We start from the raw sequence: 71,307 nt of genomic DNA on the forward strand, positions 1-71,307 counted from the left end.
ATGAAAATTCATGTTAAAGGTCATAATTATGGTTTGCCAGCTTTATTGGATTGAAAATTGATAAATTTTTAAAATCTTCTCCGGCATGGCTGGACAGATACAGGCAAAACTTCATGCAACCTTTCCCAAAGTCATTATTTTACTGACAAAAATTGCATTTTTGCCAAAGCACTTCTTCACTTTTGTCTCATATCGGCTTCCGAGCTCAAAGGATGGCTGAGATATTGTCCAGATGAAAGATAAAATAAATAAGTAATTAATAAATCGTTAATAATATAGCGGGCCAAATGACCACCTGCTGTGTGCTGGTACAGGTATAGAGGGTCAAATGACCACCTGCTGTGTGCAGGCACAGGTAGAGTGGGCCAAATGACCACTTGCCGTGAGTCGGTTCCAGTATAACGGGCCAAATGACCACCTGCTGTGTGCTGGCACAGGTATCGTGGGCCAAATGACCACCTTCTGTGTGCAGGAACAGGTATCGTGGGCCAAATGACCACCTGCTGTGTGCAGGCACAGGTAGAGTGGGCCAAATGACCACTTGCCGTGAGTCGGTTCCAGTATAACGGGCCAAATGACCACCTGCTGTGTGCTGGCACAGGTATCGTGGGCCAAATGACCACCTTCTGTGTGCAGGCACAGGTATCGTGCGCCAAATGACCACCTGCTGTGTGCTGGTACAGGAAAAAAGGGTCAAATGACCACCTGCTGTGTGCAGGCACAGGTAGAGTGGACCAAATGACCACTTGCCGTGAGTCGGTTCCGGTATAACGGGCCAAATGACCACCTGCTGTGTGCTGGCACAGGTATCGTGGGCCAAATGACCACCTTCTGTGTGCAGGCACAGGTATCGTGGGCCAAATGACCACCTGCTGTGTGCTGGTACAGGTATAGAGGGCCAAATGACCACCTGCTGTGTGCAGGTACAGGTTTTATGGGCCAAATCACCACTTGCCGTGAGTTGGTTCCGGTATAACGGGCCAAATGACCACCTGCTGTGTGCTGGCACAGGTATCGTGGGCCAAATGACCACCTGCTGTGTGCAGGCACAGGGAGAGTGGGCCAAATGACCACTTGCCGTGAGTCGGTACAGGTATAACGGGCCAAATGATCACCTGCCGTGTTCTGGTTTTCTTTGACATGTTTCTGATAATAAGATTTAAATAAAACACATAAACGGAGTCACGTGGAAACATCCAGAATGTTCCATGTTTGTGTAAATATCATTGTTTTAATAAATCCTCGGAGTGAAATAAAATGATAATTTGGGTGAAATTCCTGATTGTGAATGCGCACCGTTGTGACGTCAGAGGACCAGGTGTTCGTGTTTTTGTATAAAAAGGTTAAAAAAAAAAAAAATTCATTCGTTTTGTCCTTCCCTTCTCTATCCCGTGGTTCAGGTTCCCGGTCCACACCTGGTGGTTCTCACCTTGATTTAACCCTTGTCGGTCCAGGTAATCCTCCCCGTTTCTCTCCCCGTTAAACGGTTCTCGGTTTGAACGTAATGGCCGTGGAGGTTCAGACCGTCGGTACCAAGGTGGGTTCGTTGGTTCTTCATCTGAACCTGGTGGATCGAGGTCGAGTTCGAATCTGATTAGTTGGGATAACTGGAGCAAATCTCAGGGATTTAAATATGATTCATTTGAATTGTTGAAACGTTTTAATGGAGTTGAACTGATGGACAGGTGTGGTGGGTTGGGGTTTGGGTCCTTCCTGTATGTTACACCCTGAAGTTGTGGGATGTTTAAACATCCAATTCCAATCCAAACGGTTCATGTGAATGTTCTGAAGGTTTGAATACTCATCTTACATTCATCTACTAATCCCTCATTTGTTGAGCAAACCTTTCTAATGTGGCCTGACAGTGTTTGGTGGTGAGACTCGATGGTTTATACAAACAGACTCGTGCAGTTAAAAAAAATAAAAAATTGTGTGTGTGTGTGTGTGTGTGTGTGTGTGTGTATGTGTGTGTGTGTGTGTGTGTGTGTGTGTGTGTGTGTGTGTGTGTGTGTGTGTGTGTGTAAAATTACCTCATTGTGCAGGTCCAGATAACTTTACAATGTTGGCCGTTGTTGTGCTAATGTCACAAAACCATTGGGTTGGTGTTATCGTACCCGAACCCACTCAGTGTGAAGAGCTTGAAAGATCAATTTTAATTAGAAATAAATATAATTGATTTCAAAATTGAAGTTCGAGGTGTTAAAACGATTCATCTCCTGAAACATTTGTAGCGATATTTAAAGATAAATATATATATATATATTAAACTGTACCACACGTACTTCCCCAACCACTCCAGGGTCAATGTATCTGGAGAAAAAAAAACTATGACCAAAGGTCATTAACGTAAACTTACTTTCAAGATCATCACACAAAACCACACTTGGTGTGAGCAAGTAACACAATGTAACTAAATTAAATTTGTAAATTGTAAAACTCTCTGCCACCACCAAGTTATTGGGAGGTACCCGGTCCATTCACACCCCATGAGGCCCCAGCACATGGTACGTGTTACTCACATTGTAGTTTTTGTAATTTGAGAGATGTGTCTGTGTATAAATTATTTTTTGTTCTCTATTTTAAATTGTTTCCACACTTTGTGAACTTTAACAGTTTAAAATGAATAATAAAAAACAAAGAAGTGGACCAGTTGAGCCAGTGTGCTGGTGGTTTTACTCTGTGCTGGTTTCATTTTATTTTCCTCCAACAAAGGTTTCTCTACTTCAAGGTAGAATGGGCAGCGTTTATTTTCTTTCACATACACGTACATATACATGACACAGTGTGAGTGAATCCAGAAGACATCATGTTCAATGTGTGAGGTTGCCGAGCTCGTGTTCCATTGTGTTTCCTGATGAGTCTCTGCTTGTTTGCTCTGAGGTGTAAAGACACAAACTAAATGATGGATGTTCATGTAACCTGAACTGGTAAGGTGAGGTTGGGGCTTTGATGTTTCATTCCCAGGATCAGATCTTTTCACAAGGATATTAAAAGTTAATCCCTTGCTGTTTCAGAATGAGATCCTCATTGTTTTAACTACGTTCTTGTCCACAGAATGTGGTGCAGAGATTGTATTCACTCCCGTTGTTCAGTTCTGCCATGGATGAGTTGGTTCAGTCCTACAAGAGAGGGAAGGAGTCTCGGCCTGTTCTTCTCTCTGTGGGTAACATGGTGGAACAGGGAGTTACGGGAGTTGCTGTGATCGTCTCCAGTGGGATCCAACTAATCGCCAGGATTCTTCATCCACAGAGTGAGTGATTCTGTGCACATCGGACATGTCTGAAATTCTGTTTATATATTTAACTTTGTGCACTTTTTTGTTTTTATTTTTTTCCCATCTATTCTCAGTTAAGTTTGTTGACGAACTCGCTTGCCGGGGTCTGGATCTTGTGGAAGCGAAGGTCCCGATCTTGCAGCAACCTGCCAACAAGGTACGGTGAATGTGGGAAGTGATTGTGAATCTTTCTGCAGTGAAATGTAATTTGGTGGAGACGTGTATATGTCTGTTTTCAACTGGAGAAATAAATGAATCTTGTAATTTAAATGTTCCACTGTGCAGTAATTGGACATTTCCTTGTTTACAGGTTCTTGATGATGTGAAGAAGAACTTACAAAATGCCCCAAAACAAATGGGGGTCCTTCTGGATTGGTCCAAGTCCCAGGTCGGAGCAGGTTTGGAGAGATCCAAGCAGGCCGTGTTGGACGGTTCAGACTCTCTTATGAAAACCAAGTTTGGACAGGTGGTCATGTCTGGTGCAGATTCGATGCTTTCTAAATTGGATGGATACCTGCCACAAGATCAGACAGGTAAGTTTGTGCTTTGTGGATGTGATGCTGTTTTTATACCCCTGTAGAAACTAATACCTGTACATCCTGCAGAAGGTGAAACCCATGAAGAGAAAGTTGTCATACCAAGCTCCTCGGCCCTTGATTTTTACCGTCGGCTCTTTGCCGTATCCAGCAAGGCCGGGCGAGAGTTGTTCAGGAAGAGTTCTTCCATGATCCAAGTTGCTGCAGAGAACGGTCGTGTCTATTTAACCAGAATTCTCAAATCTCTCAACACGGCGTTTGACTCCGTGCGGAAAACCCCGTTAAATCTTGCTGTCGAAATGAAGCACCAGGATTCCGATCGCTCCGGTGATGTCTGTAAATCAACCGGTGCAGAGGTGCAGATGAACAAAGCAAATGAGTGAAAGTCCACAGGTGTTTTTTTTTTTTTCTTTTCTTTTTTTTTTTCTTTTTTTCTTCCATTTTGGAAATGTTTTTGTTTGGTTTCACATTGAATGGATTGGATTTGTGATGGAAATAAAATTCTTGCTGAAAATGATTTTTTTTTTTTCTTTTTGTATTTATTTATATTTTTTTAATGTTCTTATTTGCACTTAGTTTTACTCGTATTAATGGCAGCCGCCTGTTTTGACTTTTGTGATTAAGTGCAAAGCTCGTTCTGGTCACGTGACCAAGTCTGTCGACATGGCAGACCTTATTTATTTTTAATTTTTCATTTTCCAAATGTCAGCTCTTATGAGAACGAACACACAGAACATTGGGGAGCTGGAGAGGGAAGGAGAAAATGGTGGGGAACAGACATTGAGAGGGATGGGGTAAACAAGATGGACACTACAGGAACTTTCAGGTCCTTCCACTATTTCAAAAATTAATCGACTTGGTAAATTCCTGCCAAATTTCAGTTACACCAAGCTGTTTCCAGATAAACTGCAGTTCCAGTGGTTCTATTTCTACTTCACCAGGAGCTTTTGCGATTGTGTTCTCCGTCCACAAATACCTGTAACTTCTCAAACTACACCACAAAGTTTGTTCATGGCATTTAAAAACGTCAGTGTGTTAAGTAGGTTGCCCCCCCCCCCCAAGTTATTTTTTTTTTTTTCCTTTCCTTCCTCAAAATTTGTGCAATTAGTATTTATCCCACCACTTTCAAAGATTGTTACCATTAAAAATATATATTTATTTGATTGTGGGGGAGGAAGTTAAACTGATGGTTCTGTCTCCGTTGCCTTCATGGTTCCTTGATTTGTAAAAGCGGAATTTGATAAATGAACAATTCACAGTTCCAAGGTTTTTCTTCCATTCTGGTTTTTTTTTTTTTTTTTCCATGGATAACTTTGGGCCATCACTGGTGATGAAGGTTCTCATCAAGTTTCATCAGAATTGTGTGTGGTTTTAGAGAAGAAAGCAAATACTTCTTGGGGAGGAGGGATGGCAACTCTCCTTTGGACACCTTTTTGCCCCTGGTGTTTTTAAAAATATCTATTTTATTTTTAATGTTGTGAATCGGGGGTGATGAAGGTTGTGATCAAGCTTCATTGAAATTGTGAAGTTTTGGAGAAAAAAAGAAAATATATATTTTGGGGGCAACTCCCCCCCCTCTTACACAACCTTAGATCCCGATTTTTCTAACATAAGGAACAAACTCTGGTACATCACTGGTGATGAAGGTTGTGGTGAAGTTTCATCTGAATTTTGTGAGTAGGTTCAGAGAAGAAAGCAAATACATATTTTGGGGGGGGAAACCCCCCTCCAAACTCATGCTATAAAGAAGAAGCAGAAGGCATTCATGAGGTTTACAATACTTGGACTGGAGTTTGTGACATAAATCTATCGGAGTAAACAGAGGCAAGTTTAGAAAATACCTCGGCAAGCCAACAGAGAGAATGAGGACATGGCTAATAATATTAAACATAATAGCAAGGCTTTATTTAATTATATCAGGGGAAAAGAACAGGTTCGGACCAGTGTGGGCCCATTGAGGAATCGCACCGGGAGAGTGGTTGGTGATAAAGCTGAGATAGCAGGCTTATTAAACAGGTATTTTTCTTCAACTTTTACACAAGAACAGTCAGGAGAATTGTCAAAGAGGTGAGGAAGAGCTTTTACAGAAGATCCAGGTTGGAGTGGAGGAAGTAGTGGAACAGCGAGGTAATCTAAGAGTAGATAAGGCTCCAGGTCCAGATAATATACACCTGAGAGTATTGAGGGAGGTGGCTGAGCAGGTAAGTGAGATGTTAACGGATATTTTCAATACTCCCTAGAGTAAGGACAGGTACCGGAGGAATGGAGAGTAGCAAATGTAAAACCATTATTTAATAAAGGATCCAGAGAAGAATTGGGAAACTATAAACCTGTTAGTTTGACTTCAGTTGTGGGGAAGGTGTTGGAGACATTAATTAAGGATCAGATGAGAAACCATTCAAATAAATACAAACTAATTAAAGGTAGTCAGCATGGGTTTACCAAAGGTAGTTCCTATTTAACAAATCTTTTAGAGTTCTATGAAGCAGTGTTTCATTGGGTGGATGAGGGAAAGACAGTGGTCATCGTATATCTAGACTTTAAGAAGGCATTTGATAAGGTACCACATCGGAGGTTGTTAGCCAAAGTGAGAGCTTGTGGAATGGTGGGTCAGGTAGATAATTGGATTGCAAACTGGCTTAGTGGTAGGAAGTAAAGAGTGGCTGTGAGTGGGAGGATGTCTTGCTGGGAGGATGTAAGTAGTGGGGTACCTTAGCACTCGGACCATTACTCTTCATGATTTACATCAACGATTTGGATAATGGGGTAAAGAGTAAGCTTTCCAAATTTGCGGATAACGCATAGTTTGGAGGTTAGGTGCAGAGGGGGTGGTGATCAGGTACAGGAAAGTACTGATACTTGTATAGATTCGGCAAAAGATTGGCAGATATAATTTAACCTGAGCAAGTTTAAGGTGTTGGGGATGGGAAAGATCAATGAAAATAGAGATTACAGGATGTAAGGAGTAATTTTGGAGCATGTCACACGGGAGAAGGATCTGGGGTGCGAATGGATACGGGAGGGAAGCAGGAAGCACAGGACCAGGCAGCTATAGGTAAAGCAAATAGGATTTTATGTTCTATTTGGGGGGGATCAATTATAAATCAAAAGAGGTCGTGTTAACATTGTACAGAAATTTAGTGAGGGCCACATCTAGAATGTTGTGGCAGTTTTGGTCACCACAGTTCAGGAAGGACATAGATGCCACAGAGAGGGTTCAGTGCAGGGTTACTAGATTGATTCTGGGCCTAGCTGGACTCAGCTATGAGGAGTGGCTGAAGGAGACAGGACTTTATACACTAGTAAGGAGGTGGTTACGAGGAGATATGATGGAGATGTTTAAGATAATGAAAGGTAGAGATATAAAAAGTGAAGATGAGGGGATTTGAGCAAAGCCTTCTGGAGCCCCATTCCTTGATCGGAGGAAAAGTACGGGATAAACTTCCTGGGTCAGATTGCGGTGGTGTGTGGTTGAGTGGTGCTGAGGTGTCATCCAACAGACTGCGGTCTCCTTGGGTTAACATGAGGTGGTCCCTTCAAGTGGGGACCTGGAATCTCGAATCTCTAAGAGGATGATCATCTGTGTCTGTTATCATCTGAGCTCAAGTGTTTGAACATCGGTATTGCAGCTCTCTCTGAGGTTTGGACACCGGATAGTGGTGAGATCATGGCGGGTGGTTACACCGACTATTGCTCTGATGGTTACCATGCCCAAGGAGTTGCTGTAGCTGTGTCCAATAAGCTGACTCCAATGATAATTGAGGTAACACCGGTCAACGAGTGTATTATGAGACGAGGGATTCATCATTCCTTAGGTGTCATTTCCCTGGTCTCTGTCTATGTTCCGACTGAGGACAAGTGACCTCACCGTGAAGGACGCAAGCTGTGCCACACTCGAGTCTGTGGTTGATCAGTGCCCCAGGAGAGATACACTTCTAGTCTTGGGGGATTTCAAGGTTTTGACTGCAACTGATAGGGATGGTTATGAGATGTGTGTTGGTCCCCATGGGTCTGGAATTGTGAACCTGAATAGCACCAAGTTCCTTGACTTTGCAAGAGGTCGTGGAGTTAGGGTGGCTGGTTCATGGTTTCAGTCCCCACAACCTCATCGCTGGACTTGCTATTCCAACGCTGGCAGTGTGTCAAAGGAGATTGACCATGTCGTCGTTGATGGTCGCTGCAGGATTAATGGCAGGGTCTGCCGGAGTGCTCAGTTCCTCAATACCGACCACAGGCTTGTTGTTGCAGCTTGAATATCGGAGAATGGTGGCATCCCAGCCTGGGTTAGATGTTGGCAAGCTCAAGGATGAGAGTGCAGTTGAGGAGTTTGTGAAAAAGCTGAGTGGGGATTTGGGGGATCTGGGTGCTTTGGGGAATCCTGAGGAGTTGTGGAGCGCCTTCAAGACCACCATTCTAATGGTTGCTGGTAGATGTTTTGGAACTCTTCATTGGACAAAGAATATTTTTTTTCTCTCAAGGGACACTGGATACCAATGACCAGTCACAGGGCTCGGCTCATGACAGAGCTGAGCTGTTCAGGGAGCTGAGGCGAAAAACTGTACATGCGCTGAATGTGGACAAGGAGGTCTATGGGCAAGAAATCTCTGAGGGGGTAGAGCATCACCTGTGGTCAAGTGATTCTCGTCAAGGGGAATTCGTGCACTGTGTACCTCCAAGTCCGTGGTGTACTGTAGTTGGAGCAGAGGGGCGTGTGCTCTTGACAGAGGGGTCTGACGTGAAGACCCGCTGGGCCAGTTACTTTGAGCGGTTGTACCAGGCTGATCCACCAGCTGTTGAGTTGGATGTTAGGGGTGTTACAATCCCTATTGCTGACCCTCCAATCAAATGTGATTCACATTCCTTTGTGGAAACACAGGATGTGGTAAACCGGTTGAAATGGGATAAAGCTCCTGGGATCTGTGACATCCATGCTGAACTTCTCAAGGCTGGTGAAAATGCTGTACTCTTGTCGTTGCATGCAGTTCTGTGCTCTGCCTGGAACACAGGCATCATCCCAACTGACTAGAAGAGGGGCCTTGTTGTCCCTCTCTGGAAAGGGAAGGGTGATCGCCAAGACTACAACAACAACAACCGAGGGGTGACGCTGATCTCAGTGCCGGGCAAGGTCTTTGCTCGGATAATTCCTGATCGGGTTCACCAGCATCTGCTTGAGCACCAGCATCCAGAGCAGTCAGGCTTTACACCAAAGAGGTCAACGATTGAATATGTCCTTGCTTTTCGTGTCCTCATCGAAGGCAGACGAGAGTTTCAGCAGGGGCTGCTTGTAGCCTATGTTGATCTCTGCAAAGCATTCGATTCAGTGAATCGGGATGCCCTTTGGAAGATTTTTAATCTCTGTGGGGTGCCACCAAAACTGACTAATCTGATGTCTGAACTGCACTGGTTCTGAGAGCGCTGTGAGGTGTGGTGGTTCCATCTCCAACTTATTTCCCGTTGTTACTGGAGTTCATCAGGGGTGTATACTGGCCCCCACACTTTTCAGCACTTGCATGGGCTGGATTCTGGGGAGGATGTTGGAGAGATCAAGCTGCAGTACATTGTTTGGGAATGTCAAGACCTCTGACCTTGATTTTACAGATGATGCAGTCATCTTTGTGGAGACTCCAGATATCCTTTTGGGGGCCCTCGAGGAGCTGAATGAGGAGTTGGAGCCCCTGGGATTACGGGTTTCCTTGGTCAAAACTCAGATCCAGGATTTGAATGACATCGTGGATGCTGCTATCTTATCTGTACCCGTTTGTGGTGAGGATGTTGAGGTCACGGAGATCTTCACTTACCTTGGCAGTGATATTCATGTCTCTGCTGGCTGTGAGCCAGAGGTCAATAGACGTCTGGGTCAGGCCTGGGGAGTCATGGATTCACTGGAGCATAGGGTGTGGCACTCTCGGTACCTGTGCAGGAGGATGAAAGTCCAAGTCTTCAAGTCCTTGGTGCTTTCCATCTTGCTCTATGGATGTGAGCCTTGTGCTCTGACCATAGATCTGAGATGGAGACTTGATTCCTTTGCTACCAGGTCTATTCGTGGAATCCTTCGCTATCGCTGGTCAGACTTTGAATCCAACGATCAGTTGTTGAGGGAGACTCAAATGAGATTTGTTACCTGCATAGTCCATGAGTGTCAGTTGTGGCTGTATGGACATGTGGCTCGTTTTCCTGACACTGATGCTGTCCACCAGATTCTCTCAACGAGGAAGCCTCATGAGTGGAGGACGACAATGAGCTGACCACGTATCTATTGGTTGCAGTTGGTTGATTCGCATCTCAAGAAGATGGGGATGAGTCAGGCATCTGCCTGAGAGATGGCCAGATGGAGGCCCCTGGAGTCCTGGCGGAAAGTGGACACAACGACGCGCTGCTCCAGTGCATGTTCCATAAGCAGGTGGCTTTCTATCGATTTCCAAGCCAGTCGTTCTGTCTTGACCGTTCCATTTTGATCACTCATCAGGTGATTAAGAGTGTTGCTGATTGTTGCATTGGCCACATGGAGCTGATACTCTTTGTCCCCCACCTTTTGGGTGGTATGAGGCATGGATCTGTGAAACATGAAAGCCAAAACTTGAACGGTTTTTGAAATATCGTGTGCACAAGCCAAGTAACTGTAATGGTTGCTGTGGCAACAAAATTCAGCCAATCATAGCCATGATCTCATCAGGCTACAATAATGTCATGAGGAATAGATATGTGCAATATGAAAGCGAAATGTTCAAGGGTTTTTGAAATATCGTGTACGTATAAGTACATGGACGGACGATCGGTCATGGAGAGAGTTCATTTTAATGTCTCTGTCTCCAACATTGTTGGTGGGGTGGGGGACAAAAATGGCCACCGTCATCAGATTCAAAATGATACCACAAGCAATAGTCCAGCGACCTGAAGGGGTCTTTGAAGGGGCTACCTCTACCCAGGATAGAACAAAGGCCAAACTTTTTTTTTAATTATTCATCGATGCACCACATTTATTAAATGGATTCTTGGTTTAAAATATTTTGGAAATTCCATTTCCATAATTACGCCAAATTTTCTTTAAAACCAAAAAAAAAAAAAAACTTTGCCAATAAAGGTCATACAGACATTGATTTGATGCCAAAGTGATGCTTCCTGTGTTTTTATACTTGTTCCAACACTTCAAATGATGATCGACTCTCTTTGCACTTTCATGTCCCTAAATTGTATAAATTTGTATAAATCCAAGATGGCCACCACTCATTTCACATTCTCAACATCTTCACATTATTTTGTACCTTCCAGATGGAATTTTTAAATGATCTAAAGTTTTAAAATAATCAACACATTCTGGAGAAGTTTCTCAATTCAGCAGCTTTCTGATCGGATTTCCCCTTTATTTGCATCAATCCAAGATGGCTGCCAACATATAGGGTAATTTCATCCGAGCAAATCTGGCTCTTTGGTGTTGAAACCACATGATTTGACTCCGTTTGAAAACTTGTATTTTCTTTCTTGTTTCCACGGAGACTCATGTTGTAAAGCGACGCCAAGCAAACCGCTTGGCGAGCGGACGGAAGACGTGTTCACCTGTTGTGTGTGTTACCTTGAAAATCTTCAGGAATGAAATAATAAAAAGTAGCGGTACATTCAAAGTACACCGTCCCCATGCCAAATAAATAAATAACAAATCCTCCAGCACATGACATCGCCGGGGTGCTTTCTATGCCGTCTTGCAGCACATGGAGTCAGAATTGGGAGGGAGCCGTATTCAAAAATTGATTGATTAATTGATTGATTGCATAATTTAAATAAATAGATAACAATTGTAATATAATTAATTTCTTAATCAATTGGCTAATAGCATAACAAAACCACCACTGTTTCATCCGAATCTGTAACTTTTTGAAAATGAAGTGATTAATCGAAAAATGAATAATTAATCGATTAATTGATTTATCACTAAATCAAAAAATCCCTTTATTGCCAAATCACTTGGTCACTGCCATGTCCAAATATCAGCTTCTTAGCTAAAAAAAAAAATGCCTGAGATATTGTCCAGATGAGAAAGAAATTAAATAAGGAATTAATAAATTTATAATTAAGTAATTCATCAATAAATCGATTAATCAAAAAATAAAAAAATGTCATTTTTGCCAAAGCACATCTTAAATTTTGTCCCCAAATTTCAGTTTCCCAGCTCAAAGGATGGCTGAGATATCGCCAGACAAACAAGAAAAAAAATACTTAATTGACTTTTCAATAAATCAAAAATACACTTTATAGCCAAATCACTTGGTCACTGTCATGTCCAAATATTAGCTTCCAAGCACAAAATATGCCTGAGATATTGCCAGGATGAGAAATAAAATAAATAAGTAATTAATAAATCGGTAATAATTAAGCAATTAATCAATTAGTTGATGAATAAAAAAATAAAAAAATTGCATTTTTGCCAAAGCACATCTTCACTTTTGTCTCATATCGGCTTCCGAGCTCAAAGGATGGCTGAGATATTGTCCAGATGAAAGATAAAACAAATAAGTAATTAATAAATCCGTAATAATGAAGTAATTAATCAATTAATTGTTAAATGAAGAAATGAAAAATATTCTTTGTAGCCAAATCACTTGGTCACTGTCATGTCCAAATATCAGTTTCCTCGCTCAAAGGATGGATGAGATATGGCCCAGACAAACAAACAATAAAACTCTAAGGGCTCTCGGTCGAGCGCATACCTCCAGCACGTAATACCTGATCCATGAGAACACATCGGGCCCAATACATGTTTGAAATCACGTTATCACGTTATCCACACGTTATCCACAACTTATCCACAACTATATCGTTCTGCACCCTATTGGTCCACATCACGTTATCCACAACTATATCGTTCTGCACCCCGTCTCTAAATGGGGAAGAATCACTTAAAAAATTAAATAATTCTCATTTCAGATCCAGATTCGGATCTTCACCAAAATCGAATCAGTTCGTCCTTGTCACACACCCAACCTGTCCACCAAGTTTCAACCGAATCCGTGCAAAACTTTTTGAGATATCTTGTACACGGACAGACAAACAAACAAACAAACAAACAAACAGACAGACAGACAAACAGAAAGGGGTGAAAACAAACTCCTTTTCACTTTCAGTGGCAGAGGGAACGAGGAAACAAACAACCGGAGTGAGAACTGAGTACTCCCTGCGGCACCAGGCGATGGCTTCATGCATCGCCTGGATCAGGAATTGGGGAAGGAGTGAAACAAGAGAAAAACACAACTCTCCTTCACAGAGATGACGTCATCATCCCACAAATCACATTCAAATTCACATTGAGATTTTATCAAATAAATCATGAAATCAGAGACATCAGGTCACACTCTGAGGACATTTAGGGACGTAAAGCCGGTTGTCTCGTCTGCATGAAGCTGTAAACTTGAAAATACCCTCGAAAGGAGAAGACTAGTGTGTTCCGGTACCCTGCTCTGGAGATGTTGAACGGGTCCAGATGCTGGTTGAAGGTGTTTGGAGGGAATTGGTTCATACATTGAACGTCAGAAAATTGATAAAGCACAGGTATAGGGGGTCAAACCACAACCTGCCGTGAGCAGGCACAGGTATAGCGGGCCAAACGACCACCTGCCGTGTGCAGGCACAGGTATTGTGAGCCAAACGACCACCTGCCGTGTGCAGGCACAGGTAGAATGGGCCAAACGACCACCTGCCATGTGCTGGTACAGGTATAGTGGGCCAAATGTCCAACTCTCGGGTGCAGGCACAGGTATAGTGGGCCAAACGACCACCTGCCGTGAGCAGGCACAGGTATAGTGGACCAAATGTCCAACTCTCGGGTGCAGGCACAGGTATAGCGGGCCAAACGACCACCTGCTGTGAGCAGGCACAGGAAAAACGGGCAAAACGACCACCTGCTGTGGGCAGGCACAGGTATAATGGGCCAAACGACCACCTGCCGTGTGCGGGTTTTCATGAATATGTTTATGATTACAAGATTTAAATAAAACACATAAACGGAGTCACGTGGAAACATCTAGAATGTTCCATGTTTGTGTAAATATCATTGTTTTAATAAATCCTCGGAGTGAAATAAAATGATAATTTGGGTGAAATTTGGGTGAAAAATGATAATTTGTGTGACGTCAGAGTAGCAGGTGTTCGTGTTTTTGTATAAAAAGGTAAAAATCCGTTCGTTTTGTCCTTCCCTTCTCTGTCCTGTGGTTCAGGTTCCCGTTCCCCACCTGGTGGTTCTCACCTTGATTTAACCCTTGTTGGTTCAGGTAATCCTCCCCGTTTCTCTCCCCGTTAAACGGTTCTCGGTTTGAACGAAATGGCCGTGGAGGTTCAGACCGTCGGTACCAAGGTGGGTTCGTTGGTTCTTCATCTGAACCTGGTGGATCGAGATCGAGTTCCAATCTGATTAGTCGGGATAACTGGAGCAAATCCCCGGGGATTTAAACATGATTCGTTTGAATTGTTGAAACGTTTTAATGGAGGTGAACTGATGGACAGGTGTGGTGGGTTGGGGTTTGGGACCTTCCTGTATGCGTTACACCCTGAAGTTGTGGTTTATTTAAACATCCAATTCCAATGTAAACGGTTCATGTGAATGTTCTCTGAAGGTTTGAATCTTCATCGTCCATTCATCCACTAATCCCTCATTTGTAGTGTAAAACTTTCTAATATGTCCTGCCAGTGTTTGATGAGACTCGTGATGGTTTATAGAAACATCAAATTCTTGTGGTTAAAAAAACAAACATTTTATTATTCAATGCTTGAAAGAGCACAACATTGTGTGATGGGTTTTGAAAACCTATTTACCATAATTACCTGTGTATGTGGAGGCTCCAGATGGTTTGGTTATTCCAAACAGTCCTAACCTGCGGTGAGGTGAGTGGGATAATTGAGGTGTCCCATCAGGGTTCCCTTAATGTTTTGACAATGACCATCTGTTAGTAATTTGCAACCTCAAGTGGAAGTTCCGTCCTGCTGCTGTACATGGACTGCGATCTCAACACCCAAATGTTGAAACCCTCAAGTCTGAACGAACGTTCAATGACCTTGGCTCGTCAGATCCTGTGTTTCTCAAGGAGACTCTCGAAGTTATTCAATGTTCCGTTATCAATGTAACTCGTGAGACTTGTGGCATGAAAACATCTCAGTGGGAAACTGCCATATTTATCTGCAACTACGCTTCAACTGGGTGCAAGAGGCAGGCTCTGGGCACTCCAGAATTCATAGGCCTGAGTAATGGGGTCAAACGTGTCAAAACTATCTTAACGAATGGTTGATGGGAAATGTTAACTGAACCAAGTGTCCTGGGATCATGATTACAAAACTTGAGAAAACCCTATATGTATATATATATATATATATATATATATATATCCTCAATATGTGGGCCCACATAACCTTTCAATGTTGGTTGGATACAGAGTTGTGCTGGTGTTGTTGTACCATAACCAACAGTTTCAAGAGCTTCAAAGAACAATTTTCTGTTATTATATTTGAATTCCAAAATTAACAAGCATCTCAATCGATAAAGTAAGTTGTTAAAATGACGCGTCCTGAAACTTACATTTCTCTCTTTTTCTAATTATTTATTTATTTATTCTTTCAGTGCCGCACATTACTCCCCAACCACTGCAGGGTCAATAATGTATGTATGGGGAATGAATCAAGGTCAATCGCACGCACATAGTGGCTATAAAGTCCCGATGCACTCGGTTATAATTTATCTGCATGCTTCCCTCCATTCTCTGCACAAATTAGGAATTTTTTTCTTCCTCTCCTCCCCCCCTCCCCTCTCTTTCTGGACATCAATATTGTGGGTTGTTGAGATCTTCAACTGTCAAGAATCAGTTATCCTGCAACAAGATGGTGCACCAGCACGTTATTCTCTCTCAGTTGGAGAATATCTTGAATTCAGTGGCTATGGATTGGACGTGGATCTGAGATGGTGTGGTCACCGAGAAGTCCGGCCTTGACAACATGTGACGACTCTTTGGGGCATTGTGAAAGAGGGAATTTATCATCTCTGCCTCACAGTTGAAGACTTCAAAACGGCTGTCAGGGGCTGATTTTATGATCTTTAACCCTCAACATGGAAGATGTCCAGAAGAACGTGGAGAATGGAGGGAAGCATAAAGATGAATTGTAACTGTGCAAAGGGACATTGGCCACTCTGTACATACTGTCAAGACCACAGCACACAACCACACTTGATGTGAACAAGTAAAGTAAATTTGGAAATTGTAAAACTCTCTGCCACCACCAAGCTGTTGGGTGGTGCACGGTACACATTCATATCCCCATGAGGCTCCAGCTACAAAGTGTCCAAATTAAACTTTTTCAAACTTTAATGATGTGGCCGTGGGGTAAAGTTTTGCCTTTTATAGTTGAATATACATTGGATATTTCTTTAACAGTTTAAAATGAAAAAAAACAAACTTGGAAGTGGACCAGTTGAAACGGTGTTGTGGTGGTTATGCACCATGCTGTTTTGAACTTGTATATTTTCTTTCCTTCAAGGTCAAACAGGCAGCATTGACGTTTTATATATATATATATATATATATATATATATATATATATATATATATATATATATATAGCTTGTGTTCCATTATTATCTCTGCCACCGAAGGGGAAGGAGGTTGTTTTCACCCCCGTTTGCCTGTGGACAGGTTGGGTGTGATGATTAAGAACTGATTCGATTTTGGTGAAGATCCAGATCTGACAACTATAATTTAAGTGATTCTTCACCATTGAGATGGGTCCAAAAATGATATATAGCACTATCTCAAAGTTGTGGATGGATTCAGATGAAACTTGGTGGACATGTTTGTGACAAGGAAGAAGAGATTCAATGATTGTGAAGATCTGTCTCGATACGAGAATTATTTAATTTCTGAAGTGATTCTTCCCCATTCAGTGATTGTCTAAATACTATGTTGGGTAGTCAATCCAGTCGGAAAAATTATTTTTTTTTTTTCTGTTGATATATTTGTGTCTGTCTATCCCTCTGTTCGGTCCAGTGCTCTGTTAATACAATGGCAATTTCGATGAAACTTTGTTGGTTGGTTCATACCATGACCTCGTTGTGTGCAAATGAGAACCGTTGCTCTGGACCCATCCGTTGCCGAGCAACGGCCAAAAAAACCTCTAAATGTGGGGGCATTTTAACGAAAAAACAATCTGCAGCATTAACCCTTGAAGCCAGAATCATGAATTTTCTTGTGCTTAATCCTCAGGTCATTCCCCATCGAACGGGCCCATCACGTCAGGTTCTATTGGGTAGTCGACTACCCATGTCTGCCTACTGGCTTGTATTGTAAAGCATGACATTTCAAAAATGTATTTTGGACCAGGCATTACGTGGCGGAGGTATGCGTTCTACCGAGTACCCTTCGAGTTTGAACTGATGCATCGCTATTTGTTTGTAAGGTATAAAGGCATAAATTAATCGATGGATGTTCATTTAACCTGTATTTAAGGCAAGATTGTGGATTTAATATTTTTCTGAGAACATCAACCAGCCAATCCCATGACGTTTCAGAATGATGTCCCCTCATTGTTTTAACTTTGTTCTTGTCCACAGAATGTGGTGCAGAGATTGTATTCACTCCCGTTGTTCAGTTCTGCCGTGGATGAGTTGGTTCAGTCCTACAAGAGAGGGAAGGAGTCTCGGCCTGTTCTTCTCTCTGTGGGTAATATGGTGGAACAGGGCATTACGGGAGTAGCTGTGATCGTCTCCAGTGGGATCCAACCAATCGCCAGGATTTTTCATCCACAGAGAGTGATTCTGAACAGATCGGATATGTGTGAAATTCTGTTTATATGTTTATTTTCAACTAAATGTTTGTGGAATCCCGCACCCTCTTTTCATGATCTATTCTGGTGAAGGATTGAGGTTGTTTTGGTGGTTTTTGAAGTTTGCCTTCAGAAGGTGATTTGTCCATTGATGTTTGTGTTTTACACTTTTTTATTTATTTATTTTGTCTGCAGTTAAGTTTGTCGACGAGCTCGCTTGCCGGAGTTTGGATCTCGTGGAAGAGAAAGCTCCGATCTTGCAACAACCTGCCAACAAGGTATGGGGGGTGGGGGGGTGATTGTGAATCTTCCTGAAGTACAATGTAATCTGGTGGAGACTCATGTATGTCTGTTTTAATTTGAAAAATCTTGTAATTGTTCATGGAGAAGTCATTTAAATGTTCCACTGTCCAGTAATTGATGCACACTTCCTTGTTTACAGGTTCTTGATGTGAAAAAGAACTTACAAAATGCCCAAAAACAAATGGGAGTCTTTCTGGATTGGTCCAAGTCCCAGGTCGGAGCGGGTTTGGAGAGATCCAAGCAGGCCGTGTTGGACGGTACAGACTCTCTTATGAAAACCAAGTTTGGACAGGTGGTCATGTCTGGTGCAGATTCGATGCTTTCTCAACTGGATGGATACCTGCCACAAGATCAGACAGGTAAGTTTGTGCTGTGTGGACATGATGCTGTTTTTATACCTCCTGTAGAAACTAATACCTGTACATCCTGCACAAGGTGAAACCCATGAAGAGAAAGTTGTCGTAACAAGCTCCTTGGCCCTTGATTTTTACTGTCGGCTCTTTGCGGTATCCAGCAAGGCTGGGCGAGAGCTGTTCAGGAAGAGTTCTTCCATGATCCAACTTGCTGCAGAGAGTGTTCGTGTCTATTTAACCGGAATTCTCAAATCTCTCAACACGATGCACCAGCAACACGATTCCGATTGCTCCGGTGATGTCTGTAAATCAACCGGTGCAGAGGCTCCGGATAAACAAAACAAATGAGTCCACAGGTGATTTGTCATATTGTAAATGTTTCTGTTTGTGCAGCTTCACATTGAATGGATTGGATTTTTCTGGTTTTGTTGGTGATGGAAATAAAATTCTTGCTGAAAGTGATTTTTGTTTTGGGTCCTCAATTCATTCTCATGTTGGTTGTGATCTCATCGTGCAGACCGTCATTCACCTGGACATCGTACCTGTTTGGGTTTAAGCTTGGGAATGTTTGTTTAACAGCAAGGATTCTCTGGACAAACCTGACTTGGGTGAATGAATTGATTTTTTATTAATCTTTCCAAAAACCAATTGGTTTGTTTATGCTGTACAGCAAAAGGATTCGACTCTCAGTGAGGATGTAATTTGGTTTTTATTTATTTTTAAATCCTATCCTGCCCCCCCCCCCTTCCCCCAATTGGTTTGTTTGTTGTACAGCAAAAGGATTAGACTCTCAGTGAGAATGTAATTTGGTTTTTATTTATGCTCCTCTCGGCTCTTGAAACGTTTTTTTTTTTATTCAAAGCCCAAAATTTGAATTCACATGACCTGGTAGCAGTTTATTCAAAATACTTTTGATGTGTGTTTGCTAATATATATATATATAATTTTTTTTTTTCCCCTCCCATTACAACCCTGGGAGTCGATCTTTGCTTTTTGGCCCTTATTCACTAACTTCTGATTGGGGTCTGAATATACCCCATCGTTATCCACCATAATCGAATTGACCCGATGTGAAGTGTAAGTAACATCACAATATGGTTCCAGAATACACACTGTACTTCCAGCCTGGTTCACCATGACAGTATGTGGAGGTGGTGCCCAATGCATGCATTGATGGAGTACCCCCTATTCTTCTCTCGGCCAGTATGTCTGACCATGTCGAGTAATCAAAGGAAGGAAATGATCCATTCTTCATCTGCACAGCTTTAATTTTGGAATGTTTTTCATGGTATAGACAAGGAAAGAATGTTCTGGTTTTTGTGTTAAACTCTGGGTGCAGACATGAAATGTAGCATTCAAATCTTTGCCAGGTGATGGTAGCAATTTCAGTCATTAACCACAATTGTGTTCCCGCACACAACAGACGAGCAAGAGGAGTTGGGTTTGTACCATTTACTGATAATACTATAAGCAGCTATGGTTATGGATGCAATAATTTATCTTGTGACTCAGGAACCAAACAACAACCATGCCAATCCAATTACAACACCCACTTCTCCCCCCACTGTAAATATTGTTTCAAACTCCCTGTGCATTGACAGGCCCCTGCCATTCCCTTCCCAATGCTGTTAAGAAGCACAAATGTTTAGTTAACGGATACATCTATGAACCTTTGGCCCTCATTGTTGGGAGTTTTTGCAATATCGACTTTTTGGAGGAGATGATCAGGGAGTTCTGCAACTGTTTCCTTGTGCAGACACAGCTCACTTTTAAACAGGTGCACTTACTAGTATTATTGGTTTATAAGTCGTTTCATTCTACAATCCTTCTGTGGGAGGTATGAAATATGTCCAGGGTGCCACGATTTTCATTACTAAACCTTTCTGTGCATGCCGAGCAATCTGGGGAGGGTGTCATTTCAAAAGTCGTGTATGGACTGGATTGTTACCTTTTCTGGAGAAAGAGGGGCTTTGGGTGGAGAGTTGAGTGAATTTCACAAAATGTTAGGGGGAGGGGGCTATTCCTTGCCACTCCATGTATCGTGCCTGAAAAGAAAGAAATGGATCAATGGTGGCTTCAGGAACCATTTCCCAACAGGGACGGCACACTTTTAAGTGTACCTGAACACCGTGTGGAGTATTATGTTCCATAAGCTCTCATTGGTCCTGTTTCACCAACAAGCCAGATACTAATCCTGGGTGTTTGCTCAGTCTAAAAAGCAAGTAGGTATTGTGTGTTTTGATGTCACTTTCAGTGTGAATTAACAAGAAGCTGATTATAGTCATCAAACAGAAGGGCACTCTGGAATGGATACCTGCACCCCACAATTCCTGATCCACGAGAACATATCGGGCCCAATACATTTTTGAGATATCGTGCTATGTATCGTTGTTGGCCGTATCTCTCAATGGTGAAGAATCACTTAAAAAAATTGTCAGATCTGGATCTTCACCAAAATTGAATTGATTCTTCCTTACCATATACCCAATCTGTTCATTAAATTTCATCTGGTCCCATCCACAAGTTTGAGATATCCTGCACACCACCAAACAAACAAGAAAACGATGTCGTCGTGCAGAGCAAGATACTTGCAAAATCCATAAAACAAATTAGACTTCAACAATAATTGATGGTTGAATTCAATGACAAAATGTGCACCTCCTATTCAATTTTAAAGTCAATCCAATGAAAAATGATAATTTTTAGAAACCTGGCCGATGTTGAGTTCAAAAAGAATTGCTGGTTGAATTCAGTGACCTGACATGCAAATCCTCTTCAAACTTCAATCAATGGGATGAAAATTCAGGATTTTAGAAACATCTTCATTGTTAACCTTTGGCAGAGGTTGGCCTTTTGGTCTATATTGAACATCGGCCTCCTTGTCCACCCTCAGCACACAGTTTTACACCTCAACTCCCTGAAAAGCTCAGCAACTCTGCTCAATGGTATCCAATGTCCCGAGAAACAAAATTCTTTGCCCTACGGTAAGTTGTCATGCATCAGCAACATCAAGGAGGGTGGTCTGGAAGGCACTCCACAACTCATCAGGTTCCCTAAAACCCCACTCAGCCTGTTCACAAACTTCTCACCTACTCTCTCATCCTTGAGTTTGCCAACATCTTGCCTCAGCTGAGCTGGTCCCATTCTCTTGGATCAGCTGCAACTTCTGAGTTGCTCAAAACCTGTTGAGGAACTGAGAACTCTGGATCCTCAAGTGACCTTTTGAGCATGTGGTCAATCTCATTTGCCACCACCAGCATTGGAATAATAATTCCAGCCATGAGCCTGTGGGTGCTGAAAGCACGATCCCTTTCAAAGTGAAGGAACTTGTGTTATTCTGTTTCATAGTTCAAGATCCATTGGGACAAACACATATCCCAACCATCACTATCAGTTCCAGTCGATGCATTGAATTCCCCAAAGGACAAGAAGAGTATCTCACCTGGGGCACTGATCAACCAGACTAGCATGGTATAGTCATTCAAGGCAAAATCACTCACCTCCATCAGAGGATATACAGAGACCAGGGAATTCTTAATCTCACATGATCATTCACCGATGTTGCCTCAATTACTATTGGAATCAACAGCAACTCCTTGGGCATGGTAACCATCAGAGTAACTAGACCAATAGGAGGTGTTACCACCAACCATGACCTCATCACTATCTGGTGTCCGACCCTCAGAGCACTGCAAAAACACGTGAGCTCAGATAATCTTCTTAGGAATAGGACATTCCAGGCACCCACCTGACAGGACCCTTTTAGGATATCCCAAGATCACCATCTGGCAGACCTCAGCACAACCCCAAGCTGACATGGGAAGGTTAACCCATGATATTCCATCAGGTAAGCTTCCTGAGAGGACAACTGCATTGGATACTCCCAGAGTGGATTTTCGATTTTCGTTCTGGTTTTTGTGTTTTGCAGGGGCTGGAGTGCAAATCCTGGCACCAGTAACCCAAGATACAGATGGCCATTGGCTCAGAAAGAATATGCTTTAATAAAAAAATAAAAAATAAAAAAACTCTGGACAAGATTTCAACCAAGATGAGAATGAATTGAGAACCAGAAACAAAAGTAATTTTCAGCAAGAATTTTATTTCCATCACAAAAAAACCAAGGAAATCCAATCCATTAAATGTGAAGCTGCACAAACAAATCACCTGTGGACATTCACTCATTTGCTTTGTTTATGCGGAGCCTCTGCACCGGTTGACAATTTAGAGATACCACCAGCGGAATCGGAATCAGAATTTTCCCCGTTCAATGGGGTTTTCTGCACGGAGTAGAACGCCGTGTTGAGAGACGTGAGAATGCCGGTTAAATAGACACGACCACTCTCTGCAGCAACTTGGATCATGGAAGAACTCTTCCTGAACAACTCTCGCCCGGCCTTGCTGGATACGGCAAAGAGCCGACAGTAAAAATCAAGGGCCGAGGAGCTTGGTATGACAACTTTCTCTTCATGGGTTTCACCTTCTGCAGGAGGTACAAGTATTAGTTTCTCCAGAAGTATAAAAACAGCATCACATCCACACAGCACAAACTTACCTGTCTGATCTTGTGGCAGGTATCCATCCACTTGAGAAAGCATAGAGTCTGCACCAGACATGACCACCTGTCCAAACTTGGTTTTCATTAGAGAGTCTGTACCGTCCAACACGGCCTGCTTGGATCTCTCCAAACCCGCTCCGACCTGGGACTTGGACCAATCCAGAAGGACCCTCATTTGTTTTGGAGCATTTTGTAAGTTCTTCTTCACATCATCAAGAACCTGCAGACAAGGAAATGTCCAATTACTACACAGTGGAACATTTAAATTATTTCTCCAGGACAATTACAAAATGTATTTATCTCTCCAGAAGAGACCTGGACACATTTCCACCAATCACCGTACCTTGGTGGCAGGTTGGTGTAAGATTGGTACCTTCTCCTCCACGAGATCCAGACCCCGGCAAGCGAGCTCGTCAACAAACTTAACTGCAGAAAAAAATAAAATTAAAAAAAGGTAGAAAACTCAAACGTCACAGATCTCTGGAAATCACTCAACATGGAACACACAAAGGAGACAACCTGAACCCTTCACCAGAAAAAGATCACAAAACAAATAAATGTCCATTAAACGGGACGGGCGGGGGGGGGGGGGTTGAAGTTCCACAAGTTCTAATTAAAAATAAACAAACATAGAATCACTCACTCTGTGGATGAAGAATCCTAGCGATTGGTTGGATCCCACTGGAGACGATCACAGATACTCCCGTAACGCCCTGTTCCACCATATTACCCACAGAGAGAAGAACAGGCCGAGACTCCTTCCCTCTCTTGTAGGACTGAACCAACTCATCCACGGCAGAACTGAACAACGGGAGTGAATACAATCTCTGCACCACATTCTGTGGACAAGAACGAGGTTAAAACAATGAGAGTACGGGTCATTGGTGGTCATGACTATAGTAATTTCCACTTTCATAGATCATTCATCGAGTCAACAAGTCCTTACAACGTTGTGTCATCGACAAAGAGCTTCAGATTTCAATGGACATCCTCTGGGGGATCATTGAAGAGGATGAACGATAAACTGCTCCCAATAAACTTCCTTGTGGAATCTCTAAACATCCACACTACTACAAATGAGGGATTAGTGGATGAATGGAGGATGGGGATTCAAACCTTCAGAGAACATTCACATGAACAGTTTACATTGGAATTGGATGTTGAAACAAACCACAACTTCAGGGTGTAACACATACAGGAAGGTCCCAAACCCCAATCCACCACACCTGTCCATCAGTTCACCTCCATTAAAACGTTTCAACAATTCAAACGAATCATGTTTAAATCCCCGGGGATTTGCTCCAGTTATTCCAACTAATCAGATTCGAACTCGAACTCGACCTCGATCCACCAGGTTCAGATGAAGAACCAACGAACCCACCTTGGTACCGACGGTCTGAACCTCCACGGCCATTACGTTCAAACCGAGAACCGTTTAACGGGGAGAAACGGGGAGGATGACCTGGACCGACAAGGGTTAAATCAAGGTGAGACCCACCAGGTGTGGACCGGGAACCTGAACTACGGGACAGAGAAGAGAAGGACAAAACGAACGAAATTTTTACCTTTTTATACAAAAACACGAACACCTGCTCCTCTGACGTCACACAGGTGCGCACTCACAATCAGGAATTTCACCCAAATTATCATTTTATTTCACTCCGAGGATTTATTAAAACAATGATATTTACACAAACATGGAACATTCTAGATGTTTCCACGTGACTCCGTTTATGTGTTTTATTTCAATCTTATAATCACAAACATATTCAAGTCATTTAACCCGCTCTACCTGTACCAGCACACAGCAGGTGGTCATTTGGCCCTCTATACCTGTACCAGCACACAGCAGGTGGTCATTTGGCCCGCTATACCTGTACCAGCACACAGCAGGTGGTCATTTGGCCCGCTATACCTGTACCAGCACACAGCAGGTGGTCATTTGGCCCGCTATACCTGTACCAGCACACAGCAGGTGGTCATTTGGCCCGCTATACCTGTACTCGCACACAGCAGGTGGTCATTTGGCCCGCTATACCTGTACTAGCACACAGCAGGTGGTCATTTGGCCAGCTATACCTGTACTAGCACACAGCAGGTGGTCATTTGGCCCGCTATACCTGTACTAGCACACAGCAGGTGGTCATTTGGCCCGCTATACCTGTACTAGCACACAGCAGGTGGTCATTTGGCCCGCTATACCTGTACTAGCACACAGCAGGTGGTCATTTGGCCCACTATACCTGTACTAGCACACAGCAGGTGGTCATTTGGCCCGCTATACCTGTACTAGCACACAGCAGGTGGTCATTTGGCCCGCTATACCTGTACTAGCACACAGCAGGTGGTCATTTGGCCCACTATACCTGTACTAGCACACAGCAGGTGGTCATTTGGCCCGCTATACCTGTACTAACACACAGCAGGTGGTCATTTGGCCCACTATACCTGTACTAGCACACAGCAGGTGGTCATTTGGCCCGCTATACCTGTACTAGCACACAGCAGGTGGTCATTTGGCCCGCTATACCTGTGTTCTATCAATTTCCTGACGTTCTCTGTCCGAACCCGTTCGGACCAAACACTTCCATCTGGACCAGTTCAACATCTTCACCACAGGGAACCGGAAAACAATGGCTTTCTCTTCTCGACGGGATTTCCATGTTGACAGGTTCATGCAGACAAGACAACCGGCTTTACATCTCCGGATGTCCTCGTTGTGGAACTTTTTTGTTTGTTTATTTATTTAATAAAATCTAAATGGGAATCTAAATGGGATTTGTGGAATGATTGCGTCATCTCTGTGAACCAGAGTTGTAATTAGTCATTAAATAATAGTTACAGCAAGTTTGATTAACAATGCCCTCACTGGTTCATAAGTTACCATGGCAACAGATGTTTTACAGAACAGGATGTCTGACCTTTAACCTCTTGCCTCTAAAATCTAATCAGTTTATCTTTATCTCGTTGTACATACTTTTACCAAATGTGGTTTGGAACAACTCATGTCACTTACCAACTCATCCACCAAGTTTCGTCCGAATCCGTCCATAACTTGTTGAGATATCGTGTTCACAGACAGACAGACAGACAGACAGACAGACAGACAGACAGACAGACAGATGCTATTTCGCTCTTTTGTCTATGGCACCAGATGTATGGTGATTATAACTTGACCTTTTTATTGCAGCTTCGTCTGTGATCATCCTCAAGGAAACTTTAGTGATTTCCCTTTTTAACCTGCCGCTGTTTACACAAGTGGTGTAGTTCGCGTGAGAAGCTTCTAAAAATGAATTTCGTTTCAATTAACTTTATTTATTCCATGGAGCTCTCATGACTCGGGATAATTTCAACGATTTGATTTAGATAATTAAAATTATTTACCGATTGCAGAATAATTTTACCGAATCACCAAGTATCGCGAGATTTCGACTCGGCCGTTGGTTTGAATTCGGCGAGAGAGCGATCAGGGAGAAGTGTTTCCAGAAAAGGTTTTGATCGAGTTCGCTGGTAATTGATGATCGATTTAAATTGATTTTAAAATCACCATTAACACCTGTGGAGGATGTCCGGCCCTGGGCGAACGTCTCTTCGCTCCTTGCGCGACCTCCCGCGAGTCTCCTTGGCGAACATGCGGCCGAATCCCGACCTTCAGAACAAGGTTTACGTCACCTTGTGCTTTATTACGTCACATTGTGGTTTTAAATACTCTCCTTGAAATGTATCTCGATTCGGCCTCAGGAGCATTGTAATAGAAGGAAGCATAAAGCTGGCTGTCTTGAGGTTCATTTTGAAATCGTGTTCGTGTGTTTTGTGTGTGGAGCTGAACCTCTGATCTCCAAACGTGCATTGATTTCTAACCGATGTTCAGGGTGCCGGCGATAACCCGCCGATCCTGCAGCGATCGCGAATGTTGTGGTCTCAGCTTGTTTTACCACACTGGCTTCACTGGGTCCTGTGACTTCTGTCTCTGTCTCTGTCTCCAACTCCACCCCCTCTTCTCTCTGGGTGTCTCCCACCCCCTCTTCTCTCTGGGTGTCTCCCACCCCCTCTTCTCTCTCGGTGTCTCCCACCCCTCTTCTCTCTCGGTGTCTCCCACCCCTCTTCTCTCTGGGTGTCTCCCACCCCTCTTTTTCTCTCTGGGTGTCTCCCACCCCCTTTTCTCTCTGGGTGTCTCCCACCCCTCTTCTCTCTGGGTGTCTCCCACCCCCTCTTTTCTCTCTGGGTGTCTCCCACCCCTCTTTTCTCTCTGGGTGTCTCCCACCCCTCTTCTCTCTGGGTGTCTCCCACCCCTCTTTTCTCTCTGGGTGTCTCCCACCCCCTCTTTTCTCTCTGGGTGTCTCCCACCCCCTCTTTTTCTCTCTGGGTGTCTCCCACCCCCTCTTTTCTCTCTGGGTGTCTCCCACCCCTCTTTTCTCTCTGGGTGTCTCCCACCCCTCTTTTCTCTCTGGGTGTCTCCCACCCCCTCTTTTCTCTCTGGGTGTCTCCCACCCCCTCTTTTCTCTCTGGGTGTCTCCCACCCCTCTTTTCTCTCTGGGTGTCTCCCACCCCTCTTTTCTCTCTGGGTGTCTCCCACCCCCTCTTTTCTCTCTGGGTGTCTCCCACCCCCTCTTTTCTCTCTGGGTGTCTCCCACCCCTCTTTTCTCTCTGGGTGTCTCCCACCCCTCTTTTCTCTCTGGGTGTCTCCCACCCCTCTTTTCTCTCTGGGTGTCTCACCCCCCCCCCCAATTCAAATCCAGCCTTATAATTGGGAACATGCATTTAAAGTGATAGCATTACTTACGAGCACATGTCTAAAGTGTCTTGGCACTTCATTACCGTGCACGCACCTTCCAATACACTTCGACATTGCAATGTGTGTTGTGCCGCAGGTAAAGCTGCGTGGAAGAGGAAAGTTCAACCATGGAGGAAAGAGTGGCCGGGGAGACAAGCGGCAGCACAAAACATCCCCTCCGCTGGGATTCGAGGGTGGACAGACCCCGTTCCACATCATAATCCCAAAATATGGATACAATTATGGTCACAGGTAAGCTGCGATAATGATGGCGTACAAAATAAATGGGAAATGCAATACTTTATTTCCGATTTGGAACTGATTTCCGATTTGGAAATAAAGGCAAACTGCATTCTATGGCGATCAATAAAGCCTCCATCTCCTAAACTGTGACTCAACTTCGTCTTATTGCCGTGTACAAGGGTGGTGTATAAGACTGCTTCATTAGCGCTCAACTTCCGGGGGGTTTTTTTTTTTTTTTTTTTTTTTTTAACTATATTTTAAAATCATTATTTTATTAATGTTGAAGTATATACTTGAACACTGCTCATGGTGTCATGTTCTATGAACTCTCATTGTCAAGCAGTTTGTGGGGGGGGGGGTATGCAGTCTCACCAAAAGCGTGCTGGTGATGTGGGGGTTTGGAGTATCGGACAGAGGCTTGTTGGTTTTCCTCCACACAGTGGTGTGGCTTGCCGTTATTAATCCAACTAGTGCGTGCCCGTATGTGTGTGGCCGTACGTGCAACAAAAAAATTAAAAAAACTTTTCAAACCGCGTCCCACAAAAAAACAACCACACAGGCCGTTCCTTCGCTCTCACGTGCCCGTCCGTGCGTGGCCATATGTGCAAAAAAAACTTTCAAACCGCGAGCCAGAAACGACAACCACACAGGCTGTTCCTTCGCTCTCGTGTTCTTGTGACAACCACACTTCCACACACAGAGTTAATTAAAATCAATATTAAAATCAAGTTTGCCTCCCTGTCTTTACTTGCCATGACATTTGCTGCCATGTAACCGGCACGGCCCGTGATGTCATCGTCGGCCGGCTGCGCACCGGCCTACGCAGCAATGTGTCATGTCATTGGTAAATAAATGGCCGCAGCAACGTGTCACGTCATTGGTTGGTAAATAAATGGCCGTAACTTGGGAAGCACTTGTCCGATTAATATGAAACCTTGAAAAGGCACATTCTCAGATCCCCAGCAATATACCTGGCAAGTTTCAATTAGATCGGATCAGTGGTTGTCGAGAAACAGCGGATAGACATACACATATATATACACACACACACACACACATTGCTCTGGAATTATAGATCGATGGAAGTTCATGACGGCATTTGTACGAGCACGTATGTTCGTTGACATTGTCCAGAAAGAATTGGTGGATCTTGATACGTCCAGAGGGAAATCGAATGTGCATCCCAAAAGACAGTTGCATCCACGTGCGAGTCGGCTCAAATAACGTCTCCGAAGCTCCTCACCTTGCCTGTGAAACACGGACTTGTCCTATTTAGTCAGGAATTGGTACCGAATTGATTGTTGATAAAAGGCTCATACCTGTATGTACAGTTTGTGTTGAAGGTTATTTGAAGCCTCAGGAATGATTGGCTTAGAATGGATGTGCCACAGGGGGCCCCAAATCGCAAGGATGTACTGGTTTTTTAGCTCACCTGTTCGAAGAACAGAGAGCTATAGCGATACCCCCGGCGTGAGCGTGAAAGTGTTTTAAAATTTTTGGTGCAAGTTATTTTTTCCTTTCTAATGTTTTTATCGACCACACTATTTTTTTTTATACGCCTGATATATATATATATATATATATATATATATATATATATATATATATATATATATATATATATATATATATATATATATATATATCTTCTTCTTTCGGCTGCTCCCGTTAGGGGTCGCCACAGCGGATCATCCGTATGATCCGCATAGTGATTTGGCACATGTTTTACGCCGGATGCCCTTCCTGACGCAACCCTGGTCGCCTCTTACGACACAGGGATATGGTACACCTATTTTAACCGGGGTATACACCGGCCCAGTATACTGGTGCTCATTTCACCGACCTCGGAAGGATGACAGGCTGAGTCAACCCCCTGGTGTATTAATCCAGTGGCCCAACGGGGCTTGAACTCATGACCTTTTGGATCCCAAGCCGCTGCCCTAACCACTGCGCTAACACCAGGCATATATATATATATATATATATATATATATATATATATATATATATATATATATATATATATATATATATATATATATATATATATATATATATATATATATATAATATTATATTTATATATAATATTATATTTATATATAATATTATATTTATATATAATATTATATTTATATATAATATTATATTTATATATAATATTATATTTATATATAATATTATATTATATTTATATAATATTATATTATATTTATATAATATTATATTATATATATATTATATTATATTTATATATATATTATATTATATATATATATATATATATATATATATATATATATTATATTATATTATATATATATATATTATATATATATATATATATATATTGTTACAGTTGTGGAAATTCGCAAACCACCATTCAGGTCCCGAAGGTGAGATAACTCTAAGTACATGTGTACCCAAACCCGTTGTTTCGAGGGAATTTATGTGATTTATTCGGGCTGCGACGCTTTGAGATAGCCTTTTTTCTGTTCTATCTTTATTTTGAACCGCCATAACCATCAAACCCACCACCACCCTCACCTCTCTCCTTCTACGGCCATTCCCGCACCACCTGTGAACGCTGAGCGTCAAGCTGTCTTGGGCTCGTTCAAGCGATACGCACCGAGCCGCGAGTGCAAATAACGGCCTTTCCGAGGGAGAATTCGGATCAAGAATGCTACACGCCCACTTCTGATCCGTCCAATCAGCAAGTGCGGAGCGGCTTGGCCCCGCCTCCAGGCGCGTCCATGTGAAATCGAAACATGCAAATTCTGGGATCAGGGGAGGTTCACGCCCACTTTTCCTCCATCCAATGGGCGAGCGTGGCTCCGCCCCCGAGCTCATCCTGATCTGGAAATTTGAGTATTGGTTCTCCTGCCGGTCTATAAAACGCCAAGCGCAAGGCGAATCGTGGCAGAGAGTGAGAGTTTTGGGAAGAGTCATCGGGCAGAGTGTCAGGTCAGGTCAGGTATGGGAGCATGTGCCAGAACAGCGCGTCGCTGCGTCCACTTTCCGCCGGTACTCCAGGGGCCTCCGTCTGGCCATCCCACAGGCAGATGCCAGGCCCATCCCCATCTTATGATGGTCAACCTGCTGCAACCACGAGGCACGTGGTCGGCCCACTGGCCTCCTCCACTCATGAGACTCCCTCGCTGAGAGAATCTGGTGAGCAGGATCAGCGTCAGGAAAACGAGCCACATGTCCATACAGCCGCAACTGACTCTCACGGACTATGCAGGTAACAAATCTCATCCGAGTTTCTCTCAGCAACCGCTCGTTGGACACAAAATCCGACCAGCGATAGCCAAGGATTCTCCGAAGAGACCTGGTACCAAAGGAATAAAGTCTCCGTCTCAGATCCTTGGTCAGAGTCCAAGTCTCGCATCCATAGAGCAAGACTGGAAGTACCAAGGACCTGAAGACTCGGACTTTCGTCCTCCCGCACAGGTATCGGCAGCGCCACACCCCATGATCCAGTGAATCCATGACTCCCCAGGCCCAACCCAGACGTCTATTGACCTCTGACTCGCAGCCAGCAGAGACATGAATATCACTGCCAAGGTAAGTGAATCTCTCCACGACCTCAACATCCTCACCACAAACAGACACAGACAGGACAGCAGCATCCAAGATGTCACCGAAAGCCTGGATCTTAGTTTTGACCCAAGAAACCCGTAATCCCAGCGGCTCCGACTCCTCATTCAGCACCTCGAGGGCCCCCAAAAGGATGTCTAAAGTCTCCGCAAAGATGACTGCATTATCTGCAAAATCAAGGTCCGAGATCTTGACATTCCCAAACGATGCACCGCAACTTGATCTCTCCGACATCCTCCCTAAAATCCAGACAATACAAGTGCTGAAAAGTGTGGGGGCCAGTACACATCCCTGACTAACTCCAGTAACAACTGGAAATAAGTCAGAGATGGTACCACCACACTTCACAGCACTCTCAGTACCAGAGTAGAGTTTAGACATCAGATCGATCAGTTTTGGTGGCACCCCACGAAGACCAAGAATCCTCCAGAGGACATCCCGATTCACTGAATCGAACGCTTTACAGAGATCAACATAGGCTGCAAGCAGCCCCTGCCGAAACTCTTGTCTGCGTTCGGTGAGGATACGAAGGGCAAGTATACGGTCAATCGTTGACCTCTTTGGTGTAAAGCCTGACTGCTCTGGACGCTGGTGCTCAAGTAGATGGTGGCGAACCCTATCAAGAATTATCCGAGCAAAGACCTTGCCCGGCACTGAGAGCAGCGTCACCCCTCGGTAGTTGTTGCAGTCTTGGCGATCACCCTTCCCTTTCCAGAGAGGGACAACAAGGCCCCTCTTCCAGTCAGTTGGGATGATGCCTGTGTTCCAGGCAGAGCACAAAACTGCATGCAACGACACGAGTGCAGCATTTCCACCAGCCTTGAGAAGTTCGGCATGGATGCCACAGATCCCTGGAGCTTTGCCCCGTTTCAACTGGTTCACCGCAGCCCGTGTTTCCACAAGCGAAGGTGGACCACAGTTGATTCGAGGGTCAGCAACAGGGATTGTAACACCCTTGACGTCCAACTCGACAGCTGGGGGATCAGCCTGGTATAACCGCTCAAAGTAACCGGCCCAGCGGGCCTTCACTTCAGACTCCTCTGTCAAGAGCCTACCACTCTCTGCTCGAACTGCAGTGCTCCGAGGGATGGGCTTGGATGAACGTAATGCGCGAATTCCCCTGTAAGCGGGACGAGAATCACCTGTCCACAGGTGATGCTCTACCCCCTCACAGATTCCTCGCACATAGGCCTCCTTGTCCACCCTCAGTGCACGTACAGTTTTACGCCTCAGCTCCCTGAACAGCTCAGCTCTGCCATTCAGCCTGGCCCTGCGACTCTGTTCAATGGTATCCAGTGTCCCTTGAGAGACAAAATTCTTCTTTGCCCTGCGGTGAGCTCCAAGACATCCATACTCCTTGGGTATGGTAACCATCAGAGCAACCAGGCCAATAGTAGGTGTAACCACCCACCATTATCTCGCCGCAATCCGGTCTCCGAACCTCAGAGAGAGCTGCAATCCCGATGTCCAAACGCTTGAGCTCAGATGATAACAGAGACAGGTTATCATCCTCTCTTAGGGATAGGACATTCCAGGCACCCACCCGAAGGGACCGCCTCAGGTTAACCCAAGGAGACCGCCGTCTGGTGGATGACACCTCAGCACCACTCCAACACTCTCCCGCAATCTGACCCAGGGATGTTACCCCGTGGTTTCCCTCCTGTCATCAAAGATTGGGGGTCCCGAAGGCTTTGCCCCAATCCCGTCATCTGGTGAGCTGCCCTGCGAAGGGAAGCTGCACAGGAGGTATTCCCACGGAGTGGGTTTTCAGATTTTTTTTTTGCGTTTTTGCGTTTTGCGGAATGAAGGGTTTTACGGTGACCAGAGTGCAAATCCTGCCACCAACCTCCTAATAAGAAGTAACCCAACTGCAGGAGGACGTCCGCAGACACAGTTGGGCACTAGATATGGATGGCCGCTGGCTCACAAGGAGCTCCTCTGCCCTTTGACAGGTTTTGTTTTTAATCCTGCTGGGTGTCCATATCCAAACACCCTCCTCACCAGAAAACCTGGTTGGGGAGACGGTTTAGTCGCCGACAACCCGACCATGGAACAGGTTAGTACAGGTTTACATGGTACCTGTAGCAGGTCACAGATTGAACCTGACCTGACTTTAACCTGACCTGACCTGACCTGCAGAGTGTGGCAGCGGCAGAGTCAGTTTTGGTGGCAGAGAGAGAGAGAGTTTTGGTAAGGGAGTCATCGGGCAGAGTGTGGCAGCGGCAGAGTGTGGAGTCGGGTGGCGAAGGCATCAAGTTGGGTTCTGCAGTCGGCTGAGGAGAGTTGTGGAAAGAGGACAAGGAGCTCGGGTCCGAGGCGAGAAGGACGGCGGTCTGTGACGAGGTCGCGGTGGGAGATCGCTCTTCGCGGGACCTAAGCCAGACAGCCATTCTCCCTCCCCCAGAGCATCAATTCCCCCTTTTCCCCCGCGCTGAGGTCGTGCAACAAAGAGGGCCCCATTCCCACCCCACTCCAAACGTCATGCCAACGAAACCCGCGAAGGAGCACGGAGTCTGGGCACAGCCACGCGGACGTCTGCGGCTCGTCCGCCAACGCGCCACGAGGACGCGGGTAGGACCCACCCGGTCTCGCGGACCTGGCCACTCCTTCAGGTCCCGCGCACGTATTGACCTACAGGCCCGTCTGCCCCCTTGTCTCTGAGGGTGACTTCTTTCCTTTGCTTTTGAGTAAATGTGGGTTGGCGCCGTGTCTTGTAAAGTAGAACTGTGTAAGTGTTGCCGTGTGTACGCGTATTCGGTTGTAACTCTGCGTCGTTTCTTTTGTTTTCCTGATATGGGTGCATTCTGACTGTTTGGCTGTATATGTGTGCATTCCGTGTGTCGCGTAATAAATGGGCATTGTGTGAACTGTTTTCCCTTTTCGCTTCGTCTTTTCTTTATTGACCCTCCATCCTGCTTCACGTAAAAGGGTTCGTCGTGGGCTTAAAACGCCCGATAATTAATCGGAACCGTCGAGGCTGACGATAACACTGCTCGGTTATCCCGATAGCACGGAACGGACCGCTTAAGTGGTTCGTGTCCGGAGTCGGCCTACGGCGAGGTACGATCGCCCGGTCGACCATCCGTGCAGGTACTTAGGTAGATCGAATTTGGCGAGCAACCCTATCCTGCGCGGGTGGGCAATTGGCACGGTCGTGGTGGGGTTAAACCTCCACCCGTGACTAGCTCCCGGCGTTGTTCCGAGAGGGTCACGACAGAATTGGACTTCCGGTTCCGGTTTTGAGCAGCGAGAGGTCTCCTTTGGGGCTCCCTGCTGACGTTCTCAAAGCTAAGTTTCCGGTTGTTATTTGTCCCGTTTTAACTGTTTAATTTTCTCACCTACATGTTACTGTGTGTTGCTAGTTCGGTTTTGTTTCAAAAATCGTGCTATTTTGTGAGTATTTTTGTCGACGTTCTTACCTGTGCTTGAGGCCTAGGCGTAGGCTTGAGGCCTACCGGTTCACTCGGTGTTCGATCGTTTTTTTTTTTTTGTTTGTTTTTTTCTCCCCATTACCTTCATTTTCTATCCTCCCCATTACCTTCAATTTTGATCCTCCCCACTTTCCAAACATCCCCCATTCTCCCAACTAATCTCTTTCTTATCTCAAAAAAAAAAAAAAAAACCCGACAACAACAACACGCTCACCTTCTCCCGATTCTGCTTCTTCTTCTTCCTCTTAACTTCCTCCTCGTCTTCTTCCTCGGTTTTTTTTTTTTTTTTTTTTTTTAACACTTCCATGACCTAATCTGTTGAACTCTCTCATACATTATTTTTAACAACAAAAACGATCTTATAATGCTTCATCTTCCTCTCACACATGTGGTACTCTTTACTGTTTCACAATGCACTACTCTTCTGCTATTTTAACAGACTGCTCTCATTTCGAGCTCTCCTTCATTCCTTGCCTAAAAAATCCAACTATTACAGCACTTCTTCTCTCCATGCTCTGAATTCGCCTTCATTGCATCCATCAAGAATTGTGTTAAATCGCATCTCTGACCTAAAACTTTTAAAAACCACAGTTTGCCATGGATGTTCGCTTTCCATCAACCATTCTTTTTTCCAAATTCAGTGCCAACTCACCCCCCTCACCCCTCACTCTCACTCTCAAAGCAACCATCCCACTCTTCTCCCTCCAAGCCTCCGTCTCACCTCTCTCAAAAAGCCCCCCCTCACCTTTCTCCCACCTTTCATCCCCCTCACTCTTCCTTCTCAAAGTTGCCCCCCTCTCATCCACCAGCCTGCCTCCCTCCACTGCCCTCACACCTCCAGCTCTTCACTCCACCTCCTCAAATCCTCAACTGCCTTCTTCCTTGTCTCTTGTCCCCCCTCTCCCCCAGCACCACAGAGCCTTTTCTCCTCCTCATTCGGCCCCCTCCCCTCGCTGTTCTGCAATACCCCACACTCCTTCAGCAACCCTCCTTACCTGCCCCACTCGTCCCTTGTCCTACCCTCCCCTCCCCTCCACCTCCTGCACCCAAAGCCTCCTCCCCTTCCTCTTCATTAAAAGTGTGGACGTCAAATATCCGGGGCCTTCGCTCAAACCTTTCAGATCTTTCCATACAGCTTGCCACTGACAAACCAGACATTATCTGCCTAACAGAAACTTTCCTCTCCCAAGACGTGTCTGACTCCCAAGTATCTCTCCCTGGCTACTCCCTCTTACGGTATGACAGACCTGAGCCTCGTCCTGGTGGAGGTGTTGCTCTCTTCATCAAAGACTCTATTCCTCACTCTCCATGCACTGCTCTCACTCCCCACACCCCCAGGAATACCTCTGGCTTCGGCTTCCCCTCCACTCCCACCTCATGTTTATATGTGTACTGTACCGTCCACCGAACAGTGATGACTCCATCTACATCTCACTATCCGAAAACATGGACCATCTTCTATCTTCTCATCCAAACTCTCTCTTCCTCTTATGTGGTGACTTCAATTGTCATCACGCCAGTTGGCTAGGTGTGGGTACCTCTCTCACCTGCCATGGCACCTCAGCAAAAGCTTTCTGCAACTCATTGGGACTGACTCAATCGGTCAACTTCCCGACCCGGATCTCAACCAATGGTACTCCATCTCTTCTGGATCTGATTTTGACAAATTTCCCTGACAATATCTGCTGCTCTTCCTTCGCTCCAATTGGTTCTTCTGACCACGTCCTTGTTAAAGTGGACATCTCTCTGGCTGTTATCAGAGAACCACCTCACCGCCGTCGAGTCTGGCATTTCACTCAAGCCGACTGGCAGGGTCTCCGAGCAGCCATCAAACTTACAGACTGGTCTCCTATCACTACTTTCTCAAACATCAACTCATCCTGGGAATTCTTTCAAAGAAACTTGCTCTCCCTCATGCACAGATTTATCCCCTCTCGTGTTCAGTTGTCTTACCCTTCCTCCCGCCCTTGGTTTACTGAAGCTTGTGGCGAGGCATTTGTCCTGAAACAACTTGCCTTTGCCTCATGGAAAGCAAACCCAACTGAGAGCAATCTCAGTTCTTTCCACAAAGCTCGGAACAAGTGTGTATCTACCCTCAGGAGAGCCAGAAAACAACATCTTTCTCATCTCAAGTCTGAACTCTCAAACCTCTCTCCCTCCTCAAAATCCTGGTGGCGTTTAATCAAATCTGTTTCTGGTGTATGTTCCCCCTCCATCCCCTCCCTTACCTCAAATGGCCGCACTGCTGATTCCACACGTGATAAAGCTGAATGTCTAAACTCGGTGTTTGCAGCTAAATCTTGTGTCCTAAACCCATCACTATCTCTACCCACTTTACCCAGTCGCACCCAACTGTCCCTGGACTCTGTATCCTTTTCTCCTGACAAGGTGGAGAGCTTGCTTTCAAACCTCGTGTCAGATTCTGCAACCGGTCCAGACGGCATCAGCCCACGTGTCCTCAAAGCCTGCTCTTCTGCTCTTGCTCACCCTCTCTCTGTTCTATTCACCCTCTCATTTGCCCAAGGTCATCTGCCATCTGCTTGGAAATCTGCTAACATCACTGCCCTGCATAAAAAAGGTGCAAAAACAGATCCCTATAACTACAGACCAATCAGCCTTCTCCCAATCATCAGCAAGGTGATGGAATCCATCATCGCCTCAGATATGAAATCCTTCCTCTTCTCCAATGGCTTGATTTCCAATCATCAATTTGGTTTCAGACCAGGTCACTCTACCCTGGATATGCTGCTTCTGCTCTCCCATCAATGGATGGAGGTCCTCAATGCCAGACAGGAAATCCGAGCCGTATCCCTGGACATATCACGTGCTTTTGACACAGTCTGGCACCCTGCCCTACTCACCAAACTCTCTTCCCATGGTATTCAAGGCCATCTCCACTCATGGCTCGCAGACTTCCTCTCCTGTCGCAGTCAACGTGTGGCCCTAAATGGAGTTCTTTCATCCCCTCTTCCTGTGCAGGCTGGAGTTCCTCAAGGTAGCGTTCTGGGCCCTATTTTCTGGTTTTCATCAATGATCTCTCCGACTCTCTGGAAAATCCTCTATTTCTCTTTGCCGACGACTCCACCCTCTGCCGTACCATCTGTTATCCCTCAGACCGGCAAGCAGCAGCTTCTTCGCTCACTGCAGATCTGGATAAAATCACAAACTGGTCCAACACGTGGAACATGTCTTTCAATCCAGACAAATCTCACACTCTCACTATGTCTCTTCGAAAGGACCGTTTACAAAACCCCCCCATCCACTTTCTCAACAATCCTCTGGAAGAAGTCTTTTCTTTCAAGCTTCTAGGTCTCACTATCTGCCCTTGACCTTTCCTGGGAAAGTCACATTTCCAACCTCGCCTCAAAAGCCAGTCGCCGACTGGGAATCCTCCGTCATGCTAAGTCCTTCCTCGGCCCTCTTGAGCTCCTGACCACTTACAAAGCTTTTGTCCGTAGCCTGATGGAGTACTGCTCTCCCCTCTGGGCTGGTGCTCCTGCCTCCCACCTTTCTCGGCTTCACGCTGTCGAAACCAGGGCATTTAAGATCATCGGCATCTCCCGCAATGAAGCTGAGTCTTTGGGCCTCTCACTCAATCACCGCAGGTTGGTCGGTGGTCTTTCTGTCTTCTACCGACTCCTCTCCAGCCTTGCCCCCCCTGCTCTCTCTGCGATTTGTCCCCACCACATTTCCACAGGGCGCTCAAGGTCTGCCAACAACCCCCTTCTGGTAAAACTACCAAAATCACGAATCACTGCTCATCTTCACTCTTTCATTCCTCTTTTTTCCCGCCTTTGGAATAAACTTCCTCACTCTATTCTTTCCCATTTTCCCTCCAGGCTTTCAAAACAGCTGTTCACCACCACCTCTTATCTTCCCCCATCCAAATCCTCGATCTTTTCTACCCCCGATAATCCACCCAAGCCCACTTCCTTCATTTCTCCTACTTTCCTTCCTGAAAGTCCCTGAAATGTCCATCTTCTCTTCGCCATGTTCCCCGTCCCATCCCCATCCCTCTCCCTTCCACAGTTCACCTAATGTGTCTGTTCCCCACTGTTTTGTCCCTTCCACTCCCGCCCCTCTTGTCTCATGCCTCCTTGCTGTGAGTTGTGTGTTAGCTCTCATACGAGCCTCGACCAAGGTATAAAAAAAAAAAAAATTGTCCGTTCCGGTGGACGAGGCGGCGGCATTCGAGTCGAGCGGCCAATCACACGCCCGCGGGCGCGAGTTCGCAACACCATATATATATATATATATATATATATATATATATATATATATATATATATATATATATATATATGTATATGTATTATAGCCTGGTGTGTTGGCGCAGTGGTTAGGGCAGCGGCTTGGGATCCAAAAGGTCCTGAGTTCAAGCCCCGTTTGGGCCACTGAATTAATACACCAGGGGGTTGACTCAGCCTGTCATCCTTCCGACGTCAGCGAAATGAGTACCAGTGTACTGGGCCGGTGTATACCCCGGTTAAAATAGGTGTACCATATCCCTGTGTCATAAGAGGCGACCAGGGTTGTGTCAGGAAGGGCATCCGGCGTAAAACGTGTGCCAAATCACTATGTGGATCATACGGATGATCCGCTGTGGCGACCCCTTATGGGAGCAGCCGAAAGAAGAAGAAGAAGATTTATATGGGCGTATTATGTGTCGTCCGTCCGTCCGTTCCTGTCCGCACTCTAACTCCCAAAGTTTTAAACTTTCACGTTTCATATTTGGTATATAGGTACAGACTGTGGAGACGGTGTGTCGCGACATACGTTCGTCATCTAAAGTTGCCATGGCAACCAGGATGCTGTTTTCCATCCATTTCTGTCCGCACTCTAACTCCCAAAGTTTTCAACTTTCACGTTTCATACTTGGTACATAGGTACAGACTGTGGAGACGGTGTGTTGTGACATACGTTCGTCTTCTAAAGTGGTTGCCATGGTAACCAGGATGCTGTTTTCCACTTAGTAGCACAATTCTGTGTATACCTTCTTGTTCGGGCGTATATTGTGCTCACTTGCGCTCTTGTTACTGAATACAATATACAAATACATATTGTTGCGAATTTGCGCCCGCCGGCGTGCGAACTGCCACGTGACTTGAATCGCGACACGTCGCCCACCGGACGGACAATTCAGTCTTGACCCTCTCGGAACAACGCCGGGAGCTAGTCACGGGTGGGGGTTTAACCTCACCACGATCGTGCCAATTGCCCACCCGCGCAGAATAGGGTTGCTCGCCAAATTCGATCTACCTAAGTACCTGCGCGAATGGTCGACCGGCCGATCGAACCACGCCACGGGCCGACTCTGGACACGAACCGCTTAAGCGGTCCATTCCGTGCTACAGTGATAACCAAGCAGTGTTATCGTCGGCCTTGACGGTTCTGATTGATAACCGGGATGTTGCACCCACTACAAACCCCTTACATGAAGCAGGATGGAGAGTCAATAGAGAAAAGACGAAGCGAAACGGGCACAGTTCAACAAGCAAGCATTTTATTACGCGACACACGGAAAGCACTATATACAGCCATACAAAAAGCAAACGTAAGAAAAGCCGTTAACACCGACCTAACGCGTACACACGGCAACACTTGCACAGTTTTACTTCACAGACGGCGCCAACACACATTTACACAAAAGCAAAGGAAGGAAGCCACCCTCACAGACAAGGAGGCAGACAGGCCCGTAGGCCAAATGTACGCCGGACCTAGAGGAGCGGCCAGGTCCACGAGACTGGGGAGGTCTTACCCGCGTCCTCGTGACTCGTTGGCGGGCAAGCCGCAAAGTGTCCGCGCCGCTGTGCCCCTGGCGTGCTCGTTGGCACCACGTTTGGGGTGGGGGAGGAACGGGGCCCCCTTTGCACTATCTCAGCGCGGGGGAAGGAGAAATTGTTGATGCCCTGGGGGAGGGAAGTGGCTGGCTGGCTTGGGTCCCGCGACGAGACGAGCGATCCCCCACACCGCAACCTCGTCGCCGACCGCCGTCCTCCTTGCCTCGGACCCGAGCTCCCTTGTTCCGACCCGCCGCCTGCAGCTCCACCGCGCGCAATCCCCTTCTTCCAGCTCAACTCTCAATTCCGCTCCCCAACGCTCCACGCTTCTCGCTTCTCTCCCAACCAACTCCCCAGTACCACACTCTCCTCGCGAGTCGCCTTCCGCTCGCACCTTTATAGCTCTCAGGAGGCGTCGATATGCAAACTCCCGGATCGGAACGCGATTGGAGGCGGAGTCACACCGCCCCCCCCCCCCCGGTCAGCCATTGGTTGGGCAAAAATTGGCGTGAACCTCCCCTGATCCTAAAATTTGCATAGACGGACATGGACGGAATTCACCTACACGCGTCTGGAGGTGGGGCCAAGCCGCCTCGCGCCTGCCCATTGGACGGAGGAGAAGTGGGCGTGAAGCATTCCTGATCCACGGATCGACGCGTTCGGCCTCCATGGCCGAACGGCTCCGGGAACACGACGTTTGGTGTTGACTGGTGCTGTTTGGGAATGGCCGTAGAAGCGATGATGTGGGATGAAGTTGTGAAGGTAAAGGCGAAGGTGGTGGATGGTGGTGGATGGTGGTGTTTGCGAATGGTTGTAGAAGCGATGATGTGGTAGCGTAGGTGGTGGAGTTGGCGTCGTTGTAGTGTGGTTGGTGCTGTGGTGGGGATGGTGTGGTTGTTGAGATGCTGTTTGTTTGAAATAAAAGATAGAACAGAAAAATGGCTAACTCAAAGCGTCGCAGCCCAGATGGATCACATAAATTCCCTCTATACAACGGGTTTGGGCTAACTACACATGTACCTATGGAGATATCTCAATTGAATGCCCTTTTTGGTGTAATGCGAATTTCCACAGCCGTAACAATATATTGCTTTAAAATTATTTGAGTCAGACTTCACTGCAATGCTTTATAAAAAATATTAATTATTAGACGAGTCTTTTAAAAACGATAAATGTATAAAAAGGCGAGCATTGGGTGGCTTTGACACCAACTCTCGTGATTTTACATTGTGTTTCCATATTTTAGTCATTGCGTTATAAAGTTAAGTAAATGCCATTGTATACTGCTTCTTTCACTATTTTGAGTAAATTACAATTTATTTGTTCGTGTTGTAGCCGATTCCCATTTATGATACAACCAGTAGCCAACTTTTGCATTTGAATCCCAGACCGTTGTGCATTTGGTGAACAGGTTTGGTGTGTGATAAGGATGAATTGATTCAATTTTTGGGAAGACCTGGATCAGATCCAGATACAATATGTATATGTGTATGTATATATATATATATATATATATATATATATATATATATATATATATATATATATATATATATATATTGTTGAGGAAATTCGCAAACCACCATTCAGGTCCCGTAGGTGAGATATCTCTGTAAGTACATGTGTAGTTAGCCCCAAACCCGTTGTTTAGAGGGAATAAATGTGATTCATTCGGGCTGCGACCCTTTAAGATAGCCTTTTTTCTGTTCTCTCTTTATTTTGAACCAACCGCCATCACACAACCACCAACTGCAACGCCGCTTCACAACAACAACAACAACAACGCCAACAGCGACGACCTTTACCTTCACAACTCGCTCCTGCAAACATCGCATCACCGCCATTCCAAACGTCGCCATGGCCATAGACCAGCACTTTAAACCCTCCACCACCTACGCCTCCCCTTCTGCGGCCATTCCCGCACCACTTATGGGCACCGAGCGTCAGGCTGTCCTGGCCTCGTGCGGGACACGCGCCGAGCCGCGGGTGCAAATCGCGGCCTTTCCGAGAAGTCGGATCAGGAATGATACACGCCCACTTCTGATCCGTCCAATCAGCAAGCGCGGGGCGGTTTGGCCCCGCCTCCAAGCGCGTCGGAGTGGAATCGATATATGCAAATTCGAGGATCAGGGGAGACTCACGCCCCTTTTTCTCCGTCCAATGGGCGAGCGTGGCTCCACACCCGAGCTCGTTCTGATCCAGAAATTTGCATATGGGTTCTCCTGCCGGGCTATAAAGCGCCGAGCGCGGGGCGAATTTAGTGAGTTTTGAGTTGGAGAGAAGGTTGGAGGCAGTGAGTTGGAGTCAGGAAGGTCGAAGAGTCAGGGTGAGTTGGAGGCAGTCAAGTCGGGTCTGGAGGAGAGTCAGTCTGTCGGAGGTCGGAGCCTGTCGGGGTTCGGAGTCTGTCGGGGAGCTGCAGAGAGAGGAAGCCTGGAGCCTGGAGCGCGGTCGAGGTGATTTGCTGCAGTTGGCTGAGGAGAATTGCGGAGGGGACCGGATATCTCTGGTCCGAGGCAAGGAAGATGACGGTCGGCGACGAGGTCGCAGTGGAGTCGCTCGTCGCGGGACCCAAGCAAGCCAGCTATCCTCTTTCCCCAGAGCATCAACAATTCCCGCCTTTCCCCCCCGCGCTGAGATAGTGCGAAAAGGGGCCCCGTTCCCACCCCACTCCAAGCAGTGCCAACGAAACCCGCGAAGGAGCGCGGAGTCGGGGCACCGCCGCCACATTTGCGGCTCATCACAAGACACGGGTAGGATCCACCCGGTCTCGCGGCCCTCAGGGCCCGTCTGCCCCCTTGTCTTTGAGGGTGGCCCTTTTCTTTTGCTTTTGAGTACATGTGTTGTCGGCGCCGTCTGTAAAGTAAAACTGTGTAAGTGTTGCCGTGTGCTCGCGTAGTCGGTAGTAGATCTGCATTGTTGTGTTTCTTTTGTAACATCTGCTTTTGGTGCATAATTGTTGTAATTGTATATGTGTGCTCTCCGTGTGCCACGGAATAAATGTGCCTTATGTTGAACTGTTATCCCGTTTCGCTTCGTCTTTTCTTTAATTGAATCTCCATCTTGCTTCACGTAAAGGGTTGGTAGTGGGCTTAATACGCCCGATAATTAATCGGAACCGTCGAGGTCGATGATAACACCACTCGGTTGTCCCGATAGTACGGAACGGGTCGCTTAAGTGGCCCGTGTCCGGAGTCGACCTGCGGCGAGGTGCGATCGCCCGGTCTACCCTCCGTGTGGGTACTTAGGTAGGTCGAATTTGGCGAACAACCCTATCCCACGCGGGGGGGCCGATTGGCACGATCGTGGTGAGGCCGAAAGGCCCACCCGTGACTAGTTCCCGGCGTTAGTCCGAGAGGGTCACGACAGAATTGTCCGTCCGGTGGGCGACGTGCCGCGATTCGAGTTACGTGGCCGTTCGCACGCCGGCGGCGCGAATTCGCAACAATATATATATATATTTTTTTTTTAATATGGATACAAACGAACACGACATAATAGTGATCGAAGCTTTTCGTGCTGCACTCTTCAGGGTAAAAATAGCAGCAAGTGAAGGCGCGTGCTTTATGTGCAAGTCTCAATAAGGTAGACACTGATTGGTTCAACCGTAATGACGTCACGGTTAATCCGAACGCCCAATTGTCAGCCCATCATCTTCAGCTCGAGCTCTCATTGGCTGGAGCAGAGTTCGTCGATGATTGACGTTTGCACCCACATCCTGGAGAGAGGGGGGATGGGTTTCCCCTAAGGTCCATTCACCATTTGTTACCGTACGTCCCTTGATCTTTCCATGCTGAAAGAGACACAGAGATCGTACAAATTCCTTTTGACGACATAATATTGGATCGGTGGTAAGAAGGAAGGTTGCTTCCAACATGCGTAAATGAAATGAGCTCCGACCTCGGCTCAATATCCTGAACATATCTGCATTGTACTGGTTTGCTCAGATAGGGTTGGCAACCAGGTGCTGTGCAACGGCAGATGAAGCAGATACAGTGGCCGGTGGTTGCTGGATATTTCTACATGCTCGCATTGGTTGTGTTCTAACCCTCACAATCTTTCTTCGAATTGCCGAGGGTACATGTTGGATACAATATGTTTGATTTGTACTTCAAACCTTCAAATCAAACGTATTGTATCCAACACGTTTCTGGCTGTGCAACCCCAAGTAATCTTTACCTCTCGCCGTTTGCTGACGTCGGTCAACAAGGATGTGCTACCCACCTCACAAACCAACAATTATTTATGAGTTTAAGAGCCGATGTGAAGCTCGGTACATGGGCCGCACAACACTAAGATTGGCTGATCGGAAAAAAACAACACGTCCCCTTGGCGATTTTGAAGAACGATTATGAGGGTTAGAACACAACCAGTGCGAGCATGTAGAAATATCCAGCAACCACCGGCCACTGTACCTGCTACATCTGCCGTTGCAGAGCACCTGGTTGCCAACCCTTTCTGTGCAGACCAGTACAATGCAGATATGTTCAGGATATTGAGCCGAGGTCGGAGCTCGTATTGTTATGACTGTGGAAATTCGCAATACACCATAAAGGGTCCTTAGATCAGTTATGACGCTAAGTTTTTGTGCAGATAGGTCCCCACCGTTGTTTTAAGGGATTTCTTCATGTTTCACCGGGCTGCGACTCTTTGAGATAAGGTTTTTCTTTATCTATCGTTATTTTGAGCCACCATTGCAACAAACCTCCATGCAAACAACTACGCCACAACGCCCACCACGCTCACACCACCCCCACAACAATCACCACCATCTTCGCCACTACGCCCCCTTGCGAACGCCATCCTCCGCGGACCATGGTGAGACGGTTTCCGCATCACGGAAACCGTCTGAGAAGGATTGGCAGAACAAAAGCTCTTGTGAAGCCTGTGGGGTTTTTCCCGCCTGTTTTCCCCACGCTTGGTGTGAAGGAAAGGGGGAGGGCAGCTTGCCGCCGATTGGTGGATGCACGGCGTGAGGCGGTCGGGTGACGGAACGGCCCTTTTCGGGAACCTTCTCGAAGGGAGGCGGAGCCGAAAACGGGGAGGAGCGAAGGGCGGAGCCCCGTGCTATATAAGTCGGACAGGACGTGGGGCTCTCTCTCTCTCTTGGTGGTCGAGGTCGAGCTCTCTCTCCCTCCCTCTCGTCTTGGCGTTGAGTGACCTGTCGGTGAAGGCGCGCGCCGGTGGCGAGTCCGGGCGACGCCTCGGAGACGCGGACGGGAGGCGCCGCCAGGCGGTCTGTGGTGGACCTGCGCGTGCGGACGAGGAGAGTGCCGGAGAGGGTTCACTGGCCGCAGAAGGGAGGTTTTCTTTTCTTTGGGCTTTTGTATGTGTATTTGTGGCGCCAGTCCGTGAAGTGGACCTGTTTAAGTGCCTGTACATTTAATGCTATAGTCGGTCGCAACGTCTTTCATTTCTTGCTGTACATATTGCATGACTGCCCTTGCTTGTTTGTGTTGTATGTGTAATAAATGTGCTTGTGAAATGTTTCCCGTTCGTTGCGTCCTTCCCCTCTTTTGAAAGTGCCATCTTGAATCGTGGAATGAGATTGGTAGTGGGTTTTAAACACCCGATAAATAATCTGAACTGTCGAGGTCAGCGATAACACCGCTCGGTTATCCCTGTAGCACGGAACGAACCGCTTAAGCGGTTCATGTCCTAAGCCGACCTGCGGCGTGGTGCAATCCCTCGGTAGGTTACCCGCGTAGGTATTTAGGTATATCGACATTGGGCGATTCACCCTATTTCGCGCGGGTAGAATGCGTACTGGGTTGTGGTGAGGTTAAACCCCCACCCGTGACTGGCTCCTGGCGGTAGTTCCAGGAGGGTCACGACTGAATTGTCCGTCCGGTGGGCGACGCGGCTGCCATTAGAGGTACGCGGCCGATCGCACGCCATGCGGGCCAGAATTCGTAACAGTATGTTGGAAGGAACCTTCATCCTTACCACCGATCCGATATGTCGTCAAAAGGAATTTGTACGATATCTGTGTCCCTTTCAGCATTGAAAGATCAAGGGAAGTACGGTAACAAATGGTGAATGGACCTTCGGGGAAACCCATCCCCTCTCTGTCCAGGATGCGGTTGCAAACGTCAATCATCGACAAACCCTGCTCCAGCCAATGGGAGCTCGAGGTGAAGATGATGAGCTGACCAATGGGCGTTCGGATGAACTGTGACGTCATTACGGTTGAACCAATCAGTGTCTACCTTCTTGAGACTTGCGTATAAAGCATGCGCCTTCACTTCCTCCTTCACTTGCTGCGATCTCACACTGAAGAGTGCAGCACAAAAAGCTTCGGTCACTATTATGTCGTGTTTGTTTGTATCCATATTAAAGTTCTGTCGTACCAAACATCTGTTTATATATTTTATTTTTAGCTCACCTGTTCGAAAAACAGAGAGCTATAGCGATACCCCCGGCGTGAGCGTGAGCGTCAGCATGAGTGTGAAAATGTAAAAACTTTTGGTGCAAGTTATTTTTAGCTCGCCTGTTGGAAGAACAGAGAGCTATAGCGATACCCCCGGCGTGAGCGTCAGCGTCAGCCTGAGCGTGAAAATGTTAAAATTTTTGGTCCAAGTTATTTTTTCCTTTCTGATGTTTTTATCTCCCACACTATTTTTTATACACCCGATATATATATATCGGGGCGTATTATGTGCCGTCCGTCTGTGTGTCTGTCTGTCTGTCTCCGTCCGTCCGTTCCTGTCCGCACTCTAACTCCCAAAGTTTTAAACTTTCACCTTTTATATTTGGTACATAGGTACAGACTGTGGAGACGGTGTGTCGTGACGTATGTTCCTCATCTAAAGTGGTTGCCATGGCAACCAGGATGCCTTTTTCCGTCCGTTCCTGTCCGCACTCTCACTCCAAAAGTTTTCAACTTTCACGCTTCATATCTGGTACATAGGTACAGACTGTGGAGATGGTATCGTGACATACGTTAGTCATCTAAAGTGGTTGCCATGGCAACCAGGATGCTGTTTTCCACGTCGTAGCACAATTCTGTATATACCTTCTTGTTCGGGCGTATATTGTGCTCACTTGCGCTCTTGTTACTGATTACAATATACAAATTCTTATATATTGCTTTAAAATTATTTGGATCAGACTTCACTGCAATGCTTTATAAAAAAATATATTAATTTTTAGACGAGTCTTTGAAAAACGATAAATGTATAAACAGGCGAGCATTGGGTGGCTTTGACACCAACTCTGGTTTGGTGATGTGTGTATACCAGTTTCCGCAGAGAGTACGTTCCATTGAGTCTACGACGATTCCAGTACCTGATCGACCTCGGAAGAGTGGACACCGCACATCCTGTGGATCTCACTCAGCTGGTTAATGGTCGTGGTGTTCACGTTGACCCTCTAAAACGTCAGTATGGGGTGCAACTGGTGGAGGAGGTATGAACCCTCTCCCTCCCTCACCTTCTGTCCCCCATTTTCTTTTCTGCAACTGTTTTCCTCCTTGACTTCGACTGTTTTTGCTTGGATTAACTTCAGCCAACTGGATTAACTTGTTTTTTTAGTTTTTCGATGCAGGCACATGACCTTGTGTGTCTTTGATTGGTCATGTTGGAGTGTGTCAGATCTGAGTTTCACCAAGTCTTGTTATGGTTGGTTGGGAAGGAGGAGAACATATAAGGTGGAAGATCTCGCAGAATGTGGTTTGGAGAGAAAAATAGAGGGGGGAGAGGGAATGTGGTTGGGGTGTATTGTATGTGTGTTTGACTGTGGTATGTGTTCACATGAAGCTGCAAGAACCATATCATAACACAAAACGTGGGTTGGGGGGGGGGTTGATGAAAAGGACCCCTCCCCTTACACCCATCTTTGGCCTCCTCCTCCTTTGTCCTCCTCATCCATCCTCTCTTTTTTCCTCCTCCCCCTTCTGTCCTCTTCTTTCTCCTCCTCCCCCTTCTGTCCTCTTCTTTCTCCTCCTCATCACCTGGCATCCCCTTCTTCCTTGTCCATTAAGTCCATGAAGGCTTTTGCGATATATATGCACAGTTCCCGTTGAAGTTCGGCTCATTCCGTGTCATTTCAGCCGGGGGTTGCGGTGACCCCCTCAGATTTTCCTGAATAAATTCTCAAAGCGACCTTAACATATATGAGGAAGGTTTGCCAAGTTGTAGCTCACGATTCCAAGTAGTGTCCGAGATATGGCCCTACAAACACCCTAGGGATGTTTCAATTCTGGAAGTCGCGAGTTGCAGATTTGTATCTGAAGCATTTTTGGAGGGCTCTAAATTCCAGAGTTCTGAAAATTCACACAAATAGTGTCTACGAGTGAGGCTTTCAGAATCTGACATCAAAAATGTTCTACTTGAAATACTTTTTAAGATAAGTACTCTCAAAAGTAGTGATTTGTAACATGCAGTCAAAAAATTTGAGTTTTCAATTTGCTGCCAACAGTCAGTTTATTAATCATGAAGAATTTTGTTGCCTGATTTACACAATCTAGTGACTGGATCATTTTCACAAGAAAAGTGAAACCTTTTGGAGCAAAATCTTGGGTGCTATAGGTGTCTGAACTTTGCTCCAAACTCAACGACACTGAAATTTACCCTGGTTTTACCCCCAAGTCTTCACCATGTTGACAGTTACACAGCTCTTTTAAATTTTTGTCACTTAAAGACACGTACATAGGCAAACTGTGGTAGAAAATTCAAGAGTTGTTCTCAACCCCTTCTATTTTTGAAAAGACCCACTATTTAAAAGAAAACATGTTCGATGAAAGATGTAGAATAAAACCAATCGGTGTGCTTTTGAAGTAGAAGCCATGCCAAACATTCATAAGTTGGCACCACAATGATGAAATTGTGTTTTTTGGTCAGAACAAGTATGTGGTTACTTTAATTTGGCTCATTTTTTTAAAAGGATATTTTAGTTTAAGGTTGCCGCCAATCTCAACTACAAATTAAGACACATAATGTGATCATAATAATCACCATTATAAATATTCATTTGCATATCTAATTGTTTATATACTTAGTGTACATTGTACGAAAGTCTACATCCATTTCTAAATGTAGGTACAATATCTGATTCAACTTTTTTTTTCATAATTTCATATCAAATTGTTTGGACAAATGTACTTGGATCCATTGTACAAAGTGAACAGTGATTAGTTTTATAATTGCCAGGATATAATAAAATGTAACAATGAGCATTGGCAGTTACTGCAGGGCTGTGTATTAGGTTAAAGCATTGGTCCCCAACCTGCGGCCCGGGGGGCGCATGCGGCCCGCGGAGCCCTATACTGCGGCCAGCAAGGACTTTCCAATCAAAACGTACTGTATTTCCATATAGCAATTTTAAAGGGGTTTACACAATGCCACTTCCAGCCGGCGCCGTGACCTGAAAAGCCTTACACAATGCCGCTTCCGACCACTGCCGCTTACCGCCGGGAGGAATCAAATCAATTTGATTTTACCTTCCGGCATCTTGCGGCAGTATTTAAAATTAATTACACCCCAAACTGAAATTTGTTCAGAAATTACAGTGCATGAACAATCGATCGATCGAATACATATAAAATTTATCAATTGAAAAAAACAATTCTCCAATAAACCCCAAACGTTGTATCAATTTCTCAATTTTTTTCTACGATTTTTTCTGGCTCCCAACATCCTTGGGAGTAGTGAATGCGGTCCGTGGGATCAAAAGGTTGGGGGCCACTGGGTTAAAGCCTAAATAAGATAGTTTGTTTCATGCCTAACTTTGGAAATTATTTTGGTACACTTCTTTAAGCATTACTAAACTGATTTATATATTGTTAGATTCCACTTAAGTCATACTTCCTTACAATATCTTTATATTTTCTATACATTTGTTAGTAAAATTTTTTTTTTTTTAAAGTTGCTATTGGGACTGGAGAATCATTAGAAATTGATGCATTTAAAAAAAAATTTCGTTTAAAAATAGAAGGGATTGAGAACAATTCTTGAATTTTCTACCACAGTTTGCCTATGTATGTGTCTTTAAGTGACAAAAATTTAAAAGAGCTGTGTAACTGTCAACATGGTGAACACGGGGTAAAACCGGGGTAAATTTCAGTGTCGTTGAGTCTGGAGCAAAGTTCAGACACCTACAGCACCCAAAATTTTGCTCCAAAAGGTTTCAGTTTTCTTGTGTAAATGATCCAGTCACTAGATTATGCAAATCAGGCAACAAAATTCTTCATGATGAATAAACTGACTGTTGGCAGCAATTTGAAAACTCAAATTTTTTTGACTGCATGCTACAAATCACTACTTTTGAGAGTACTTATCTTAAAAAGTATTTAAGTAGAACATTTTTGATGTCAGATTCTGAAAGCCTCACTAATAGACACCATTTGTGTGAATTTTCAGAACTCTGTTTGTAAAACTCTAATTTAGAGCCCTCCAAAAATGCTTCAGATACAAATCTGCAACTCGTGACTGCCAGGATTGAAACACCCTTAGGGTGTTTTAGGACGATATCTCGGACACTACTTGGAATTTTGAGCTATAACTTGGCAAACCTTCCTCATATATGTTAAGGTAGCTTTGATAATTTTTTCAGGAAAATCTGAGGGAGTCGCCGCAGAATTTCATTTTTTTGGCTGATTTGACATGGAATGACCCGTTCGCTTGTGGTCGAAACGTCGGATCTGAGGTTTCGTCCATGTGACGTATTTATTCGTTGGATGTTACCTCCATTTTTTTCTGCCTTTTCACAAGTACACTTGAAAAAGTCTCGTGTGGCAAGAGCTTCCACTCTATCTCATGACATGGATCGTGTGACATCACAAATCGATGCATTTCTACTCCAACTTCCCAGCAAGGGTTACAGCGGATGGTTTATCATTGCCTTACCAGCTTTATCCTTTTAAATGCTGAGCATCGAGCAAGGAAGCAGCATGTAACGTTTCTAAAAGTCTTCGGTTTGACTCGGACGGGGTTTGAACCACCGACCTCCCAGACTCGGAGCAGACACTACGACCATTACACCACTGAGTCTGGTCGACATAATGTCTCGATAATGGATAAAGCACATCCTGCAAATCGACATTGCAATGATCTGTGCAACTGAATTCCTTGCGACGTACCTGATGCGGTGAACCATGTCTTCACATGTCACAAGCAACCTTGGTTGTGACCAATTCCATCTTGATAATCTCCATCTTGCATCAACGTTGACATCCGGAACCTTCTTACGGTGATGCAGAGGATTGATATTCACGATATGGACAAGGAGAGTAGAGATAATTAATGCCTACATCCTCTTTTTGATTTGGACTCCCCTTGATGCTGACCAATTTTGAGACCAATGCAAGCAGAAACCCTCTAAACTGATTGAAACGACATGTTATTGATGGTACTGCCACTTCCGCGTTTGACGCCATGTTGCCTGCCAGGGTGCGGATGAGTTTGATGCTTTGGTGAACCTGGAGGTACAGTGGGCATCCGAGTTGGCGATTGCCGCCGTGGAGAGTAAAGGAGGAGTCGTCACGACGGCTTTTTACGACCTCAGAAGTTTGGGTATTTTTCGCTGCTTATTTATCCTTTGCCTTCTCCATATGCTTTTGGCCATCCATAATGTTGGTTGTGTTGCATCATGTTCCCCTTCCTCAGACATTCTCCGGCAGCCGGTGCCGTTCTTTCAACGAGGACAGCCCATTCCCCGGCGCCAACTTCCGCCGCAAGATCTGATCTCCTCCTACACGGATCCCAAATGCCGTGGCTACCTGGCGGATCAGGAGGAAGTGAGAAAGGCTCGGGAAGAGCTTGCACTGCGCTATGGATACACTCTTCCCAATCTTGAGCAACCTGAACTCCTCGCTATGCTTTCCAAGAGGAAACGGCCCCGGCAAATATTCTTTGGTTTGGCACCAGGCTGGCTCGTTAGCCTGGCAGACCGGGAAGTACTTAAACCCACAGATCCACAGCTCCTGGAATATTATGCTGCCCCTTGAGGCACCTCCCATTTTCGAGGATTGTCCAGACCGTCGGTGAATCCCGTGCAATGGTTGTGCATACACGACAACATCTTTTCCGAATGTAAAACTCCGACGTTTTACGTACTTTGTGGCCATGTCAGACAACTGGGGTTGGTCTCGAGGTATACCTTTATTTTTTTTGTTTTGTAACAATTTCACACTTCGGTTGCAACACAGCATTTTGTTGGCGGAGGAAGATCTAGCCTAGCCACAATAAAGGTTTATGTTCTGTTCACGACGAATTAAACTTGATGCCTTTGCTGCTGTTGTTCGCCAGTACGTAGTTGTACTCGGCCGGCTTTGTGATGCAGTGGCTAGCCAACTTCTCTTTTTTTTAAGGGGCATTCATGCAACAAGGACTTCAGCCACAGTTTCTTATATTGGGTGAGGAATGAGGTTTGATGGGTTTCACAGATGGATGTGGTTTCAAATTTGACAGAAGGCAGCAATGTGAAGGATCAAAATTCAAAGCCAAAATACGATGTTACAACTTCCTGGATTTGAATAACGACCTTTTCAGAAAACGATCTCATATCTACCACCTCGACCGGAGGTCGTCTTCACCGCTGCTTGTAAGCAGGATTTCCCAAAAAGTTGTGAATGGGTTATGAGTTTATGACAATACTTGGTCGATGAGTTTGGCAGGTGACGATGAAAAGCCGATTTGATTTTGGTGAAGGTTCGGAAGCCTCTCGGTGGGATACAAAAGGTAAACTGTTCAGCATGTTGGAGGTATGCGCTTCCACCATCGTGATTTTTCTCACACTTCCCGTGTGTGTGTGTGTGTGTGTCTGTGTGTGTGCAGTCAAAGCTCATGGAAGAGCCAGTCACCAAAAATTTTGGTACCCTTGCAGTTTTTTTTCAAATAATGCACCATTTCTTCCAGAAAATTATTCAAATTATAAAATATTTTGTTATCCACAGATGTATTCGTTTGGTTTGCAGTAGAACAAAACAAAAAATGCTAAAAAAAAATAACTAAATCTTAGCTTTTTCTACACGAAATCCTAAAATGGCCCGGACAATATTATTGGCACCTTTTAGAAGTTGTTTGAAATGATTATATTTTAAGCAGGTGATTCTCCTTTACTTTGGAATTGAACTCACCTGTGGTGAGTTACAGGTGCCTGCAATATAAAAATCACTCATTCAATCAGTTTGAATAAAGGAATCATTCTGCTGTTTTGTGTCATTGTGTGTACCGCAATGAGAATGGAGAAAAGAAAGAAAACCAGAAAATTGAAAGAGAAGGTCAGACAAGATTGTAGCCAAGCATGGACAATCTCAAGTCTACAGGTCTATCTCTCGAGACTTTGATGTTCCTGTGTTCACGGTACACAATGTTATCAGGAAGTTTAAAGCCCAAGCCACGAGCTTCCCTCCCTGGACGTGGCCGAAAGAGAAAACTTGATTGAAGATTGCAGCAAAGGATTGTTCGAATGGTGGAGAAAGCACTTCGATCAACTGCCAAACAGATTCAAGCTCACCTTCAGACACAAGGAACGACAGTTTAAACTCGCACCATCTGTCACCAACTCGATGAAAGAGGGTTCTATAGGAGGAGATCCAGGAGGACCCCACTGCTGAGAGAGAGACAAGAAAGCCCAAAAATCCTGGGAGAATGTCCTGTGGACAGATTGCACCAAATTAGAGCTTTTTGGTAAAGCACATCATCTCTGTTTACAGAAAACAAAATGAAGCCTTCAAAGAAAAGAAAACCTTCCCTCCAATCAAACATGGAGGAGGTTCAGTGATGTTTTTGGGTTTCTGTGCTGCCTCTGACACTGGATGCTTTGAATGTGTGCATGAAATCAGGAGATTACCAAGGAGGCAGTTTGGAGAGCAATGCTCAACCCAGTGTCAGAAAGCTGCATCTGCCTCGAAGGGCATGGGTCTTGCAGGACAATGACCCAAACTCACTTCAAAAGGCATCCAGGATTGGTTCAAGATAAAACGCTGGACTGTTGTGAAGTGACCAGCAATGAGTCCAGATCTAAATCCCATGGAACACTTGTGGGGAGATCTGAAAACAGCAGTTGGGAGAAGGCACCCTTCAAATCTGGGAGAACTGGAGCAGTTTGCACAAGAACAGTGGGTCAAACTGCCAGTAGAGGTGTGGGAAGCTCATTCATGGCTCGAGGAAGAGCTTGACCGGTTATTTTGTCCAAAGGCTGTGATCTAAAATATTAAGTCGAGGGTGTCAATAATTTTGTTAATGCCATTTCTTTATATTTTCTGATTTAAAAGGATTTATAAAGTTGTGAATCAAAAACAAAGGTTCTGTAATATTAACAGTGAAATAAAGAATTGTGGAGACCAAATACTTTTGTCAATTTCAACTTATTTTTGGAGAAAAGTGCGAGGTATTTGAAAAAAGTGCAAGGGTGCCAATATTTTTGGCCACGATGGAAGAACACTGAACAAATCAGGATGCAACAGGACAAACGGAACAGCGCAGAGGGGAGGGGAACATGAACAGCTGACTTGAAGGACAATATGGAGGCAGACTTTGCCAAAACAATGTATATGGGGAGGAATAAGGGTTTGGGTAAGATGATTCAGAAGGAAAAATAGGACTGTCTGCCCTGAAGCTCACTTGGATCAGGAACAACAGTCACGCAGACCCCCCGAAGACCCTGAATTGTTTCATGCCGTGAACAAACTTTGGTGCATCTCGGCATTCTAGGATGATGAAGGTTGTGGTTAAGTTTCATTGAAATTCTGTGTGCAGTTCAGAGAGGAGAACGAATACCTATCTTGGGGTCAGAATTGGTGGGGTTCTGACCCCTCCCTACGTCGCCCCGTAGACTCCATTAATGAGCGCAGATTTTGATGCCGTCAGTACACTTTGGTGAATCACGGGTGAGGAATGCTGTCAGGTTTCATCAAAACATTGTGTGTAGTTTTGAGGAGGAGAGCAAATACCTATTCTCGGGGTAACCCCCCCCCCCCCCCCCCCCCGTAGACTGTCTTAATGAGAGCAGATTTTGATACAGTCAATACACCTTGGTACATCATGGGTGCAGAATGTTGTGGTCAAGTTTCATTAAAATTGTGTGTGTAGTTTCCAAGAAGAGAGCAAACACCTATTCTGGGGGTCAACCCCCTTGTAGACCTCCATAATGATTGCAGGTTGTGATGCAGTCGATAAACGTTTGTACATCACAGGTGATGAAGGTTGTGGTCAGGTCTCATCGAAAGTGTGGCGTTTCCTCGAAGAGAGCAGATACCTATTTTGGGGGGTAACCCCCCCCCCCCCGTAGATCCCATTAATGAGCACAGATTTTGATGCGGTCGATACTTTGGTTCATCATGGCTGATGAAGGTTGTGGTCAAGTTTCATGAAAATTGTGTGTGTAGTTTTGGAGAAGAAAGCAAATACCTAAAAAAATGGGGGGGGGGGTAAAACAGCCCCTCGTAGCCCCCCCCCCTCATGAGCACAGATTTTGATGCGGTCAATAAACCTTCGTTAGGCATCAGATATGAAGCTTGTGGCCAAGTTTCATCAAAATCGTGTGATTGGGTCAAGCGATAATGACAAGTGTTTGCTGACTCATTGACCTACGGACACTGCTCGATGGCATAAGCTCACCTGACGAAAGTCCAGGTGAGCTAAAGACGAAATTGGGAAGGAGGGCTTTCGGGGTGAGATTAAGGAGGGTAAATAAAAAAAATCATGGTTTTGAATCGGAGATGATCTGAGGTGGTTGTGGTGAACATCCGTCTCAAAGACTTGGTGGGAAGAATGAGATTGAATATCTGAGACAAGAGGGGGGAGTGGAGGGGAAGTCACAGCCAAAGGTACTCCTGGGGGTTGGGAGGTGTAAGATCAGTTCAAGAATAATGATGTTGACTCGTGCAAGCATATGACCATATAAATCCATTGGAGCAGAGGATGAGCAGGAGACATTTGCAGGGAAGTTAGTCACCAAGTCAGAAGGGATGATTTGTCATTGAGTGAAATCCTCATTGGAGAGTTCAAAGATTCCCATGGAGTTGCTGAAGTCCTTTGCTGAAGTTTAATGGCTGGCGAGAGGTGCTTTGAACCCATCTTTTGAAGAAAGAAGGAACAAGTGGTGCCAGGCACAACAAATCCCGCCCATTTAAGGCATAAATTTATTTTGGGGATCAAATGGGACTTTTTCACAAAAGTGGGACAGGTAACGGTAAAGAACAAACTCAAAAATCAACTTTCTATGATATTCTCGAAATAGTGCTTGAACCCCTTATAAGGCCGAGAAAAATGTTCAAATGATGTCAGCAACGCAGGATCACCATAAGGCCTCTGCACTGACTCGGCAATATATGCTTGATTAAAATTCTCGGACAGTCTTTACCGTTACCTGACCTGCTTTTCTGAAAATGTCTCAAATTTAAATTTGATATATCCTTAACCTGAATGTTGATTATGAGGAATATTTTAGTCTTAGTTTGAAGTCAATTAAACCATTTTTGACGAAGTTATGACCATAAAATGATTTTGACCTTCCAAGGCCACATAAGGTCAAAGGTCATGGTGTCAAATGAAAGCCAATAAAGGACTTGATATGTCTTCCATAGTAAACACGCATATTCCTAACCTTTTTTGATTTATCATGGAAAATTTGTAATTTTGACCGATGACCATGACCCCCAAAACTTCGGACCCTACCGATCTTCACAAATATGCATTTTCACTGTAGGCATGGGTAGGATTATAAGTGACAAATAGAATAAGGTTCACTATAAGCTTAGTTTGAAGTAAATCAGATGATTTTTGACGAAGTTAGTTATGAGCGAAAAACGATTTTGATCTTTTCGTGACCTTGACCTTAACCCGTCATTGATGGATCCAATAGCGAGACCCGTTATGGAGGCTCCTGTTCATGACGAGAAAATAGTGTATTTACGAAATTACTACACATTAAATGGAATAATCTTTAAATAGTAACGTGAACTTTTCGAAACTTTAAAGCAAATGTCCGAATATATTTAAAAGTTCATGATAGACGCTCTCAAAAGGCACCGTCTATGTGAGGATGTGTACAGGAGTTTAGTATTTAAGGAGATACGGATCCTGTATATAAAAGAGCCGAATCCAAAAGATTTTGTAAGAAGAAGAAGAATAAGAAGAAGAAGAAGAAGAAGAAGAAGAAGAAGAAGAAGAAGAAGAAGAAGAAGAAGAAGAAGAAGAAGAAGAAGAAGAAGTTTGTTTTCTTCTAAAAAAAAAAGATTCCAAAAAACAGATTTTTCTGGATTCTAAAAAAGAAGAAGAGGCTAAAAAAAAGAAGCTAAGAAGAAGAATATAAAAGAGAAGAAGAAGAATATAAAAGGGAAGAAGAAGCTAAAAATAAAGAAGAAGAATAATAAGAAGAAGAAGCTAAAAAAATTCTAATGAAACGACGACAAAATCAAGTAGTGTGGTAATGAAAAAAAGAAGCTAAAAATATAGAAGAAGAAGAAGCTAAAAGAGAAGAATAAGAAGAAGAAGTTTGTTTTCTTCGAAAAAAATGATTTTTCCGGATTCTAAAAAGAAGAAGAAGAAGAAGAGGCTAAAAAAAGAAGAAGAAGAAGCTACAAAGTGTGGTGTCGTGATAGAGATGCTTAGCAGGCAGACACGAGCGGGGGAACAGTCGAGCCGGGCTGTGTTCACAAGCGCGAGCGCGGGCGTACTTGGCCCGCAGCTCTCCTTTATTACGTACTCAGCACACTCACAAGCCGGGCGACTACGGCATCACTACGACGCCTCAGGCGGCGCGCACTCCTTATATTCCTGGCAGACACGATGCTCACGACGACCACTCCTCCCATCATCATGCCCTGCCCCGCAGGCCCGCAGGCTATACCACACTCCTCCCTCCTAAAACTATGATTATTAAATGATCACCATCATAATAAGCATAAACAGCACGAAGTACTATGGTATAACAGTAGACAAGGTACAAAAAAGAAAACGGCGAAGTATAAAAGCACATCACATCATACAACGTGTGAAGCAAGTTACTGGAGAAGCACAGCAGCACGACACAGCGAAAACGCCCCCAGGCGGCTCATGCTTACATGGCCCTCGGCGAGGTCGTGGCGACCTCCCGCAGCAAACCTCCCCCGGCACCATCAAACGCCTCCGGCCCATAAGGCGGCACCTCTTCCCCAGCCAGACCTGAAACAGATAAACCTTCCGAGGCCGGACCCCCGCTGTCTGGAACCCGCGGCGCCACCGCCAGACCCGACTGACCTTGGTGGGGGCGCTGAACAGCGCCCTTGGCTGGAAGCAACAAACACTCCACAACAACCCACGCACCACAATCAGTTGAGATTCCACCGCATGGCCAAAACGCCTTGAGCGAACCCAGAGAGCCGCGCCCCAGGCGCCAGGCACGTCTGACCTTGCTGAAAGCAGAGGTGGGGGTAACGCCGACCAGCGCACGAGTCCCGGCTCCGAGTCGATCTCCGAGACCCCCACGGCAGTTAGACGGTCGCAACTCCATTCAAACCACACTTTAACCATAGGCTCGTCATAAATCAATAGGAATAACATTGGAACCATTGCAAACTCATTTCCCCGTACAGCGCGTTCTTTTGGAAAAATCCCTGCACATGACAAAGCAACTACCCGCGGCCCGGGGCAATGGAAGGCCAACCAAACCTTTTTATTCGCCACCACCGCTCCCAAAGCCACCACATCACATTGACCATACTGCAAAACCCATCGATTGATCTCCGCCAAACTCACTCTCACACAGGAACTGTTGGCATTTATTTCAACAACGTTAAACCGCATCACTCGAACAATGAAAAACAAATATGCAATGAACAGCAACCCATAACCCACATCACGAGTCCGTCTCTTGGTTGTCGACTCGATGTTGCGACTCGCGACTTCCTTTAACGCCACGGGCTCACCGCAACCCGTTGAAGCTGCCCGAACAACACAGGCGCACCCCGCACCATGAACGCAGCCGACGCGCGAGAGCTGGCACGGCTCCCGCTGCTTCCGCACCGCACACCACCGTTGCAGGCAGCAACGAACGGCCGCTCCCGTTGCATCGATGCGGCTCCCGCCGCCAGAACCTCGCCCTCGGGTCTCGACGAAAGCATCGAAGAGAGCACCGGCACACCTGGAGGTACGAACTGGAGATCCAGCCCGAGGTGCGCCAGCCAGTCCCGACCCAAAAGGGCGGGCCCCTCCCCTCGCACCACGAACACCGTGAGTAGGGCGCTTCGCCCCCGGTAGAGCACCGAGACGTCGGGCGCCGCAAGCGGCGCAATCGCTTCGCCGGTGTACGTGCGCGATGCGAGGGCAGCACGAGTGGACTCAATTCGACACCCGATCAGTGCCCCGATCACTTCGACATTCACTAGCATCGGTCCTGTCACCGTAGGACCAACTGAAACCGGGCTCAACATGGGCAGCATCAGTGCCCCGGTCACCTCAACCTCCCCTGCCACTGATCTTGTCATCTCCGGTTCAATTGGAAGCAGGTCTAACACCGGCAGCATCTCCCGCTCCGGGTTGCTGGAATCTCCGCGCCCAGGCTGCCAAACTCGACCCGGGGTGTTACCGTGCACGCCATGCACCGAACACCATGCCTGCAGTAGGTCTTGACCCGGGACGGAAGGACCGCTTCGCACACCGCCATCTATGACTGTAACGATGGGCGATGACCCTCGGCCCTCACACCGTAGACATCCTCGAGTGCTCAGACCGCCGTCCGAGTGATTGCATTGCAACGCTCGCCCACGACCCGCGCCGCAGACCGTGCGCGTGGCCGTGCGTGCCTGGCACATCGCGCTGACCTCCGGACCATCTGCTGCGCACCGACCATCGAGACCCCGGACATTCTTCAGAGCTTGCGCAACGTCCAACGCCGCGTTCGAGCCGAACCGCGTGTCCTCGTTCTTTAGCCGTGGCTTTGCAGAAATCATTCCCCCGATTTGTCGTGCCTCAATAAAACGAACACTGAGCGCGGCCGTGCCGGCGAGCCTCCTGGCTCCGGAGCCTGTGCGCGCGCGAGCGAACCTGCGACACGCTCTTCGCGATGCGTACTCCTCTGGAACCTCGAACCGCGCAAGGTGCGCTGAGTTACTCGCTGCCACTCCGAACCCAGCCACCACCCTGCACACGCCGATCCGAAGATCCTCGTCAGCCAACTGTAGTGTCGTGATAGAGATGCTTAGCAGGCAGACACGAGCGGGGGAACAGTCGAGCCGGGCTGTGTTCACAAGCGCGAGCGCGGGCGTACTTGGCCCGCAGCTCTCCTTTATTACGTACTCAGCACACTCACAAGCCGGGTGATTACGGCATCACTACGACGCCTCAGGCGGCGTGCACTCCTTATATTCCTGGCAGACACGATGCTCACGACGACCACTCCTCCCATCATCATGCCCCGCCCTGCATGCCCGCAGGCTATACCACACAAAGAAGAAGAAGAAGAAGAAGCTAAAAAAATTCTAATGAAACAGGACGACAAAACCAAGTAGTGCGGTAATGAATTCTGGCCGAGGAGCCATCTAATTAATTCGCTCGTTCGTTAATTAGCAACAATATAATATTTGGGTGTGGCGTTAGGGTTCTTCTGCGGCCACGCCCCTCCAATGCTCCCAATCACGGCGGAGGACTGTGGAGTTTCCTCCAACAATGGTCGTCAAAATGGCGTCCACAGAGTGATTTTGATCGCGATTTTCCAAGGCAGTCCGATGAATTTTGTCCGCTGAAACCCATCGAAGGAAATAATGGAAGGCAACGTCGATCGGGTAAGCTGGAAGGCAAAGTTTATGATGGAAAACCCGGGATGTACTCATAGACTGGGATAAAAAAATATGTTTTTAAAGTCGGTTCCATTATGATTATCTATCTATAATTCCAGCAATATGTGTGTGTCCGATCTGATTGAAACTTGCCAGCTATATTGCTGGTGCTCTGAGGATGTGCCTTTTCAAGGTGTGATATTCATCGGGCAAGTGCTTCCCAAGGTATGGCCATTTATCTGTCAACCAATGACAAGACACGTTGTTGCGGCCATTTATTTACCAACCAATGACAAGTCACGTTGTTGCGGCCATTTATCTGTCAACCAATGACAAGACACGTTGTTGCGGCCATTTATCTGTCAACCAATGACAAGACACGTTGTTGCGGCCATTTATCTGTCAACCAATGACAAGACACGTTGCGGCCATTTATTTACCAACCAATGACAAGTCACGTTGTTGCGGCCATTTATCTGTCAACCAATGACAAGACACGTTGTTGCGGCCATTTATCTGTCAACCAATGACAAGACACGTTGTTGCGGCCATTTATTTACCAACCAATGACAAGACACGTTGTTGCGGCCATTTATCTGTCAACCAATGACAAGACACGTTGTTGCGTAGTGCGCGGCCGGCCGACGATGACGTCACAGGCCATGCCGGTTACGATGGGGAAAGGGCACCATAGTTACCGTGGCGGAGGAGTAGCAATGGTCAATGGCAGCGAATGCCATGGCAAGCAAAGACAGGGAGGTAAAGTTGATTTTAATTTTGATTTTAATTTACTCTCTGTGTGTGTTAGTATCACAGCAGTTGTTACTTCAATCCAAGCGATAATTCGTGGAATGCATGTGAACATTCCGTACGGACAAGCACCACTTCCGGATCATGATGACTTAATGTATTCTAATAATTTGTCGATTTCTTATGCGCATTTATAGATAAACACAATGCCCCAATCCAGTCGTCGTTTACGAGAGCGAAGGAACGGCCTGCGTAGTTGTTTGAAAGTTTTTTTTTCTTCTTCTTTTTGTTTGCACATACGGGCACGCGCGAGCGAAGGAACGGCCTGTGTGGTTGTTGTTTCTGGCCGCGGTTTGAAAGTTTTTTTTTTTTTTTTTTTTGCAGGTACGGCCACTTACTAGATGAAAACAATGCGTGGTCATGGACAAAAAAAATCCATGGTGCACAAGACCTACCAAGGCTACTAGGCCTACCTCGTTGTACTATTTTGGACCAGTTTGCGTGGTGAAGGAATCAAATCTGCATTTCTTGATAAATAGTTTGGCTATCTTAACAGGTAGGTAGATAGGTGGTTGGTTGTCCAATCCAAGATGCACCAGACCAGGTGACGTGGCATATCGATGTCTATGATGGGAGTAGGATTAAGGATGCCTAGCTTAGAACCTTACTGATCTGATGTAGAAATGCACCAATTTCCTTCAAAAACTTCCCTTTTGGAGAAACTGCTTCAGAAGTTCCACAGTAAATATTTTGGATCTCTCGCATTGAAACTGCATTATAGATTTTTTATTTTTTTTTTAAATGAAGCTTCTGAATCATTTTTGATGAAGAGCAAGGTATAATATAACATACGTATGCCTGCATCTGGATTCTTCAAGTAAAACCCCAAACTAGGATAAGTTGATTTTCAGAGATTTGCTGTTGTTCAGATGTAAGCAGAGTGCATCTTGGACAGAGCTTAGACCAACAGGCCCGAGTCAGCCGAACATCATCGTAAAGAATATGAATCTTTTATATTGACGGGCAGCCCGGGTTTATTAGACCCTTTTTCCAGCAAATTTTCAACTTCATTCCATCGTAAAAAAAAAAAGTAAACGAACAATGTTCCCGAGCATTAACGTGAGGGCCATGAATTATTGATGCTGTAAACAATCAAAAAGAAACCACGCAAACTGGTGCCATTATGCCAATAGGTACTGTGATGGCAGTGCCTAACGTGCTAGCTGATTCGGATAAGCTAATCTGCCATATTTTACCATCATCACTGAACACTATTCAGAATATTCTGGGGATACTATGCATTTTTATGAATTTCAGACCCAGGAGCAGGATGCAGTTGAAGCAGAGCTGGACTGGAGTAAATGCGTCATATGCCAAATGTCGACGTCGGATCCATTGAAATGTCCTGCCAACTGCCCAGTTGCAGGTGCTGAAAGTGTTGAGGAGACGTCTCGGAAATTCCTGGAAAATGTGACTCGGTTCAGGGAGATCAGAAGCATGCCCTGCAATGTTCCATTTGGTAAAAACGATCTCGCCCGTTTCTGAGACAACAGTGCGTCCTGGTACAAATCGTGTTATCTCAAGTTCAACAACACAAAACTACAACGGGCACGGAAACTTTCCATGGAACGAGACAACGTGAATTGCAGTTCCTTCGGCCGTAGACAGGTCGAAACGCCATTGTGTTGGACCCGAAATGTGCATATTTTGCCTCACCGGTGGCAATCTTCATAGTTTCTGCACTTTTGATGCAGACCACAAGGTGAGGAAGATGGTGACAGAATTGGAAGACGGAACACAGATGTCACAGGTGGCCGGTGGTGATTTGATCGTCATTGAAGCGAAATATCACACGTCCTGCCTCCTCAATCTGAACAACCATTATCGTTCTCATCTGAGAAATAAGAATATGATCGTCGATAGCGATGAGAAAATGAATGAAAGTCGCGCTTTCGTCGAGCTGGTTGAACACATCGACAGTAGCTCTCGCGGAGTTATCCGAGTTTCATGCCTTAAACACCGGACGTCTTACCAGCTTGGGTATCTCAAAGTCCGTGAACAAAACTCGGCTGAAGGAGAGGATATTAGAACATTTCCCTGAGTGTACAGCCCAGTTCGATGGACGAAACACACTTTTGATCTTTGATCAATGTTTGAGGATCTTCCTGCGAGACGCTGTAAAAGACCGCGACTACAGTGATGACGCCCTCATCCTGGCCAAAGCAACGAAGATAATTCGTAAGGATATATTTGCTCACCGACAGTTCAAATTCACTGGTACCCTTCCTTCCGACTGTCAAAGCGAATCAGTTCCATCCAGCCTGCTATCACTGGTTTCGTTGATACTTAACGGCCCAGACATCGAGAGACGGGGTCAGGAATCCCAGGCCTGCTTGACAATTACTCAGTTAAAATCGATTTTAATGCCAAGAAAACATGTGTTGAGACACAACCCGGATCTCGAGCCTCCTCTTCCCATTTACATCGGGCTGGATGTTCACTCTCGAACCAGGAGCAAGGTGCTGATCAGTGAACTCAATCAGTTGGGCCTGAGCGTATCTTACCGGCGAGTGCAAGATATTGAGCAGCGGCTCGCGTCATCCGTAAGCGAGCGCTCAAAAGTGGATTTTTGGGACACGGTTTCCATCTGTTTGAACTATATTTACGATAATTTCTTATAGTTTTATGATAGTTGAAGCAAACTGAGGAGATTCTTCAACTATTTGCTTAAATTATTGGCTGTGATGACGTCATAAATACCATATACGTCATCATAGCGGCTTCTAAATGTATTTTCCTGATAGATTAGGGGCGCATTCGTATCTGTTAGTAATACATTTATATGGCCTAAAATCAACGGCTGCAGAGATATAGCGGATTCCTTACCCTTGAATCATGACCTTGACCTTGACCTTCAGAGGCAATTTTTTTTCGGTGGCTCCTCGGACAGAAATTTCTGTAATAATTATAATAGGTAGCTGCACGCCAAATTTGGTGCTTTTATCCGGCTTGTCACGGTACCATCCTATTTTGCTGTTAACAAACCTCACTTTAGACGATTAAGCTTCGGCCAGCCGAGAAGACAACGCTGCGCGGAAAAAAACAAATTCAACAAACATCAGCAACAAGCTACGATTTATCACAGAAAAAATTTTGATGAAAATTCAGTGAAACGGAAAGACACGACGGATCTGGTTTGGAAAACTTAACTTTGATTCACATGGAAGGAGCGGCTAGCTGTCTGCGACTTGCACGAAGACATACCCTGAACCCGAAGTCCACTTCCCTTCATTGGTAAGTACAGGATCATTATTTTTTTTTTTTGATACTGCTGTTTGTTTGTTCGTTTGCTCGTATTTTTCTCATACGTTTGTTTAAAAAGCTGTTTTCTCATGCTCTCAATGTCAATGTGTTACTTGAAATACCTTGTACGGGGCTCCACAGCAACTTTCTTTCGAGGGTGCTCTGCTGGGCACCCATTTTTTTGTCATGTCTGTTTTTTTTGGCTGCCCGAACCCTTCCCACCCCCCAAACAAACAAACAAAAAAACAATAACAATCAAAAACTAAAACTTCTTTTCCCCCCGATATTAAAGTTTGAAAAAAAAAGGATATTTCTGAAAGTCTCCCACGATGAGGCAGAGTCTTTGGGCCTCTCACTCTCAATCTCTCACCGCAGGCAGGTCGGTGGTCTTTCTGTCTTTTACCGTCTCCTCTCCGGTCTCGCCCCCCCCCTGCTCTGAGATTTGTCCCCCCCCCCATATTTCCGCAGGGTGCTCAAGATCCGCCAGCAACCCCCTTCTGCTAAAACTATCAAAATCAAGAATCACTGCTCACCTTCGCCCCTTTAATTCCTCTTTTCTCTGCCTTTGGAATAAACTCCCACACTCTCTTCAATCCGATTCTTCCCTCCAGGCCTTCAAAACAGCTGTTCATCACCACCTCTTATCTTCCCCCATCCAAATCCTTGATCTTTTCTACCCCCGTTAATGCACCCAAACCCACCTCCTTCAAATTCCCTGCTTTCCTTCCTGAAAGTCCCTGCCATGTCCATCTTCTATACCCCGTGTTCTCTGCCCCATCTCTCTCCCTTCCACAGATCTCCGAATGTCTCTGTTCTACACTGTTTTTGTCCTTCACTCTCCCACCCCTCTTGTCTCATACCCCCCCCCCCCCTTTGCTGTGTCTTGTGTTAGCTCTCATACGAGCATCAACAAGGTATACAAAAAAAGTCCTGATCATTGAAAAGTCCAAAACGCATCAATCAGCCTTTGTTTAATAGTGTGAGATGAAAAATGTTTATTTATTAAAGAATAGTAAAATATATTTATTTCGATTGAACTTGATAATCACCAGGTTATAAGTGCACAGCCCGAACACGAATCGCAAGTGTTTTCGCATTGGCGTACTCATGGTGATATCGAGTCCTTGTGCTGGATAGCTACGACATACGTCACAGAGCATTTTGTTGTTCTCTGTGTCGTACTCGAGCCACTGGAATCCGCCTTCCGTGTCGCTTGTGCTTGGAACTTTCTTTCCAATCTATTCTTCTAATCACTCTGCTTCTTAGGATGGGAAGTCCCATGCAATCAGACCCCGTAGCTGACCGAACATGAGACCACACTCTCTTCTCAGCCCCTTCTCTCAACTTGTCGTCCTGCTGCATCAGGAACACTCTCCTCTCGACTTTCTGCCCAAATTCACATTTTGTCTTTTTGCAAGCGTGAAGCTGAATTGTCTTTCCTGATTCATTCCTCTGATTTATCTCAATCAATATGGCCTGGCCATATTTGAATGCACTTTACTCTTACTGGGGGGGGGGGGGGCGTGGTTCATATGTAATAATCTATTTATAATTCCAGCAGTGTGTGTGTGTGCGTGCGTGCATGCGTGCGTGCGTGCGTGCGCGCGCGCGCCCGCGCGCCCGTCTTTAAGTAGCAACTGGATAAGTGCTTTTGCTTGTACATTGACTGCATTGCTTAGTCGGTTTAACTCTGCCCTTACATGCTTCCCTCGTTCCCTTCCCCCTCTTGTAAATAAATATCCATTTGTTGACCGTTTCAGCTCATTTCTGTGCTTTCCTTCATTGGCTTTGCACGGTGCATGTTGGGAAATTATAAAGGCCATTGTTGCCGTAGTTATGTGCATTTTGACCAACGGGACCTCAGTAACCATCCACTCGGGTTACACACGGGTCGAGCACGGTTACGGCTAGTCGCGTTCGAGCTCCGTCGAGGGTGTGAATACTCGGTAGTTCAACACGTGGGCCTCTAGGTATTTTGAAGTTTGGCAAATAACCTTGTGCCCACGCGGTTGATTTATTGACGATTCACGGTCCTGTAAGGGACCCGTACCTTCGGAGTTATCCGAAGGTGACTATCTGAATTCCGGGTGTTCGGTGGATCCGACTGCTGCTCCATCGAGCGATCATGCTCGCGGCCGATAGCTGGCCCACAACAATATGTGGGAATACCCCCAAAAGCTTATGTGCCTATTTGGAACGAGAAGAGCACTTGATGGAGCGCATACCTCTGCCCCGCAATGCCTGATCCACAAGAACATATCGGGCCCAATACATTTTGAAGTATCATGATATTGTTGCGGGCCGCGGTCCGGTGGCGAGAACGACCACTAAGTGGGGGAAGTTACGTCATCTCCCACCAGACTCCCGGAATTGTAGGCTGTCGCTCACTGATAATTCCATGACGCGGCGGGTCGCTTAACCGATCGTGGACGCCAATACCACAACCGTGTAGCGTAGGGTCTTTTGCCAGGTGTAATCAGTTTACCTAATTAACCACGAGGTTTCGACAACTGGGGAACCACGCCCTCGGTACGCCTTGCCCAAACCGTATCACTCTACCAATGACTAGAGTACCAACCACCAACTCCAGATCGGATGCAGCCGAGTGAAACTGCCAAGGACGTACCGGCGAGAATGAACAGATTATTGGGGATAAAGACCTGGCTAAACTTAGATCCGAACCATGCTGGACCAATGAAGGAAAAGACAAAAACGAACTGGGAGCATTTCTACAATAATTTATTTACACCAAGCGAGGAAATTCATGTGGTACAGGAACAGGTTTATTGGTGGGTTATGCAGGGGACAGAAGAGAGATGTAGTGCGACAATTTTACAGCAACTTACAAGAGGACACGGAGCAGACTTGTCGCGAGAATAATACAGGCAAGAATTACAATGATCAAAATCTTGTACAATTCTACTTAAAGGACAGGCACCACACAGACAAAATATACTCAGTTGAACGAACAGCAAAGGACTTTTGCAGCCAGGGAGGGAAGAAGCTGAGGTCGCAGTTCTTTAGGTACCTGAACGTTCCGAGAGAAGGGATGCTCTGTGGTGCGGCACCTGACAAAGGTCGTGCAGTTCGGCCCACAGCCGCACGTGTGGAGACCGTGTCTGCGAAGGAGCCTGGGTGGAGAGCGCAGAGTCCAAGGTAGAACGGGGCAGCAGACTGGACCCAACGAGAGACCCGGTCAAGGTCGGGTGTACTCGGACCAGCACAACAGACGGGCCGCCGAGGCGAGATGTGGGCAGGCACTCCGTGATCACGACCTTCCTTCTTCAACCAACAACCGAGGGACCAACTCAACTAACGACCTTCCTTCCTTCTTTGCAACCAGCCAACGAACCCACTGAACTCTCTCACTCAACAACGAACTATCCGACTTTCTCACTCTACTCTGAGGATGGTGTCGTGATTTATAGATCTCCAAGGTCGGGGAGGGGCCTTGGCGAAGCTGACATCACCGTCTGCCATGATTGGACAGGGCCTTTATGGGGTCCGCCCTTTCTGGGCGGGATTTCAGCCAGTAGACTGGTCAATATACAACCAGAACAGCCGTACTCTAAAAATTGCAAATTTTTGTTTTATTGCATTTCCTTATATTTTAAGACTTACTTAGGAACATATCAAAAGTTGGACAGAAATGGACCATGGGAAAGTAAAAATTTTTGACATGATAAAAATGTCACAAAACCATGCACGAACCACTATGCAGATTATTCCATAGTATTGTTGTGGTTACCAAATTCGCAAACCACCATCCAGGTCCCTTAGGTGAGATATCTCGGTAAGTACATGTGTAGTTAGGCCCAAACCCGTTGTCTAGTGGGAATACATGTCATTTATGCGTGCTGCGACTCTTCAGGATAGCCGTTTTTCTTTTACTATCTTTAATTTGGACCAACCGCCATTGTTACCACCACCAACCATCAACCACCCACCGCGGCGCCGCTTCACGTCACACCTCGCAACCGTCGCATCGCCACCGTTCTTGCGCCGCTTGTGGGTACCGGTGTTGGACTCGTGCAGGGCGCGCGCCGAACAGCGTGTACAAAACCACGGATTTTCCACTTCAAAAACGGATCAAAAACGACACACGCCCACTTTTGTTCCGTCCAATCGGTGAGCAAGGGGCGATTTGGCCCCGCCCCCAGGGCGTTGGAGGGCGATCGATATATGCAAATTTATGGATCAAAAAGCATTCACGCCCACTTTTTCTCGGGCCAATGGGGAGCGAGGTGAAAGGTCGAAGGGAGGGGGTCAAAGATGAGAGAGCGAAGCCACGGGGCTGATATAAGCGACCGCGTTCGTCAGTCAAGTGGATGAGAGTTAAGACTTCGCGGGCGGTGGAGTTGGGAAGAAGAAGCAAGAAGGAGTTGGTCGTCGTCGTGTGCGTTGGAGTCGGAGCAAAAGGGGACGGAGCTGTGGAGAGGCGGCAAGGGCAGACGAGGGGGTGCTCGCGTCGTGCAGGGAGCTGCACACCAGGGAGGCCGACGGCGCGACCTGGCCGAGGTGGAGACGCTCGTCGCGGGACTCGAGGCAGAGTAGGAATCCTCTATACCCCGAGCATCAGCAACCCCCTCCTGTTTCCCCCCCGCGCTGAGATAGTGCGACCAAGGGGGCCCCTTTCCCACCCCCTACCAGACACTGCCCGCGAGGCCCGGGGAGTTGAGGCACCATCGCCGCTCCGCGTCTCATCACCAGACGGGTAGGCCCGACCCGGTCTCGGCCTCAGGCCCGCCTCATCTTTGAGGGTTCTCTTTTCCTTGGTTTTGGGTATGTGTTGTCGGCGCCGTCTGTGAAGTAAAATTGTATAAGTGTTGCCGTGTGCTCGCGTAATCGGTATTAGATCTGCATTGTCGCATTTGCTTTTTGTGTAAAATTTGCATTGTGTTTCTTTTCCTTTTCTATGTGCTTTTGGTGGAATTGTATATGTGCGCTTTCCGTTCATCGCGAATAAATGTGCTTTGTGTTGAACTGTTTCCCGCTTCGCTTCGTCATTTCTTTCATTGAATCCTCATCTTGCTTCACGTAAAGGGTTGGTAGTGGGCTGAATACGCCCGATAATTAATCGAACCGTCGAGGTCGACGAATAACACCGCTCGGTTATCCCGATAGTACGGAACGGGTCGCTTAAGTGGCCCGTGTCCAAAGTCGACCTGCGGCGAGGTGCGATCGCCCGGTCTACCCTCCGCGTGGGTACTTAGGTAGGTCGAATTTGGCGAGCAACCCTATCCCACGCGGGGGCTGATTGGCTCGATCGCGGTGAGACCGAAAGGTCCACCCGTGACTGGTTCCCGGCGTTAGTCCGAGAGGGTCACGACTGGATTGTCCGTCCGGTGGGCGACGTGCCGCGATTCGAGTTACGTGGCCGTCAGCACGCCGGCAGGCGCGAATCCGCAACAGTATGTTTCCTCCTAATATATATCTTACATAAATATCTCGGTTTCAGGGGCGGAGAATGCTCTGATGGCATTCAATGTATATGGCCAATGTAAATTGACTGCATGCTTCTAAAAGATCTCATTTTTTGTATTTTCAGAGATAGAAAATGAACTCTTTATATGGTAAAGAGACCTGCCCTTGATGCCAAAGGGGATTGGACTGTGAGGAAACAGTATTAGTTTGTGAGAAAGGAGCAGAAGGCATCAACCGTGCAAGTGCCGAAAGGGGTGTTGACATCAGAATCCTAGCTGGTACCAGTGTTCACAAATCATGCCGAGCGAATCACATAAACAAAAAGGACATTGCTTTAACCAAGAAGGATCATGCGGAATCAGGTCCATCAGTCAAGAGGAGTGCTCGCATTTCCCTGGGACCATATGACAGTAAAACACATTGCCTTTTCTGCGGCACTGAAGTTAAGGAAGAGGACCCAAAGCGAGGCCATGCAGAAACAGCCAGTTTTGGCTC

The 71,307-nt window shown here is 45.8% G+C and overlaps 4 protein-coding genes and 1 pseudogene across 4 annotated transcripts; 4 read left to right on the forward strand and 1 right to left on the reverse strand.

Moving 5' to 3' along the window:
* The first annotated feature begins 1,385 nt into the window (after window positions 1–1,385).
* Window positions 1,386–4,291, forward strand: LOC147009240 (perilipin-2-like). Its single transcript, XM_085863018.1, has 5 exons — window positions 1,386–1,537; window positions 3,055–3,250; window positions 3,349–3,431; window positions 3,585–3,807; window positions 3,880–4,291. Exons 1-5 carry the CDS (start codon window positions 1,505–1,507, stop codon window positions 4,191–4,193), a joined length of 849 nt encoding a protein of 282 aa, XP_085719144.1. The 5' UTR covers window positions 1,386–1,504; the 3' UTR covers window positions 4,194–4,291.
* A 13,590-nt stretch (window positions 4,292–17,881) lies between these two features.
* Window positions 17,882–18,719, forward strand: LOC147009241 (uncharacterized). The gene is made up of 3 exons (XM_085863009.1): window positions 17,882–17,944; window positions 18,044–18,263; window positions 18,340–18,719. The coding sequence occupies exons 1-3, from the start codon at window positions 17,882–17,884 to the stop codon at window positions 18,603–18,605; spliced, it is 549 nt and encodes a 182-aa protein (XP_085719135.1). The 3' UTR covers window positions 18,606–18,719.
* Window positions 18,720–22,336: 3,617 nt separating this feature from the next.
* On the reverse strand, window positions 22,337–23,647 carry LOC147009242 (perilipin-2-like). The gene is made up of 4 exons (XM_085861636.1): window positions 23,456–23,647; window positions 23,156–23,238; window positions 22,810–23,032; window positions 22,337–22,737 (listed from the first exon to the last, which is right to left on the reverse strand). Exons 1-4 carry the CDS (start codon window positions 23,535–23,537, stop codon window positions 22,436–22,438), a joined length of 690 nt encoding a protein of 229 aa, XP_085717762.1. The 5' UTR covers window positions 23,538–23,647; the 3' UTR covers window positions 22,337–22,435.
* A 2,566-nt stretch (window positions 23,648–26,213) lies between these two features.
* Window positions 26,214–53,785, forward strand: MRPL15 (mitochondrial ribosomal protein L15). Its single transcript, XM_085863147.1, has 5 exons — window positions 26,214–26,473; window positions 27,684–27,838; window positions 47,879–48,044; window positions 52,024–52,147; window positions 52,241–53,785. The coding sequence occupies exons 1-5, from the start codon at window positions 26,378–26,380 to the stop codon at window positions 52,579–52,581; spliced, it is 882 nt and encodes a 293-aa protein (XP_085719273.1). The 5' UTR covers window positions 26,214–26,377; the 3' UTR covers window positions 52,582–53,785.
* Window positions 53,786–70,945: 17,160 nt separating this feature from the next.
* LOC147009244 (uncharacterized) overlaps window positions 70,946–71,307 on the forward strand; it is a 1,170-nt pseudogene continuing 808 nt past the window's right edge.

Source organism: Eptatretus burgeri, chromosome 17 (genome assembly GCF_056783735.1).
Source record: "Eptatretus burgeri isolate ZD-2024b chromosome 17, Ebu_testis_v1, whole genome shotgun sequence".
In the NCBI taxonomy this organism is placed as follows: Eukaryota; Metazoa; Chordata; class Myxini; order Myxiniformes; family Myxinidae; genus Eptatretus; species Eptatretus burgeri.

Bases quoted from the DNA above. Each gene is read 5' to 3' on its own strand.
- LOC147009241 (XM_085863009.1), top strand. From the start codon at position 17,882: ATGGGGGGTGGGGGGGTGATTGTGAATCTTCCTGAAGTACAATGTAAT. The intron at 17,945-18,043 runs GTATGTCTGTTT...CCTTGTTTACAG, and splicing joins GTAATCTGGTGGAGACTCAT to GTTCTTGATGTGAAAAAGAA. The intron at 18,264-18,339 runs GTAAGTTTGTGC...ATCCTGCACAAG, and splicing joins CCTGCCACAAGATCAGACAG to GTGAAACCCATGAAGAGAAA.
- LOC147009242 (XM_085861636.1), bottom strand. From the start codon at position 23,537: ATGGTGGAACAGGGCGTTACGGGAGTATCTGTGATCGTCTCCAGTGGG. The intron at 23,033-23,155 runs GTACGGTGATTG...CCTTGTCTGCAG, and splicing joins TACACCAACCTGCCACCAAG to GTTCTTGATGATGTGAAGAA. The intron at 22,738-22,809 runs GTAAGTTTGTGC...TACCTCCTGCAG, and splicing joins CCTGCCACAAGATCAGACAG to AAGGTGAAACCCATGAAGAG.
- MRPL15 (XM_085863147.1), top strand. From the start codon at position 26,378: ATGTCCGGCCCTGGGCGAACGTCTCTTCGCTCCTTGCGCGACCTCCCG. The intron at 27,839-47,878 runs GTAAGCTGCGAT...TGTGTATACCAG, and splicing joins GGATACAATTATGGTCACAG to TTTCCGCAGAGAGTACGTTC. The intron at 48,045-52,023 runs GTATGAACCCTC...GTTGCCTGCCAG, and splicing joins GGGTGCAACTGGTGGAGGAG to GGTGCGGATGAGTTTGATGC.
- LOC147009240 (XM_085863018.1), top strand. From the start codon at position 1,505: ATGGCCGTGGAGGTTCAGACCGTCGGTACCAAG. The intron at 1,538-3,054 runs GTGGGTTCGTTG...TCTTGTCCACAG, and splicing joins TTCAGACCGTCGGTACCAAG to AATGTGGTGCAGAGATTGTA. The intron at 3,251-3,348 runs GTGAGTGATTCT...ATCTATTCTCAG, and splicing joins CAGGATTCTTCATCCACAGA to TTAAGTTTGTTGACGAACTC.